Here is a 66465-nt window from a genome sequence, read left to right on the forward strand (position 1 = left end):
AACGAGGATTGTCATGCCCCTGTCAGAGTCTGAATCCAAGGAGAAAGACGAACAGCTGACAGGGGGTGGGAGTATGGTTCCATTGGCTGTGGAGAAGGCTGGGGAAGGGCAAAGTCTGGCTGGGCAGAGCAGGAAAAAGATAGAACAAGGGAGAGGAACACCCAGGCCCATCCCTTCTTCATCCTAGGGCACAAAGGGAAGAACAGAGAAGAGAGCAACGTGGGTTTCATGGCTTACGGGGGAGGAAAGGGACCTGATTCCCTTCATTAGCCACAGCTGGGAAGAAAGTTTAAGAGACATGCAGGCTGCGTGTGGCAGCTGCTGGGAGCAAACGTGACTTTATTTTGTGTTGTCATTGCTTATCTGTGTTACTGGTGTCTTCCCAACCGTGTGAGTTTTGCCGTGCCTTCACATCTGGAATTCTTGCTCCTGCCCTGCCAAACAAATTACCTCAGTGTGACTTGATTGGACTTAAAGTTACAGTTTGTGTTGACCATGTTTTGGACTTAATTCTCTGCAGTCAAAGGCTGTTCCTGGGAGAGTTTTTCTCCAGCCAGAAGGTAACCTGGACATTGGGGGCAAAGTTGGAACTAATAAAGGGACTCTTATTGATTATCTGATTGTGTTGCCTTTGTGCCATGCCCCGGGTCATCACAGAGGATGCTAAGAATGGTTAGTGGAATGAGATGAAGGGGCAAAGAAAGAACACACTGGCTTGATAACATCAAATTTTCTGCAAAGAGGAAATTCCAACAGTTAAAAAATGCTGTTTTGGACAGGGTAGCACAGAGAACACTCGTCTATAAAATTGTCATGAGTCAGACACAACTAAATGGTTAAAACAACAGCAAATGTGGATATATGATCCTGACAGACCAAGGATAAGGATTGTGGTGATTTGTGGCACTTATAAAGCCAGTGTAGACTTTCTAGGGGTTAAATAGTTTATAATAGTAAATGATATCTAGTGGTAGTCCTCAACATATGACCACAGTTGTGCCCCAAAACCTATGTGGTTAAGCAAGTCATTTGTTAAGTGAGTTTTGCCCCATTTTATGACCTTTCTTGCCACCGTTGTTCCGTGAATCCCCGAAATTGCTAAGTTGGTAACACAGTTGTTAAGTGAATCAGGCTTCCCCATGGACTTTAAAGGAAGTCAAAAGGTTGCAAAAAGGGATCACGTGACCCTGGGACACAGCAACAGTCATAAGTATGAACCAGTTGCCAAGCATAAGAATGTTGATTCCATGATCATGGGGATGCTTCAAAAGGTCGTAACCAGGAGTGGGATTCAAAAATCCCAACAACCAGTTCTCTGCCCGATTGTTGGGTGGGTGTGGCCATGGTGGGCGTGGCCTACCAGAACTTCCGGGAGAGCCATTTTTCACCTTCCCCAGAGTCCGGAGGCTTCCCTCGGGCCTGTGGGAGGGAGAAAACGGCCTCCCCTGGTGTCTGGAGGCCCTCCAGAAGCTGGAAATAGGCCCATTTCTGGACTTCCAGAACTTCCGGGAGGGCCATTTTTCCCCCTCCCAGAGCCTCCGCGCACACCCTGAACTTACCTGCATCCAAAACGGGCCACGTGGAGAGTCCTGGGAGGGGCGAGGCAAGGTGGGCAAGGCCGGCTGGTTGCTTCACCTACCGGTTCAGTGAACCAGGTGTAAATTTAACATCCAGTTCGCCCAAACCAGCCTGAACCGGCTGAATCCCACCCCTGATTGTAACTGTGAAAAATGGCCATACATCACTTTTTTCAGTGCCACGGTCATTAAATGAGCTGCTGTAAGTCAAGGATGACCTATATCAATTGCAGGGATGTGTAAATGTTGAGTGAACAGCTCTAATGCGTTCAACTGATCCTGTTCCAGCTTCTGAATTAAATCTCCAAATAGAGTCTGTGAATCAAATCGAGCCACTAAATCAAATCAAATCAAATGCCTCAAATTAACATGATAGGAAACTAGGAACCCTAGTTTCAAGCCTGCACAATTGAATTAGACCTGAAATGAAAACCCCAAATGCAAACAAGATAACAAACTGACTCAACAAACTGAATGTCATTTGGGATAATTCTTTTATATTTTCCTTTACATCTTGCCATTGACATCATCAAATGAACAAATCAAAAACAGCTATGGAATTACAGCAAGTCAAACAAACTTTTCCTTAAATTACTGCAAAAAAAAGGAATTGATCTTGTCCCGCTGCAGATTTATCTCCTGTGCAAAAACACAGAGTGGGAGATAATTATAAATAATAATGCCCCCAATCCCACTGCAGTTACAGGTCCAGGGTTTTAATTTGTAATTAGGGCGATTCCATAATTGGCTTTGTGGCTTTGCAGGTTGCTCGTTTTCGCAGAACGTCTCTGATGCCCGAAAAATTATTTTGATTATTCTACAACCTGGATAAAAAAATAATAATTTTATTTCTTTGGAGATGACTTAGTCCCTCCTGATCCTCTTAATTAGACATTTCAGCAAAGAACTTTAAATGTGATAGGAAAAGAGCTGGATGACATGTTCGCCCAAATCTAAAGGTAATCCAATTAAGGCTTTAAAAAAAAAAAAAGATTATTATCCTGACATGGTAATTCACTACCTGGATAATCAAAATCTGGTTCTTGTTCCCCCCCCCCCAAACGAGAAACCGTTTTTTCTCGGTTGAAATCTTGACAGGGTATCATCCTCGCTCCTTTGTCTGACAGTATTTATTACTTTTAATGCACAATCAGATGCTAAGAAGCGATCAGCAATTCCTATGTTTTTAGATCTTACAAAGCAAAGCTAGGGAGGGTTTATGTACATGTATGTACAGAACAAAAGGGATGGTAAAGATTTAGAGGGATCCATGTAAATAAAGACAGAGGCACTAATTTCTGAATTTGGGTCAAGGGTTTTTCTGAGTTTGCTGTTAGTGAGATTCTTCCCTGGCAATCAGACAAATCAGACATCAACGGACACACAGAGACAAACAATATTTACACATCATTCAAAAGAGACAATAAAACTTGTTTTAAAAAAAAAAAAAAAAAAAAAAGAGACAATTTTAAAAACCTCCCTTTTTGTGACTCATTTAATTCGGGGTAGAGTCAGGGCAACTGGAATTACAGCAACAAAACATAAAGATAGATTGGTGGCCATACATGCAAATTCAGGCGAGATACAAAAAAGACAAAGAACAATTTGGTTTCTGCATGGGAAAGCATCAATTAGATAAAATTCTACAAGAAATGGAAAAGAAAATGATCTCAAGAATATATAATTTTCTTATTTTCTAAAAGTCTACCTATTTCATTACTATATTTTATTGTCTAACCATTGATAGAATAGATTCCAAATTTTATAAAATTGTTTATCTTCTTGTTCTCTAATTTCAAATGTCAATCTACTCATTTCAGCACATTCCAATATTTTCTTAATGATTTCCTCCTGTGATGGTATTTTCTCATTTTTCCAGTTTTTAGCAAATACAATCCTAGCCGCTGTTAATACATTTACAATCAGGTATTTCAAGTCTTTACTAATTTCAGGTAAAATTCCCAATAAAAATATTTCTGGTTTCAAATCTATATGCTTTTTTGTCATTTTTTCCAATCACGTGTGGATTTTAGTCCAGTATTTTTTAGCATCCGCACAAGTCCACCACATATGGTAATATGAGCCAGGTATCTGATGACATTTCCAACATTTTTTGGATTTAATTCTTGAACATTCTTGCTATTCTTGTCGGGGGAAAGTGCCACCTGTAAAACATCTTATACAAATTTTCTTTATATGCTGTTGACATTGTCATTTTATAATTTTGAGACCACAATTTTTGCCATTTCTCTAGATCAATCCCATATCCAAAATTCTTCCCCCAAGCAATCATAGTTTCTTTAACTTGTTCTTCTTCTAGTTTAATTTCTAATAGATATCCATACAATTTTTTAATCACCTTTTCATCAGTACCTGTCAAAATCTTATCTAAGTCAGTCAGTTTATCATAGAAACCTTCTGTTTTAGAATCTTTATCATACCTTGAATGTATTTGCGCATATGAAAACCAATTCATCTTTAAACCTTGTTCCTCTAGTTTTTGTATAGATTTAAGTTCACCTTTTTCATTCAATATTTCACCATATCTAACTGTTTGTTCCTTTTTGTATATTATAGGATAAGAAAATGCTTCAACAGTCGATAGCCAGACTGGAATTTTCAAATAACATTGTAAAGATGTATTCTTTTCTTATTATATCTACAAAATGATTCTAGGATAGATCTGGGATGATAATACAAATTGTCATAAAACAAATTAAGTAAAATATGATCATTTTGGAAAACATGAATGAATAAAAGTATAGTCAAATGATTGATTAATAATGATATTAATGTATTTAATATATTGATTGAAAATACAAGATTATATGCGATGTAATTATAATTGAAGACTATGAAATGGAAGCACAAAACAATTTGTAAACCAACCGGCACACTGTATGTACATATATGGAAGATGATTTGATGTTTTTATGTTTTGTTTGTTTATGTTTGTTTTAAAAACCAATAAAAAAATTATTATTTTTTAAAAAAAGAATATATAATTTTCTAGTAGATTTTAAAATGGAAGAGAAGTTGGTCAAAGAGACAATGGCGGTATGGGGAAAAAATGTTGGCCATAATATAGACCTGGAAAATTGGGAGAGAATGTGGAGATTAAATTAGAAATTAATTACATCTACAGCATACAGGGAAAATCAATATAAAATGTTCTACAGATGGCACCTTCCTCCCGCTAGACTGGCAAAAATGTTTAACTCAGACCCAAACTGTTGGAAATGTGGAAAAGAAAAAGGCACTTATTTCCATACCTGTTGGACATGCCAGAAGGTGAAAAAATATTGGAATACAATTAGACAATAGCTAGAAGAAATCACGAATCAGAAAGTTGAATTTAATCTGGAAACTTTTTATTAGGTATAATAACACAAAAATGCAATAAAACAGATAGATATATCATGTTACACATATTAACAGCTGCAAGGATTTTGTACGCACAATTCTGGAAAGAAAAAGGGGTTCCACCAGAAGGCATGGTTATAAAAAAAAAATATAGATTGCATAGAGATGGACAGGCTAACGATGAAAATAAAAGACAGAGAAGATTCAATTTACCATAGGGACTGGGATGCCTGGTATGAGTGGTTTAGAAATAAAAATAAAATAAAATGGCAATTAGGAAAAGAATGAGGGAATCTATAAATATGTAAATATACCATAGAGAAGATCGATGTGTAAGGATAAAAGATATTGATTTATAGCAAGAGTAAGATGTAATGGTAAAGGAATAAGTAAATACATACACTGAACAATGTAAGGAGATACAAAAGATGCCTTGATGTTGATAACAATGTATAATTTTATTTTATGTTTTTTAAAATATGAAAACTTAATAAAATTTATTTTTTTTAAAAAGAGGCAAACAATATTTACACATCATTCAAAAGAGGCAATTTAAAAAAACCTCCCTTTTTGTCACCCTGTAATCATTTAATTTGGAGTAGAGTCAGGGCAACTGGATGGGGATGAGTGTTTACTGGACAGAGGCCCTCCCTGACACAGCAGATATTTTTTCTTTGTGCCCCGAGAGAAATATCTGCCCAAACCTAGGATTGAACTCTCAACCTTCTGAGTGGAAGGCGAGTATCTTCGCAGCTAGATCACCACAATGCTCATTCAAAAGTGACAATCAAATAGCCAAAAAGGAAACAAAAGTACCAAAACACCGCCTTGCCAGAAATCAACACACAGATAAGCAGAAATGAACACCAAGGTTAATATTAGATCAACAATCAAGCAGTAAACAATACCCTGATGAAGAAATAATTTCCAGACAATCAGTGAACAATAGCCTAATAAAGGAACCATCAAGAACACTCCCACCAACACCGTCAGGGCAAGCCACTTGTACATAAACAGAGAGCAAACCCCATTCCCTTCTAGCACTGATGAGGTTACCTAGTTGGGTAATGAAACGTCTGCAAAACAACAACCAAGCTCAGAGAATACTATGGACTCACAGAAAGAGAAATCTGTTGTGGCCCGCCCAGCTGCCGGCGGAGCCGGCGGCAGACTTGAACGATGAGGAGGTTGGGGAGGAACTTGGGCTAGTCCTGGAGTCTGGGGAAGGCTCTGATAGATACTCTGCATCAGAAGCAGAGATAGGGCCAGGGCCGTCTGACATTTCCCAGCTGCCTTCGGAGTCGGAGATAAGTGGGGAAGAAGAACAGCTGGAGCCTGTTACAGATGGGCGTATGCGCAGAGCTGTCAGGAGAGGACAACAACTTAGGAACAGGGGCCAACTCAGGAGGAGGGGCACAGGTGGATCAGGGGTGGGATTCAACTGGTGTTACTATCGGTTCGGTGACTTTGTTTTGGAAGGGTTAATTGTGTTTCATTACCCAACTAGGTAACATCATCAGTTACCAAATAAGGAGTGCTGTTTGGTGTCAGTTTATATTCTTGCCTGTATGGATGGATGGGACGGTCTTAAGGATACTTTGGTTGGGCTATTTGCTGATGACTCTTTGCCAATTTCTTGATTGGGGTATTGTTTACTTGATTGTTACGTTGAAGTTAATCTATACTGATCTGGGTGCTGATTCCTGGTGGAGAGGTACTTTTGGGCGGGTTGATTGTCTTTGTGACCATTCTAGACCGGGCCAAGCCCAAAAGTGCCGGGCAATTTCTAGAAGCCTGGCACTCTGACAAATCAGCCATCGACAGACACATAGACATTAACAACGTCTACTGACTATGCAAAAAAGACAACCAACCAGCCCAAAAGAGAAGAAAGAAGACTCCAGCACTTCTCCACCAGCGATCAGCATCCAGATCAGCACAGATCAACTCTGTCAACTTCAGACCAACCAGGCCTAGAGGTGGAGCTCTCGCCTCACAATCAGGAAGCTGTGAGTTCAATCCTAGGTAGAGTGTGATGACCCGGGGCATGACACAAAAATAACGAAGTCACAAAAGTAGAATAAATTCCCTTTAAATGCCTCCAACTTGGCCCCAATGTCCAATTATCCTTGCCTGGATAACAAACTGTTCAAAAAACAGTCTACGAAGGGCAGAAATGCAGTCCAAACCCAAAGTAAAGATAATTAGAAATAAAAAAAACCCAACACAAACCACACTGAAGTAATTAACATGGCAGGCCAGGATGATAAATTGCAGACTTTCAAAGGATAACGCAGCACCCACAGTTGGGAGGACGTCAAAACCCAGATAAGGCTCGACCAAAATAATGCACGCTTTGCTTCCAGCAAGGAGCCATGTGCAAATGCCCCATTTATATCCTGTTCTCCCAGCTGCAACCAATGAAAGGGATCAGGGCCCTTTTCTCTCCCATAAGCCACGTTGCTCCATTCTCCGTTCCTCCCTGCATGCCCTAGGATGAAGAGGGGGTGGCCCTCTGAATGCCCAGCTGGGCTGTGCCCTTCCCCCGTTTCTTCCACAGCCACCGAAGCCACACTCCCACTCCCGGTCAGCTGCTCAATCTCCCCCTCAGAATCAGACTCCAACAAGGGCATGACATAAAGGCTAATCTTTGGAATAGACTGTCCTGCTTGAGCAGGGGGTTGCACTACTAGATGACCTCCAAGTTCCTTTCCAACTCTGTTATTCTATGATTCTATGAGATGTAACCAAATCAAGTAAGCAACATCCCAATCAAGCAATGGTCAAAGAGCCACCAGCAAACAGCCCAACCAAAGAATCGCTAAGATGGCTCCCACCCACACAGACAGGCAAGAGACCAGAATATAAACAGAGCAAATCCTTACTACTCCCAGATATTTACCTGCAATGTGTCTAGCATCTACTGCACCCCCTGAGCCTTGAACCCTCCATCCCACTTGGCTGATACCTCTTTTTTCTGCAGCCTCCTGTCTCAGCACAAATCAAACCAGACAGGTCCCACCAAATAAATCACCTCTGTAACAGCATTTATCAGCTGCATAAATTTGCATCTTATGAATGCAGATAAGCTCAGAGCATCCTTTCAGGCTCTGAGGTTATCCAGAAAGGAAAAAAAAAAAAAAAAGCACACTGCCAATCAGTCAGCATTCTGGCTATTGCTGTTGCTTACCGCACATTCCCATTTCTGGGAAGTTTTTTTTGTTTTTGTTTTTTGTTTGCAGTGGGACATCAATTTTTGTCAGGATCTTTCTTGGAAATCCACTTGGCTGATTCCGAAAAGCCGTAAGAACCGGACATTTGATGCACTGCGTTTCTACAGGGCAAGGACTTGGGAGTTTTCATTTGAAGGAGAATACCAAAATGCGTTGGGAAGCCACAAGCCTGAAGAAGAAACAGCATTTGAAGCAAATGCATTACAGCTTCTACAGATCAGGGTTGCTGAACATGGGTGGAGTTTGGATCATTTTCCCAAACTTTTCCTTGTGTGTGTCCAATCACACTTGGCCAATAAAGAATTCTAATCTATTCTGTCCTCTCTATCTCTATCTCTATCTCTATCTCTATCTCTATCTCTATCTCTATCTCTATCTCTATCTCTATCTCTATCCCTATTCCTTTCTATTCCATTCCACTCCACTCCACTCCATTGCAGAAAAAAGCCATTACTACCAACCTGCCTTCCATCGAGGACCTGCATACTGCATGAATCAAAAAGAGGGCTGTGAAAATATTTACAGACCCCTCACATCCCGGACATAAACTGTTTCAACTCCTTCCCTCAAAATGACGCTATAGAGCACTGCACACCAGAACAACTAGACACAAGGACAGTTTTTCCCCAAACGCCATCACTCTGCTAAAGAAATAATTCCCTCAACACTGTCCAACTATTTACTAAGTCTGCACTACTATTACTATTAATCTTCCCATCACTCCTTATCACCCATCCCCTCCCACTTGTGACTGTATGACTGTAACTTTGTTGATTGTATCCTTATGATTTATAATGACTGTTTCCTAGTATGATTTGATTGCTTATTGTACCCTATGACGATTATTAAGTGTTGGACCTGATGATTCTTGATGAATGTATCTTTTCTTTTTATGCACACTGCACCAAGAGAAGCATCTAATCACGCTTGGCCAACAAAGAATTCCTTCCTTCCTTCCTTCCTTCCTTCCTTCCTTCCTTCCTTCCTTCCTTCCTTCCTTCCTTCCTTCCTTCCTTCTTCCATTCCGTTCTGTACTGTTCCATTCTGCCCTATCCCTATCCCTATCCCTATCCCCTTCCCTTTCCCTATTCCTTTCCATTCCATTCCAGTCTACTCCACTCCACTCCTTTCCATTCCACTCCACTCCACTCTCCCCTCTTTTCCCTATTCCATTCCATTCCATTCCATTCCATTTGATTCCATTCCATTCCATTCCACTCCACTCCTTTCCATTCCATTCCATTCCATTCCATTCTCGCCTGTTGCAATCTCGTTTTTCTCCTTTGCCCTCTTCATCTCAGCTACCTTACACAGGGCTCCCAATTGACTCTCCCAACCGAGCCAGGCTCAGAGAAATAGAATCAAGATCACAGTGTCTCTGAAAATATGCATGCTGTTTACATTTCCCATCCCATAGGAAACTATGCCACCCTCTCTGCAAGTCGTGACCCTCTCTATCGACAATACTCTTCTATTTTCCAGGTTCACGTTTTGGCCGCCAAGATGTAAAAAAAGACATTGAGACTCTGGAAAAAGTGCAGAGAAGAGCAACCAGGATGATTAGGGGATTGGAGGCTAAAACGTATAGAGAATGATTGCAGAAATTGGGTATGTCTAGTTTGATGAAAAGAAGGACAGGAGGTGACATGATAGCAGTCTTCTAGTATCTCAGGTGCTGCCACCAAGAAGGGGTCAAGCTATTCTCCAAAGCACCAGAAGGCAGGGCAGGAAGCAGTGGGTGGAAACTAATCAAGGAGAGAAGCAACCTAGAACTAAGGAGGATTTTCCTGACAGTTGAGAACAATTAATCACAGTTAGAACAACTTGCCTCCAGAAGTTGTGAATGCTCCAACACTGGAAGTTTTTAAAAAGATGTTGGATAACCCTTTGTCTGAAGTGCTGTAGGGTTTTTTGCCTAGGCAGGGGGTTGGACTAGAAGACCTCCAAGGTCCCTTCCAACTCTGCTATTCTATTCTATTCTATTCTATTCTATTCTATTCTATTCTATTCTATTCTATTCTATTCTGTGGAACAACCTTCCTCCAGAAGCTGTGGATGCTCCAACACTGGAGGTTTTTAAAAAGATGTTGGATAACCCTTTGTCTGAAGTGGTGTAGGGTTTCCCGCCTAGGCAGGGGGCTGGACTAGAAGACCTCCAAGGTCCCTTCCAGCTCTTCTATATTCTAAATAGCAAAGCAGCCTCTCCGTTGGGGGCCAGCCTCGATGAGATCGGACCAACTCGTGATCTGCTGATCCGTTTGGATGGCTAGCGATCCCGGCGTTTCTAGGCTGTTTCCCATCCTCCCTCGCCACTTAGGTCAGAAGTGTCTGTGTGCGTGTGAGTGAGAGCGCGCGTGTGCGCGCGTGTGAAAGAGCCAGCGAGGCTGTGTGCATGTGCTCCTCTCCTTGGCATCCTTCCCCAAAGCCCTCCCCCTCCTTGCAAGTTGGGATTTTCTTCCGCATCGCCGCCAAACCTCCCCGAAAAGCATCCTCGGAGCAAGGAGGGACGGAAAGGACGTTTCTCTCGTCTCCCGAAAGCCTCACACGCGCGCCTTTGTCTCCCGCGGTTCCCTCGTGGACATCATGCATGGACCCTAAGCGGCGTGGCTAAAGAAAAAAAAAGAAAAAAAGAAGCAAAGCCCCATCGGAGGGGAGCTTGCATTTTTTTTATTTTTTTTATTTGCTGCTTGGAAAAAAGAATCGCCGTCCAGGTAAGGACGGAGCTGGCGTGGCTCTTTTGAAGTTTCCCCTGGCTGGGTGCAGAACAGATGGGAAAAGGGCAGGTTTGCAGCAAATGCACAAACCCAGGCCGAGAGAGAGAGAGAGAGAGAGACCGAGAGAGACAGAGACAGAGAGAGAGAGACAGAGAGAGAGACAGACAGAGAGAGGGAGGGGGGAGAGGAAGAGAGAGCGAGCGAGCGAGCGAGCGCTATTACTCATGTTCCTTCCGAGGTCTTTTGCATGGTGGGTTAATTTACCTGCTGGCATGGAAAGATGCTTGCTCAGCGGCAGGGAGCCAGGGGTGCATTCTGCACATGGACAGATGGAAGGGAGGGAGGAAGGAAGGAAGGAAGGGTGGCTGGTGAGCAAGCTCCGGAGGGCTGCCAATCTTCTCTCCCTCCCTCCCTCCCTTTCACCCAAGATATTTGCCATCTCACTCTTTGTGCAAAGGGGTGTGTGGTGACGGCATAAGGTCCCTGGCTGTAACAGCGCCTTTGGGGGGGGGGGGTTTGTAGCCAATCCAAGCATCTCCCCTTGGGGTTCAGGTCAGTGAAGCGGGCAGGGAAAAAATCTGGTCTCCTGCTGATTGCGCAAGAAGCCCATATATGGTCTTGGTTGGTATGTGCATGTGTAAGTGTGTGTGTGTGTGTGTGAACACCTGGCTCTCTATGGGTCAGGGTACGTGAAAATTGATTTGTTGTATCACAAGCCATTTTAATTCTTCTTCTTCTTCTTCTTCTTCTTCTTCTTCTTCTTCTTCTTCTTCTTCTTCTTCTTCTTCTTCTTCTTCTTCTTCTTCTTCTCCTTCTCCTTCTCCTTCTCCTTCTCCTTCTCCTCCTCTTTTTCCTCTTCCTCCCCCTCTTCCTTCTTCTTCTTCTTCCCCATCTCCTCTTTCTCCTTTTCCTTTACATTTTCATCCTTTCCCTCTTCCTCCTTTTCCTCTTCATCTTCCTCCTCCTCTTCTTCCCCTTCCCCTTCTCCTCTTTGCCTTTATCTCTTCCTCCCTTTCCCCTTCTTCTCCTTTCTCCTCCCCTGTTCCTTTTCCTCCTCTTCTTCCTCCTCCTCTTCTGCCTCTTCCCCTTCTCCTTTTCCTCTTCCCCCTTTCCCTCTTCCTCCTTTCCCTCATCTTTTTCTTCCTCTGCTTCCTCTTCTTCTTCTCCTTCCCCTTCTTCTGTTCCTCCTTTGCCTTCATCTCTTCCTCCCTTTCCCCTTCTTCTCCTTTCTCGTCCCCCTGTTCCTTTTCCTCTTCTTCCTCCTCCCCCTCCTCCTCTTCTTCTTTTTCTTCGTCCTCCTTTTCTCTCTCTCTCTCTCTCTCCCCCCTTCCTAACTCCAGAGCTTGCGACCCACCTGCCTTCAGGATGGACCCCTTTTTCCACACTCAAGTGGGGGATGTCCTTTACATGTCCAGGCTGGTGAATGACTCATCCCTCTGGAATATCAGCTTGGGCGACTGGTTCCACAACCGAACTACGGACGGCTTCCTTCCCATGAGGATCAAAGTCACCATTGTGATTGTCTACTCCATCGTCTGCATCGTGGGACTCGTGGGCAACTGCTCGGTCATGTACGTGATCATCAGGTGAGCACACACACACCCATGCGGTGGGATGAAGTCAGGAGTGTCGTCTCCAAGTGAGGACGCGCACAATTCTTTCCTTTGAGGGTGTTTTGCGTGTTCGCAAGAATTCGTGTTCCGGGCCGACCGCTCGAAAAGACAAGGGCACCCCGGCGCATGTGCAAAATTCTCTTCTCTCGCGAGCATCTTAGAGGTGATGAATGCGGAGTGGGGAGATTTCTCAAAGAAATTTTGCTCGTTCCAACCCAAGGGAAATTATCTGAGACGTTGCTAGAGCAAGTAGAAAGAGAAACACTTGGGCTCTATCCATGTCGACTCAAAAATTAAATCCCGTTGAATTCGATGGGCGGATTTCTGTGCCCGGGATCCCTAAAGTAGACATTAAGATCAAGGGAGGTTTGAAAGGAGAATATTGGTAGCGCAGGGTTGAAATGAGAGATCCCTGCTGCACCCTGAGCTTAGTGGTTTCCTTGCAGACATTTCATGACCCATCAGTGCCAGAAGGGAGTGGGGAGGAGGAATGTGTGGTCCTTGGTGCATTCTGAGCTTGGTAGCTTTCTTGCAGACATTTCATTGCCCAGCTAGGAAACATCATCAGTGCAAGAAGGGAGGAGGAGGAAGAGGAGGAGGAATGTGTGGTCCTTGGTGCATTCTGAGCTTGGTAGCTTTCTTGTAGACATTTCATTGCCCAGCTAGGAAACATCATCAGTGCTAGAAGGGAGGAGGAGGAGGACTGTGTGGTCCTTGGTGCTCTCTGAGCTTGGTAGCTTTCTTGCAGACGTTTCATTGCCCAGCTAGGAAACATCATCAGTGCTAGAAGGGAGGAGGAGGAGGACTGTGGGGTCCTTGGTGCTCTCTGAGCTTGGTAGTTTTCTTGCAGACGTTTCATTGCCCAGCTAGGAAACATCATCAGTGCAGGAAGAGAGGAAGAGGAGGACGACTGTGGGGTCCTTGGTGCTCTCTGAGCTTGGTAGTTTTCTTGCAGACGTTTCATTGCCTGGCTAGATAACATCATCAGTGCTAGAAGGGAGGAGGAGGAAGAGGAGGACGACTGTGGGGTCCTTGGTGCATTCTGAGCGTGGTAGTTTTCTTGCAGACGTTTCATTGCCCAGCTAGGAAACATCATCAGTGCTAGAAGGGAGGAGGAGGAAGAGGAGGAGAACTGTGTGGTCCTTGGTGCTCTCTGAGCTTGGTAGTTTTCTTGCAGACGTTTCATTGCCCAGCTAGGAAACATCATCAGTGCTAGAAGGGAGGAGGAGGAAGAGGTGGAGGACTGTGTGGTCCTTGGTGCTCTCTGAGCTTGGTAGTTTTCTTGCAGACGTTTCATTGCCCAGCTAGGAAACATCATCAGTGCTAGAAGGGAGGAGGAGGACGACTGTGGGGTCCTTGGTGCTCTCTGAGCTTGGTAGTTTTCTTGCAGACGTTTCATTGCCCAGCTAGGAAACATCATCAGTGCTAGAAGGGAGGAGGAGGACGACTGTGGGGTCCTTGGTGCTCTCTGAGCTTGGTAGCTTTCTTGCAGACGTTTCATTGCCTAGCTAGGAAACATCATCAGTGCTAGAAGGGAGGAGGAGGACGACTGTGGGGTCCTTGGTGCTCTCTGAGCTTGGTAGTTTTCTTGCAGACGTTTCATTGCCCAGCTAGGAAACATCATCAGTGCAGGAAGAGAGGAAGAGGAAGAGGAGGACGACTGTGGGGTCCTTGGTGCTCTCTGAGCTTGGTAGCTTTCTTGCAGACGTTTCATTGCCTGGCTAGATAACATCACCAGTGCTCCAATATCTAACTACGGCAATCTTCAGAGTTGAGGGTGGGGGGTGTAGGGGCCCAAAGAAGTCAAATGCAATGCAGATTAATTCTAGCCTTATCTGTGGGTGAAAATTTGGAACATAAATTTGACAAAGGCTGTTAATGTGCTTTGCCCAGAGTCACCTTTGGCGAGACGGGCGACTGCATAACTACATAAATAAATAATTCAATCACTAAAATGTTCCAAACATCTAAACCGAGTGGAAAGACTCTCTAGAAGATCATCCTTGATGGGGATGATCAATGAAGAACAGAATATCAGGGTTGGAAGGGACTTTGGAGGTCATCTAGCCCAACCTCCTTCTCAAGCAGGGGGACCTTATCCCTTTCTGGACAAAATGGTTGTCCAATCTCTTCATCAGAAAAGCCTCCCGTGTTGGAGCACCCAAAACGCCCATAGACAAGTCGGCCACCTTGCTTTGGGCACAAGGAACCACACCTGGCTAGCCAGGTATCCTGAAAAAGATCTTGTCCTGGATTGAAATCTCATCGTTGATTCAATTTCATAGAGCTGTGTGGTTTGGTTTTGTTTTCCCCCCAGAAGAAGAGGCTCTTGGAGACAATAACAGCCTCTTGGCTTTGCTAGGATCAGAGTCCTTGAATAGAATAGAATAGAATAGAATAGAATAGAATAGAATAGAATAGAATAGAATAGAATAGAATAGAATAGGAGTTGGAAGGGACCTTGGAGGTCTTCTAGTCCAACCCCCTGCTCAAGCAGGAAATCCTATACCATTGCAGACAAAAGGTTGTCCAATTTCTTTAAAACTTCCAGTGTTAGAACATTCACAAATTCTGGAGGCAAGTTGTTCCACTGATTATTTTTTCTAATTGTCAGGAAATTCCTCCTTAGTTCTAGACTGCTTCTCTCCTTGATGAGTTTCCATCCGTTGCTTCTTGTCCTGGCCTTCAGGACAGGAGAAATAGCTTGATTTTCCCCTTCTTTGTGGCAGCCCCTGAGATACTGGAAGACTGCTTTCACGTCACCCCTAGGCCTTCTTTTCATTAAATATAGAATATAAAATATAGAATTCTTTATTGGCCAAGTGTGATTGGACACACAAGGAATTTGTCTTTGGTGCAAATGCTCTCAGTGTACATAAAAAAAAAGATACATTTGTCAAGAGTCAAGAATCATAAGGTACTTTGTAAATAGTTGGATAGTGTTGAGGGAATTATTTGTTTAGCAGAGTGATGGCGTTCGGGGAAAAACTGTCCTTGTGTCTAGTTGTTCTAGTGTGCAAATTAGACATACCCAATTCTAGTCACTGGAATTTTTCAATCAAAATCTGGACTCAATTGTGGTCTTTTGTAGGATCATTTGAAGATTTCCTATCCATGACAGGGCTGGATTAGAAGATGGCCGACTCCCCTTTCAATCCAATGACTACCAACAGAAGAAAATATTTGTAGTTCAGGGTTGAACTTTGAGATCCTTGGTGTCCTCTGACCTTGGTTGTTTTCTTGCAGATGTTTCGTTATCTGGCAAGGTATCATCATCAGTGAAAACCCCACTCCCCTCTAGCACTGATGACATTACCTAGTTGGGTAATGAAATGTCTGCAAGATCAGAGTCAATGAAGGATCCCACAATTCTATCATCGTGTCTTCGGCAAAACTAAGGCCACCTTAGCTAGCTAAAGAGCCCATGTTTGTAAGTTGGCTTCTCATGGACAGAATTGGCTAAACCTCTGATCTAGAGGCCTTCGAACTCTGGCGCTGGAGAAGACTCCCGCGAGTCCCTTGGACCGCAAGGTGATCCAACCGGTCAGTCCTAGAGGAGACCAACCCTGACTGCTCTTTAGAAGGCCAGATCCCTGAAGATGAAACTCAAAGACTTTGGCCACCTCATGAGAAGGAAGGAAGGACTCCCTGGAGAAGAGCCGAATGCTGGGAACGATGGAGGGCAATAGAAGAAGAAGGGGAGAAGGCAGAGAATGAGGTGGGTGGATGGAGTCCCTGAAGCAGTCAGCATGAGCTTAAATGGACTCTGGGGGATGGTAGAGGACAGGAAGGCCTGGAGGAACGTTGTCCATGGGGTCGCGACACGACTTTGCAACAAACAACAGCAACAACTGATCTAGAGCCAGTCTGGAGTATTGGTTAAAGGCAGTGAAGTAGCAACCAGGAAAACGTGAGTTCAAATCCTGTCTTAGGTGACTTTGGACCAAGTCCCTCTCTGTCAGCGATAGGAAGACGAAGACTATTCTGGTGAGAGAGAGAGAGAGAGACACGTTCTCTGAGGATGGACTCCATCATGAGTCCAAAAGCTCAGAAGGTCCTGGTGACCTACCCAGACTGGACTCTGCAGAAGAAGACCGTGGCTGCCTTTTCCAAAGAGAGATTTCAAAAAGAGAGCCAGCTTGATCTTGTGGTTAAGGCCCCAAGCTAGAAAGCAGAAAACCGTGAGTTCTAGTCCTGCCTTAGGCATGAAAGCCAGCTGGGTGACTTTGGGCCAATCACCAGGAGGCAGTGTGTTCTAGTCCTGCCTTAGCCATGGGAGGGGAGGGGAGGGGAGGGAAGGGAAGGGAAGGAAAGGAAAGGAAAGGAAAGGAAAGGAAAGGAAAGGAAAGGAAAGGGAAAAAAATGCAGAGTTCAATGGGGGGGTGGAACTTGTCTGAAATGGTATAGGGTTTCTAAGCAGGGGGTTGGATTAGAAGACCTCCAAGGTCCCTTCCAATTCTTCTATTCTATTCTATTCTATTCTATTCTATTCTATTCTATTCTATTCTATTCTATTCTACTCTACCCTACTCTACCCTACCCTACCCTACCCTACCCTACTCTACTCTACTCTACTCTACTCTATTCTATTCTATTCTACAGGTATTCTTCATTCCCATTCCATTCCATTCTGGAGATACACTCTTCCATGATTCTCACCAAAAATTCTTCTTGTTTCAAGTTTTGATCTCCCTCTATAAAGCTTCTATCAACTGTTTTTTTGTCTTTCTCTTGGGTGCTATGGAGAGCGAGTCCATACCTTCCCCCCATGATAGACCTTGAAAGAGTCCAGGTATGCTCCGATGTGTCTCTTCAGCTTTGTTAGAACTCTTTTTTTCTGGCAAGCTAGGTTTTTGCAGAAGAAGAATAAAAAAAACCCTCTTTACTCCTATTCTTCAAAAAATAAAAATCAAATGTCAGGAGGGGAAGAGGGGAATTGGAAAAAAATGTCCTAGATGAACCGAGTAAGCTCATGGAAGGTAGAAAATGGATTGCTTTAGAGAGAGAAAAGACAGAAAGGGATGTAGGAGGCAGGTAATGAAGTCAATGGCAAGAGGGCATGGTTGCCTGCTTAGGACCCTGAAAGTGCTTACACACAATGCAACAGAGTCAGTTTGGTCTAGTGGCTAAGGCACCAGGCTAAAAAGCAGGAGATGGTGAGTTCAAGTCCCATCTTAGGCACAAAAACCGGCTGAGTAACTTTGAGCCAATCACCAGGAGACAATGAGTTCTAGTCTACCTTAGGCAGCTAAGCCAATGGGGTGATGTTGGACCAATCACCAGGAGGTGATGAGTTCTAGTCCTGCCTTGAGCATGAAACCTTGGCTTGCACAACTTCGGGTCAATCACCAAGAGATGGTGAGTTCTAGTCCTGCCTTAGGAATGAAAGCCAACTGGGTGACTTTAGGCCAATTGCTAGGAGAATGTGAATTTTAGTCCCACCTTAGGCATGAAAGCCAACTGGGTGACTCGGGGCCAGTCACTCACTCTGTTAGCCTAACTCATCTCATAAGGTGGTTGGGTGGGGAAAAGAGGAGGAGGAAGGTATATTAGATATATTTGCCATTAAATAATGCAGGTGGGATAAAAATGAGATGGATGGATGGATAGATAGATAACCTATTATAATTGTTTACAGCATAAAACTAGTGTGCGTGAGAGGGCTCTATATCTATCTATGAAATAGATAGATATAGATAGATAGATCTCCTATTATAATTGTTTACAGCATATAACTAATTGGAGAGAGAGAGAAGGAGAGAGAGAGAGAGAGAGAGAGATAGTGATAGATAGGTAGAGATAGATAGATTGATAGACAGACAGACAGACAGACAGACAGACAGATCCCCTAATATAATTGTTTACAACATAAAACTAGTTGGAGAGAAAGAGAGGGAGAGAGCGAGAGCGAGATAGTGATAGATAGATAGATAGATAGATAGATAGATAGATAGATAGATAGATAGATAGATAGATAGATAGATAGATAGAGACACACACACACAGAGAGAGAGATGGAGATAGATAGATAGATAGATAGATAGATAGATAGATAGATAGATAGATAGATAGATAGATAGATAGATAGATAGATAGATAGATAGAGACAGACACACACACACAGAGAGAGAGATGGAGATAGATGATAGATAGATAGATAGATAGATAGATAGATAGATAGATAGATAGATAGATAGATAGACAGACAGACAGACAGATGATAAAGATAGAGACAGAGACACACACAGAGAGATGGAGATAGATAGATAGATAGATAGATAGATAGATAGATAGATAGATAGATAGATTCCCTAATATAATTGTTTACAACATAAAACTAGTTGGAGAGAAAGAGAGGGAGAGAGAAAGAGATAGTGATAGTGATAGTGATAGTGATAGATAGATAGATAGATAGATAGATAGATAGATAGATAGATAGATAGATAGATAGATGATAGATACATAGATACATAGATAGATAGAAAGGTAGAATTCCCTATTTTAATTGTTTACAGCATAAAACTATTCTTGCTAACTTCCTCTTTCACCAGGAGAAATCCCCCTGACCCCCCCCCCCACCAAAAAAAAATTCAAAATCAATTCCAAAACCAACTCCGGAATTTATTCTTCCCCTTCGCTGCATTGGCCTCAGTGTGTCTGAATCCTTTCTTGAGACCTGTGATCTCTCCAACTCCAACACAGCCCTGGCAAAGAGGTCCAGCCGAGACAGGAATTGAGTGCTGCAAAGACTTTCTGGGAGTTGAAATTCTGTCTATTGATGCAGCCTGGATCCTTTTCTCTTCTCTCTCTCTCTCTCTCTCTCTTTTTTTTTTTTTTTTTGTGCACCTGTGAGACACTTCAAGGAGACGTTCAGCTCCTGATCCACTCCGGCCTTTTCACACATGAACAAAACACGGCCAATGGGAGGCGTTTCGTTTTCAGATACATCTTTCGAATAAACGCAGGGCGTCCTCGACTTACGGCCAGCCATTGAGCCCCACATTTAGGTCGCCAAGAGCGAGAGAGCTGCTCAGGGAATTTTGCTCCATTTTACGACCTTCCTTGCCACGGTTGTTAAGGGAATCAGTGCAGCTGGGTTCTTTAGTGAATCTGGCATCCCCCATTGACTTTGCTTGTCGGAAAGTTGCAAAAGGGGATCATGAGACCCCTGGACGCTGCAGCCGTCATAAATATGAGTCAGTTGCCAAGCATCTCTAGTTTTGATCATGTGACCCTGGGGATGCTGCAATGGTCATAAGTGTGAAAAATGGACATGTTATTTTTTTTGCAGCACCGTTGTAACTTTGAATGGTCATTAAATTCTATTCCATTCCATTGTTATTCTATTCTGTTCTGTTCTGTTTTGTTACATTCCATTTGATTCCTTTCCATCATTAGTCTATTCTATTCTATTCTGTTCTGTTCCTGTTCTGTTCTGTTCTGTTCTGTTCCATTCCAATCCGTTCCATTCCATTTCATTCCATTCCATTCCATTCCATTTCATTCCATTCCATTCCATTCCATTTCATTCCATTCCATTTCATTCCATTCCATTCTATTCTTATTCCATTCCATTCTATTCTTATTCCTATTTATTCCATTTTATTTCATTCTATTCCATTCCATTGTTATTCTATTCTATTCTGTTCTGTTCTGTTCCACTCCGTTCCATTCCATTCTATTGTATTCCATTGTATTCTATTCGATTTGGTTCTATTTGATTCTATTCAATTCTATTCAATTCCATTCAATTGTTATTCCTGTTCCATTCCATTCCATTCCATTGTTGTTCTGTTCTGTTCTGTTCTATTGCATTCCATATTATTCTATTGTGTTCTGTTCTGTTGCGTTTCATACCATTCCATTGTTCTTCCCTTCCCTTCCCTTCCCTTCCCTTCCCTTCCCTTCCCTTCCCTTCCCTTCCCTTCCCTTCTCTTCTCTTCTCTTCTCTTCTCTTCTCTTCTCTTCTCTTCTCTTCCTTAAATGAATCATTCAGGCATGCAGGTAGTTAAAACACAGTGACAAATCAGGACGGATTTGACTTTGCACCCACAATTTCATCAATTTGGCTTAGTGTTTTTACTGGTGTGCACATGTTCTCCTACCTCCTTATAAAGCCTTCATGCAATTTAATCATATCTGCTGTTCCTCAGTGCTCCAGCTATGCATAAGACAGAAGGACTTCTGTTTTGCAGTTTTCCGCTGACTATAAACAAAAAAATGACTATGGTACATTCGGTGAATGACAGGTGTTCAGGATGAAAATGATACCCAATCTGCTAAAATCAAAAATCACCCATCTAAGTAACTGGATTCAGTTACCAACACATTAAACACAGAGGCAGCCATTCCACCCCCACCCCGCACCTTAAAGCTAAGATTAAAGAAAAAAAAGTGGAGGAGGAATGAAAGAATACAAATTCCTGGTCTTGAATGTTATTTCCCCACCAAAAATCCATTCTATATGCTTGTTGTCCATAATATATACCGTGTTATATGCAATTTTAAAAAATCCTAGGTAACTATATTGCAGAAATGGAAAGCATGGAAAAGCTGAACTCTCAATCATGTTTCTGTCTGTCTGTCTGTCTATCTCTATCATCCATCTCTATCTATCTATCTATCTATCTATCTCTCTACCATTCATCCATCCATCCATCCACCCACCCGTCCATCCATCCATCCATCCATCCATCCATCCATCCATCCATCCATCCATCCATCCATCTATCTATCTATCTATCTATCTATCTATCTATCTATCTATCTATCTAATCTATCTATCTAATTATTGTATCTATCTATCCATTATCATATCTATCTATCTATCTATCTATCTATCTATCTATCTATCTATCTATCTATCTATCTATCCGTCCTTCCATCCATCCATCCATCCATCTTTCTTCTTCTTCTTCTTCTTCTTCTTCTTCTTCTTCTTCTTCTTCTTCTTCTTCTTCTTCTTCTTCTTCTTCTTCTTCTTCTTCTTCTTCTTCTTCTTCTTCTTCTTCTTCTTCTTCTTCTCTCTCTCTCTCTCTCTCTCTCTCTCTCTCTCTCTCACACACACACACACACACACACACACACACACACACCCCTATCTCTCACATTTATTTGCTGCCCCTCTCATATCCAACAACTCTGGGCAGCTTACGACATAAAAACATTGGAAAACCTTAAAAGCATCCATTGTAAAAAAAAAAAAAAACCCACCAGATTAAAACATTAACAGCTAAAATCTGCTGTGGTATTCCTATATTATTCCTATGTTAATCAGGCTTAAAAACAGGGACAGAAAACATTGTGCAACATGCTTAATATGGAATAGATCGTTTAAATCTTGACGGCTTTATGCCATTGTCCTGCCAACAAATTCTGTTCTCAAGCCACTAAATAGATTTGATGCACTCTCGTTGCCTGTGTTAATCTCTAGCATTACGTTCAGACAGAGGGAATTTGCGACGTGATAATAAAGAGGCAGAAATTTTCTTTATTTTGGGAGAAAAAGAACAGAGATTTCGGATGGTAAAATTGTACAATTGCAGTGACTTGGTTGGTATATGATTGTCAGAGGTAGAAGTTTACATTCAGGAGACAGATCAAGTCTTCTTTTACAACTAGAAAATGAAGACAGGCTGGTACAGTTGTATGAACAGCCTAGTAGAAAATTGTAACGTTTTTCTACTTTACGTTGAATTATATTGTCCTTTTAAGTACAGGCAATTCACGATTTACAATAGTTTATTTAGCAACTGTTCGACGTTACAACAGCGCTGAAAAAAGTGGGATATGACCATTTTTCACACTTACGACCATTGCAAACATCCCCACAGTTGCACGGTCAAAATTCAGATGCTTGGCCACCGACTCACATTTACAACGGTTGCAATGTGATCCACTTTTGTGGCCTTCTGTCAAGCCAAGTCAACGAGGAAGCCAGATTCTCTTAACAACCGTGTTACTAATTAAACAACTGCAGCGATTCCCTTAACAATGGCGGCAAGAAATGTTGTAAAATGGGGCAAAACTCACTTAACACCTGCCTTGCCCTGCAACAGAAATTTTGGGCTCAAATTGTTGTCGTAAGTTGAGGACTACCTCTATCTCATTAACACGGGGAAATGCTGATGCTTTAAGTTGAGCATCTCTTGTTTTATTTGTATCTACTAAACTTTTTCCAAAGCCAATGATTGTGTTTTTCATACCATTAAAAAAAAAACACTTATGAAACTTTTCCTCTGGTAATGCTGATTTGCAAACTAGGACATTCAAAACCTTTGCTAGACCAATACTTGAATTCAGCTCTGTTGTCTGGAATCCACACTGTATATCAGACATAAATATAATTGAGCGAGTCCAGAAGTATTTTACCAGAAGAGTACTATGTTCCTCAAACCACCAGGCTTGAGATTCTAGGCTTAGATAACCTTGAACTATGCCAGCTAAGATTGGAATTAAGCATAGTACATATTTATTTATTTATTTATTTATTTATTTATTTATTTATTTATTTGATTTGCCAATTGTTTACAAGATAATAAGTATAAGTGTATACATAGTTGTGAATACATGAAATGGGTACATATAAGAAAAATAAAAGAAGAATAAGAGAAACAATAGGACAGGGACGGTAGGCACGTTGGTGCGCTTATGCACGCCCCCTACAGACCTCTTAGGAAAGGGGTGAGGTCAATAGTAGACAGTCTAAGGTTAAAGTTAAAGTTAACATAAAATCATGTTACAATGTCTTACCAGCTAATGAATATTTCAGCTTTAACCATAACAACACAAGAGCACACAACAGATATAAACTTAATGTAAACCACTCCAAACTTGATTGCAGGAAGTACAACTTCAGCAACAGAGTGGTCAATGTCTGGAATTCACTACCTGGTTCTGTTGTCACCTGCTCAAACCCCGACTCCTTTACACTCAAACTAGCCTCTATTGATCTCACCCCATTCCTAAGAGGTCTGTAGGGGGCGTGCATAAGCGCACCATCGTGCCTACCATCCCTGTCCTATTCTTCCCAATTATTAGTTCCTATTTCTTGTATTTAAACTTATGTTTATTCTTATTTCTACTGTATTGTAAGCTTTTGACAAATAAATAAATAAATTTTAAAAAGCATGCTATCCTTGCTACCTGAAAACTATAATAAAGGTAACACATATTTAATTTTACATATTCTACCAGCAGCCAGGATTGCACAATACTGGAAAAATGAAAAAAACCCTAGAGATGATAATATAATCAAAAAGATTATGGAATATGCAGAAATAGATAGTTTAACTCTAAAAATTAAAGAAAAGGCAGATTCGGAATATTTTATAATATGGGAACTTTTCTACAAATGGCTAGTAGATAGATACAGAGGTTAGATGAATGGATTTATGTGAAAATATGAACTACAGGGGAAAGAAAAACTGACTAGTAAATATTTTGATGGTTATATAACTGATGTCAATATGGAAGATAGTATACTTTCTAATAACGATTGATATTATCTTATATATATGTATATGATATGCATACATGTATATGTATGTACATGTATATGATATGCATACATGTATATGTATGTACATGATTATAATGATGTTTATATTTTAACACTTTGGCCACCTAGAAAACACGCTGTTCAATATAGAAATGGAATTTGTGATACAAAACAATAAAAATATTTATAAATGAAACGCAAAAGCATGACATCCTAATTGGAGATCGTGACCTTCTAGAAATAGTAACCTTTCTGTGTCACAATCTTCCAATATCCATTTTCTCACCCAAGCTTCATAATAAAGCTCCCAATCTGGTACTCCAAAGCCTCCATTAGTTTTAGATTCTTGTAACATTTTCAATCTTATTCTTGCTTTTTTCCCTTGCCGAACATATTTCAAAATTATTGTGTTTAGCTCGTCAAAGTACTTTTTTTCTAATTTTACAGAGATCGTTTGGATTAGAAAAAGTAGCTTTGGCAAAATATTCATTTTTATAGTTGCAATCCTTCCTGCCATTTGACATCTGCATTTTTTCCCCCATTTTTCCAAGTCGGCTTTGATTTGTTGCAGTAGTCTTATATAATTATCTTCTTTGGTTGTTACCCGTCTTGCTGTTAAATATATTCCCGAGTATTTTACTTTCTCAACTATCTGTAGGTCTAATTTCTTTGTCGATTCCCTTTTCTGTTTTTCTGTAAGATTCTTAATAAAGATTTTAGTTTTGTCTAAAAAGGGCGATTGTGTTTTTGAAGGGTAAAGCATACCAAAAAAAAAAAAAAAAGAATATTATTATGGTTGTTTTTTTTTTAAATGTTCTTTTCCAAATTGGGAGTTGAGTGTTAAATTTGTCCAAGAGAAAAAAGAGAAGGGTTTGCAGAAAGCACTTAAAGGCCACTTGTTCGCTGAGATTTTGTTGTATGGCTGTTCATCTGTTGTTCTGCTGTGAACTGAAAATGCCTTATGGTATCTGGGCTTTTGGCTATGAAGCTCCTTTAGATGTTCATTTTGTTTTGTTCAGGGTTCCAATTTTTTTTAACCTTGATTTTTTTGATAAAAACAAAAAGAAGAAGCATAATTGTTCAAGACCAATGTAGGACTGGAAGGTTCTCTCAAAGACCCAAACCATGAAAGATCTAAGATCTGCTCGTCAACTGTAATAAAAATAAATAGCTAACTTAGAATAGAATAGAGCTGGGAGGGACCTTGGAGGTCTTCTAGTCCAGCCCCTTGCTCAAGCAGGAGACCCTATACCATTTCAGATCAGTCACTGTCCAGGCTCTTCTCAAAAACATCCAGTGATGGAGGTGCCCACGATTTCTGAAGGCAACTTCTGTTCCACTGTTCTCATGGTTAGGAAGTTTCTCCTGATTCCAGTTTGCAACCATTATTTCTTGTCCCGCCTTCAGGTGCTTTGGAGAATAATTTGACCCCTTTCTTCTTTGTGGCAGCCCCTCAAATATTGGAATACTGCTATCATGTCACCCCTGATTCTTCTTTTCTCTAGGCTAGCCACTGGACTTTGTTTTTCCTTGAAGGCATTTTGCTTCTCATCCAAGAAGCTTCTTCAGTTCTGAAGAAGAAGCTGAACTGAAGAAGAAGCTTCTTGGATGAGAAGCGAAATGTCTTCAAGGAAAAACTAGAAAGTCCAGTTGCCTCCTGAAAAAGCACCTTTGGGACAACCATGACCTGGATGATTGAGGATCTCCATAAACATTTTACTAACTAACTAACTTACTAACCAACCAACCAACCAATAATGGAGAGTATTTGTAGCTCACGATTGACATGAGAGGTCCTTGGTGCTCTCTAAACTTGCAGACGTTTCATTGCCCAACTAGGTAACGTCATCAGTACTAGTATGGGGTGGTATTTGCTGTCAGCTTATATTCTTGTGTCTTGCCTATCTATGTGGGTGGGGGAAGTCTTAGAGATTCTTTGGTTGGGCTCTTTGCTGTTGGCTTCTTTGGCAGTTTCTTGACTGGGGTATTATTGTTGGTCAGAAGTTAACCTTGGAGTTGATCTCTGCTGATCTGGATGCTGATCGCTGGTGGAGAAGTGCTGGAGTCTTATTTGGTCTCTTTTGGGCTGGTTGATTGTCTCTTTTGCATAGTCAGTAGACATTGTTAATGTCTATGTGTCTGTCGATGGCTGATTTGTCAGAGGGCCAGGCTTCTAGAAACTCCCTGGCATTTTCGGACTAACGAATTAACCAACTAACTAAACTAGCTAACGAACTCATTAACTGACTAATTAACAGTCTTAATTATCTTCCACTTTGGTGAGCGGGAAGTCCACAGCATAGAAACCCGCACAGCACTGTTTCGTTAGAATAATCTAGCATGAGATAAAATATTGATTGGTATGCATTAGCTTTTCAGATAGTATTGGACTACAGGTCCAATAATCACTGAGCGATGAGGTTGGATAGAATGGCAGTTGGAGTCCATAGATGAGGTTAAGACATAACTCCCTCTCTCATTCCCCTCCCATTGTAAAGTTTGCCAAGGTTGGAGACCTCAGAGGCTGTGGGAGCGTCATCACTTGAGACTTTCAAGAAGAGATTGGACTCCCATCTGTCAGAAATGGTGTAGGGTCTCCTGCTTGGGCGGGGGTTGGACTAGATGACCTACAAGGTCCCTTCCAACACTGATTATCTCTTACCCCTGCTTTAGCTCACATAGAGCTGGAAAAGTTCCTTCTTTCCTGCAAAATCTGGGAGGGTCACTATTAAGGGAAGGCCTTTTCTTCAAGGGTAGGATTCAAATTTTTTAACAACTGGTTCTGTGGGCGTGGCTTAGGTGGTGGGCATGGCTTGGTGGTCATGTGACTGGCTGGGTGTGGCCAACTCAACATCACTCACATCGAGGCACGCATCTCCTCGCCTGGCCTCTCATGACTGTAGGGATGCTGCAACAGTCGTTAGTGTGAAAAATGATCACAAGTCACTTTTTTCAGTGCCGTTGTAACTTTGAATGGTCACTCCACACAAGCAAAGTACCAGCAAAGGAGGGGGGAAAAAATTCCAGAGACGTTCCTGAGACAGGAAGTCTAGTCCTGCCAAGAACGTAATAAGGGTTAACAGAGAGGCAGTTTCTGTAAGCAACACCAGAATGTTTCCTTCCTGCCTTCCTTACAGGATTAGGCCAGTCATTTCTTCTAACAACCGGTTCTCCGAACTGCTTAAAATGTTAACAACCGGTTCTAGTGAATAGGTGCGAACCGGTAGAATCCCACCCCTGCTTTTCTTCCAATGCTGAAGGAGTCCATAAGCACTGAGAACAGCCTTTGAGATTTGAAAATGGGGGTGCAGGAGAAATGTAAACCCCATGAATGGGACAGGTGGTGTTATAAAAACAGCAAACATTTCAACCTGCTGATGTTGGACTGCAGCAAAGGACGTTACTGAGGGCAGAGGATTAGTCTTCGGGGTTCTGAATTTCTGACGTTCACTCCTCCTAAATCAGCGACGGTGAATGTTTTGGGCTTGGTGTATCAAAAATCCAAAAAATGCCTAACTTGACTGCTGGTCCCGCCTGAACAAAAGAGAATCGATTCTGCAAGATGTCGGTGAAACAAAGCAGAATAACAGAGTTGGAAGGGACCTTGGAGGTCTTCTAGTCCACCCCGGTGCTCAAGCAGGAAACAAAAGATTAAAGAAGACTGAGCCAGATGGCAAAGCCACCTGGAATCCCCTGTTCAAATTGAATAGCCAACCCAGATTGAATTAACCATTTGTTCTGGTTACATACTGGACCGTTGCTGGAGAAGGAGTAGAAGGAGGGGATTGTGGCCACAGTTTCCTTTTCCATCTTGCCTGTCTCTTTTGAGCTTAAATTGTGGGGGAAATCCTGGGTGTTGCTAGAACTGACCCAACACTGATGATGTTTCTCAGTTTGGGTAATGAAACGTCTGCAAGAAAACCACCAAGCTCAGACAGCACCGAGGACCCCACAGTCCTCCTCCTCCTCCTCCTCCTCCTCCTCTTCCTCCTCCCCCTCCCAAATCCCCCTCCCTTCCAGCACTGATGATATTGCCTAGTTGGGTAATGAAATATCTGCAGAAAACCCCACCAAACTCAAAGAGCACCCGGGACCCCATAGTCCTCCTCCCCCACTTCTCCCCTCCCTCCCTCCCTCCCTTCTTCTCTCCTAGCATTGATAATATTACCTAGTTGGGTCATGAAACATCTGCAAGAAAACCACCAAGCTCAGAGAGCACCGGCGACCCTAGAGTTCAACTCCTAAGCTACAGATGTTCTCTACTAAAGCCAGGTCTTGCCGTCTCCTAACCACAGCATAGCCTGGCATGGTGTCAGGTTCTGAATAAAACCTGCAGGGTTGTTTTTATCAGAGGTAGCTTTCAAACTACTGCTGGGGAATCTCTGTGGTTGATATTAAGTAACTCCTGACAGCCGTAAGAGATTTGGGCATCCTCTTGCTTGGTAGGTTTACTTTTTATGCTATGCTTTTTTTAAAAACTCTTGTTTGCTTGCCCTAACAATAAAGGTTAAATCCCCTGTATTCTGTTTGTCTCTGGATCCAAAAGGATAAATTGTCTGGGAAGCCTGATCCCTGTTTGACACTTGGCAAAACTCTATTCTATAGAGCTACTGTACATTCTCCCCAAATGATTGTGCTGTTATGTGCAATAACTTCAGTGTTGTTACAAAAAGCAGCGAAGGGCAACTGACCTTAATATAAGAGTCTACTAACTGCTTAGGTTATCCTTATTCTGAGCCGGAAGACTTTAAAAACCTAAAACAAAACCTTGGTTGGGTTAGGAAGACTTTTGGTAACTGTTGTAGTTAGCCGGCAGCGGGTGCAGATGGCTGAGGAGAGCGAGGACTCAGATGAGGGGCCAGGACCATTAGGGAGTGGACTGCTGCCTTCAGAGATTGTGGGGGCTGGCAGCAGTGATGAGGAGGTTCCTGAGGAGCCTGTGCTAAGTGCACATGCACGCAGGATTGCTCGGAGGAAAGAGCAGTTACAACAGCACCGGCGACTCAGGAGTAAGGCTGTAAGGTAATGGCCCCCCCCTTCAAGAAGATAAAAGCCAGCTGTGAAACGAACGTACTTTGCAGAAGGCAAAGGCATTTTGAAACTCCAGCCTCGTGGACATTCCAGTATCCTGAGTTTGTATTTGAAGAGTCTTGTATTGCAAATTATTTCTTGTCTGTTATCTTTTGGTAAGTGTTGCAGAGTTTGGCAAGGCTTGTGCTTATCGCAGCTAATTGTTTTGCAAAAGCATTACAAGGTTTCTGTTCCCTTTGGATTGTGTTTGATTTGTTGGAAAAGGGCGTGGGTCAGAACATTAGCTGAGAAAAAGTACAGGTGCCATCATCCCCTCTACCCAAATAACTGCCCAAGTGACCACCAGACGACAACGCCGCGACTGGCAAGACCAAACTGCTAGCGATCTAACCATGAAACTCAAGGGCAAACTACAAGCAGACCCCTGGTTCCAGGACAATCAACACATCGTGACAAAAAGGGATGACCTAGCATGGAAACGGACAAAACTCTACATCCCAGAATCCCTATGCACCCTAGTCCTCCAGAGGAGCCAAGATTCCAAACCAGCAGGCCACTTCAGGTTCTTAAAGACTTTACACTTAGCGCGGAGGCAATTCTGATGGCCCGGCATAAAGAAAGTTGTTGACAGTTATGTGAAGAGTTGGCTTGCTGTCAGGGTTCCGACAATTGCCCTAATGAAATCACGAGCCCGGAGCCAAGCTTCAAAAGAATCCAAAAGATTTATTAGGAGCAACATGTCCAGCCCTAACCCATATGGAATCAACTCCGAGACATGTAATTTACTATCAGCTATGATCCGGTTTCCCTCCACCCCCGTGGGTGTGTCATAAATCAGGTTCTCCAATGAAACACTTTCATAGGCTGGGTGTCATCAATCACACTCTCCAATGAAGGATTTTCTCGGGCAGAAGATCCAGTAGCCTAGGCTACAATCTCCACAAGATAAGTGTGGAAAGTGCTTCTGGCCTTCATCTGCCGCGCTGCTCCCTCAGGCCTTCCTCTCCCCCTTCCTTCTTATGGCAACTCGGAAACAGGGATAGGAATGATTTACGAGTTGACAGCAGGCAGTCCTCAGCTTACAGCCACGACTGAGAAAATTTCTGTTGGTAAGCAAGACAGAGGTTACGTCAATTTTGCTGTATTGTACGGCTTTCCTTGCCACAGCTGTTAAGTAAATCATTGCAGTGGTTAAATTAGTAAATTGTGGGCCTAAGTCGCGGACTACCTGTATTGTCCTCAGTCACACCGAGATTGCTTGGAATGTGTGTGCACACATTGTGTTCTTTTCAATGGCTGCAGTTTAGCGAGGTGAAGTAGGATGGAGAGCATGGGGTGTGTGTGTGTGGGCAGAACGAATGACAAATGGAATAAAGTACATGGATCAAACCGTTGCAAAATTGAAATTAAAAACAAATGAAAGTGGCCAAGAGGATTTGTTTCCTTTCCACTTCAGAAACAGAGGAAGGGAGGGAGGGAGGGGGAGGAGAGAGAGAGAGAGAGACAGAGACAGAGAGAGACAGAGAGAGAGAGGGAGGGAGGGAGGGAGAGAGAAAGATTCCTAGAACCTTTAAAACTAATCAATTTTATTGTATCGTAAGATGCTTTGGATCACGCCTGGGTCATCACAGGAATGGAGCAAATTACCCAGGGAGCTTTTAAAAATACGTGTAATTCTAGGATGTGGGGGCGGGGGAAGGAGAGGCGGGAGCAGAAGGAGGTGGCGAGAACAAAAGAGCTTAGCAAAAGGTCATAAATAAAATATACATCTGAAGCCTCGCCTGATGCAATATTGTAAAGTCATCAGAGAACTTTGTGATCTGTGAAAGAGCCGGAACTCTGTTAGGAAGTTTGTAGTCTTGGATAATATCCAGGGGTGGGGCGGGAGCGGGAGAAAGATGATGTCATGACATGCATGATGTAACTCATCTTCCCTTCCCTCTTCCTTCCTCCCTCCCTCCCTCCCTCTCGTTTCCTCTTTCCCCTTTCTCTCCCCTTTCTCTTTTCTCTTTCCCCTTTCCCTTTTCTCCCTTCCCTTCCCTTCCTCTCCCCCATTTCTCCCTTCCTTTCCTCTTTCCTCTTTTCTCTTTCCCCTTTCCCTTTTCTCCCTTCCTTTCATCTTTCCTCTTTCTTTCTCTTTTCTTCTTTATCCTTGCCTCTTTCCCTTTTCTCCCTTCTCCTTCCCTTCCCTTCCCTTTTTTCCTTCCCTTCCCTTTTTCCTTTCTTTTCCTTTCCTTCTTCCCTTCCCTCAGCATAACATCTGAAACGGAACGTTTAATATTATTGTAGGATGTGAAATGCCTGTGTTATGCTGGATCATTAAAACGAGTTGGGAATCCTTTGGGTGTATTGTGTAATCTTCTGCTTGGTAGGATTCCTCTTCAGATTTTTGGATCTGATCACCGGGCTGGTGTTCTGTCTCGCCTTTCCTCTTTCCGAAAAGATGAAAGAGTACACACACACACACACACACACAAACACAGGCAGGCAAGCTGGCTCGGACTTTACAGAGTTAATTCTTTGGAACTGATTATATGCTTGGCATTCCACCACGTCCTGCCTGCCAAGTCCGAACTGATAGCAAATAAAATTTTACTCACAGAAAATCACAAGGCAGTCCACAAAGAAAATCTGAAGTAAGGTTAAACTTTGTCCCGTACAAAGTTTCAGGAGAAAACACACCCACTTTTATCCCCTGTGGGGTGTGGCTCAATGACTCAGCTCACTCTCTGACCCTCCCACGCCTCCTACGTTGCTGCTCACGTTTCTCCCTACAATGCTGCTTAGGATCAAGCCAACACTCTTCCTCTTGACTCCCTGTCAGGGGCTGCTCCGATATGCCTTCCTCCTGATTAATCTCAGGCTGTTCCTCTCGGTTGCCTGATGGAACCTGAGGCATTATCAGGGAGGAAGGTCCTGGGGAGGAAGGCATTGCCAGTTCCTCCTCCTCATCTTCCAGGTCCTCTTTCTCTGACAGCATAGGCTCGGGAATTGGGGCCACAACAGCCTGGTATTGAAGTCCCATCATCTTTTGGAGCTGAGGGACTTCAATCTCCAGGTCCTGAGATTTGGGTCCAGGCAGGTAGCTACTTGTTTGAGATGGAATAGAATCTCTTGCTTGAGAAGTGGGTTGGACTAGGAGAGAGGTCTCCAAACTTGGCAACTTTAAGACTTGTGGACTTCAGCTCCCAGAATTCCTCCTCCAATCATGTTAGCTCAGGAATTCTGGGAGTTGAAGCCCACAAGCCTTAAAGTTGCCAATATTGGGGACCCCTGAACCTAGGATCTCCCAGATCCCTTCCAGCTCTATTCTGATTGATGGATTGATTGATTGACGATGGCAGTTCATGTGTCGGGATTCCAGCAGTTACCCCAATTAAATCATGAGTCTCGATCCAAACTTCCAAAATTTCAAAGGATTTATTTGGAGTTAAAAGGTCCAGCACTGCTTGGGTGTAGCCAACTCTGTGACACACAATTCATTGTCACCCTTGACCCTGGTTTTCCCCCACCCCATGGGTGTATTGTAATTGATATTCTCCAATGGGACACATCCAGAGCCAAGAGTCATCAATCAGGCTCTTCAGTTACATATTTGCATGACAGAAACTTTAGTCACCTAATTACTATATTTGAAAAATTATTGATGGAATGCACTTTCGATTTCCAAGCTGCTGCACTGCTCCTCCCTTCCTTTCTGTTGGCAAGACCATAGAAATATTTTATGAGTTGACATCATGGGCAGTTCACCTTTATCTCAATATGTGCCGAAGAATGTACCTTAGACCTAATTTTCACCTCTGAGCAGTTGGTTATGATCTAGATGTGAACGACATTAGTATCTGATCCTTGGACATAATTTTACTTCCTGATCAGGATGAGATTCATCTCTGTAGATTAAGGACTGTCTTACTTGGTTGATCCAATGTGATAGATCTAGAGAGGGAAGGTTCTTTTAGAGATTTCCTCAGTGGTTCTGTTGCCAGCCTAGTCAATTTCTGGTACAGGTAATTCTTGAATTGCAACCACAATTTACCTCCAAACTTCCATTGCTAAGCAAGACAGTTGTTAAGTGAATTTTGCCCCATTTTTTTGACCTTTCTTGCCACAGTTTTGGTTCCCATTTTATGGTAGTTGAGGCCTCCAGGTTGGCTGGAATCACAATCTCAGAGTTTTCAGCCAAATTTCCAAATTTTGTTACTGGTTGGGAAATCTGGAAGTTGTACCTGGTGAGAGGGTTCCGGATAGCAGATGCTGCTTTAGGTACACCTGTGTGTGTATGTGTTAAATCTTGTTACGTTGCTGAGCTTAATTTGCAGTTTTTCACTATGAAAAGTGTTGGCTCTAAGAACTCAATCATTCTTAAACTTGCAGTAATGGAATCAATTCATTTCCAAACAAACTGTTCATCTATTAGGCTGAATGAAGATGTAATCATCCTCCATTTTTCCATTTCTAAATGTGTTCATAAAAACATAGAAATATGTCAATTATAAATGTTCTCACTCCTTTTTCTCCTTCTCCTTTCTCTACTATTTCAGTTCCATCTTGCCATTTCTTCTTCCTTCTTTCTTCTTCTTCTTCTTCTTCTTCTTCTTCTTCTTCTTCTTCTTCTTCTTCTTCTTCTTCTTCTTCTTCTTCTTCTTCTTCTTCTTCTTCTTCTTCTTCTTCTCCTTCTCCTCCTTCTCCTTCTCCTTTTCCTTTTCCTTTTCCTTCTCCCTCTCCTTCTCCACCTCCTCCTTCTCCATCCATCTGTTTATCTGTCTGTCTATATCTATCTTCTTCATCATCATATTTATCTATCTTCACCATGTGTCTATTATCTTCTTCTTCTTCTTCTTCTTCTTCTTCTTCTTCTTCTTCTTCTTCTTCTTCTTCTTCTTCTTCTTCTTCTTCTTCTCCTTCTCCTTCTCCTTCTCCTTCTCCTTTTCCTTTTCCTTTTCCTTTTCCTTTTCCTTCTCCCTCTCCTTCTCCACCTCCTCCTTCTCCATCCATCTGTTTATCTGTCTGTCTATATCTATCTTCTTCATCATCATATTTATCTATCTTCACCATGTGTCTATTATCTTCTTCTTCTTCTTCTTCTTCTTCTTCTTCTTCTTCTTCTTCTTCTTCTTCTTCTTCTTCTTCTTCTTCTTCTTCTTCTTCTTCTTCTTCTTCTTCTTCTTCCTCTTCTTCCTCTTCTTCCTCTTCCTCTTCCTCTTCCTCTTCCTCTTCCTCTTCCTCTCCTCCTCCTCCTCCTCCTCCTCCCCTCCTCCTCCTCCTACTTTTTCTTCCCTCCTTCCCTTCCTTCTCCTCTACTTTATTAGTCTTTAACTAAGTTATGTTGGACGGTGGGCATTACATTTGTAGAACTCTGCTTTTCAAATCTATCCAGCTTAGTGGCTTAATGATTACATTTTAGAGCAAATGTGATCAGATTTACCAGAATAAGCAGTTAAATCTTAACGGAAAAAAGTAGGAAAAAACCTACCTGTCTCCAAAAGAGAATAGGAGTCGTGTTCAGCTCCAGGTCTTTTGAAAATCTCAATAGTTTTGTTTTTTTCAGTAGGTGGTAGAAGAACAGGCAGACCGCCTGCAAAATAATCATAATTTTGGTTTCATGTTGGGGTATATGGAAAACATAATTGCTTTTTTCCCCTCATACTTCAGAAGAGTATAAGAAAAAAGCAATTGAATGAATTGAATTGAATCTAATTGGGCAGAATGGTCCTATTAGATTGGAAGCACAGTATAACTCTGCTTGGAGTTCTCTGTTTTATTTTTCTCCTTATTCCGTTTTCTTCTCTTTGTTAATTTTGTCTCCTCCGAGTTTGACAGATTGGGGACGGGGAAAAAAACCACAACAGTGCTGCTTGCTTCCGTTCTCCTTCTTCCAACCATCCCCGTGCCTCTCCTTCCCAAATCCCCATTTAGACTTTCACTAAAACCGTCCTTTTTCCTTGGCGATCCGTTCATCTGAGAAGTTAAATTCCCCGTGGTGTGGCTTTTTGTTACCTCTCTTGGGTATTCTTAGTGTTATAGGCAGTGCTACTTTCCCTTCACCCTTAACTGAAGCAGGTAACATCACGGGAAAAAGTCCAGAAAAAGTGGTCAGGGAGAGGTTTTCTTCCCTCTATCATAGAAGGGAGCTCATCGAAGGCAGCTGATGGAACGGAGATGACGGTTCTCATCCAGGCTTCCCAAGATCACGAAGCAGACTCCTCGTCCCGATAAAACCCCTTTTATTTAGGTTAAAGGGAATTCCTCTCTGGCAAACAGTCTTTCATGAGATTTCACAACTACAGACCTTTATCAGGCTTGGAGAGTTTGCCAAGCCGATATCTTCCAAACGCCACACTGTAGCAGCAAAAAGTCAGGAACAGATCTTCACCCTCATGAATTGAACTAATTGTCTCCTGCAAACCCCACTCCTCTTTTGCTCCTCTTTATTCCCTATGGGAGGGGCCATTCACCGTCCACCTGTGCCCTTATTCCCGAGTTGACCCTTGTTCCTTAACTGTTTCCTTCTCTTGGCAGCTCTGTGCATGCGCACCCTGGGAACAGACTCCAGCTGTTCTTCTTCCCCACTGATCTCTGACTCTGAAGGCAGCTGATAACCAGTTGTCAGATGGCCCTGGCCCCATCTATGCCTCCGATGCAGAGCCCTCATCAGAGCCTTCCCCAGACTCCAGGACTGGCCCATGTTCCTCCCCAATCTCCTCCCTGTCCGAGTCTGCCGCCAGCTCCGCTGGCCACTGGCGGGCCAAAACAATGGCATATGGACAAGAGAAGAGCATTCTCCACGCTGAATGTAATGAACTCCTGGGATTCAATGTCACCAGAAGGCCACTAAATTGGCATGGCTTTTAAAGAGGAGAGGAGGCAGGCTGGTTGAAAGCTATTTGAGGATTTAGCGTTGCTTCAAGGTTGAAGGGAGCTGGCCTTGAAATATCAAATGCAGAGGAACCGTGGTGGGAGATGGGAGTAGGCTATCTTAGTCCTTCTTTTGAGAGTATCCTAAATGCATCCGATCTGGCTGTTGTGAGAAGCAAAAATGGCAGATTCAGGGGGTCCTTGAACCAATCCAATGGGGAGTCTCTTAACTTCTTATTTCGGTGTTAGATTTTTTTTTTATCCCACTTTCATGATTTTATATGGAACTCAAGGTGATGAGCACACCTGCTACTCCTTCCTTATCCTATTTTTCCCCTCAGAAACAACCCTGTGAAGTGGGCCGGACTGATGGAGAGGGCAAGTGGCCCAAAGTCACCCAATGGGTTTTCATGCCTAAGGCAGGACTAGAACTCCCAGTGTCCTGATGATTGGCCCAAAGTCACCCAACTGGCTTTCATGCCTTAGGCAGAACTAGAACTCCCAGTGTCTTGATGATTGGCCCAAAGTCACCCAACTGGCTTTCATGCCTTAGGCAGAACTAGAACTCCCAGTGTCTTGATGATTGGCCCAAAGTCACCCAACTGGCTTTCATGCCTTAGGCAGAACTAGAACTCCCAGTGTCCTGATAATTGGCCCAAAGTCACCCAACTGGCTTTCATGCCTTAGGCAGAACTAGAACTCCCCGTGTCCTGATGATTGGCGTAAAGTCACCCAACTGGCTTTCATGCCTTAGGCAGAACTAGAACTCCTAGTGTCTTGATGATTGGCGTAAAGTCACCCAATGGGTTTTCATGCCTCAGACAGGACTAGAACTCATGGTCTCCTGGTGATTGGCTCAAGTCACCTGGTTGGCTTTCATGTCTAAGGCACAACTAGAACTTATGGTCTTCTGATTTCTACTCTGGCTCCTTCACCGCTGGACCAAACTGGCTGTATTGCATTTGGATCCCTAGTTCTGCTTCTTAGTTTTCACAATTTGTCAGTTCTAAATTGTAAAAGTTGAGGCTGCTCTGTTGGTTTATTTAAGGGTCGGTGTTTTGAATTCCATTTTAATTTAATCATACTCTTTTACCGGACAGGTTTAATTATGCCCAGCCACCAAAAAGCATCATAATCAAGATGGGTATACAGTTGAAGAAATCAATCATACAAAATGTCCGTTTATTTCCTTATTATTGTAAATGTCAATCAATAATACAGAATATTCATTTATTTCTTCATTAGATTTTCAAAGGTCCATATTAAGCTGAGACCAAGCACTCAGTTGACTCATCCTTGGCCAAATCATCTTTCTAATTTTTTTCTGAAGCTTTGAAACATCCATTAATTGACTGGGATAGACTGATTTCAATTGATGACATGATAGCAGTGTTCCAATATTTGAGGGGATGCTAAGAACAGAATGGAACAGAACAGAACAGAACAGAACAGAATAGAATAGAATAGAATAGAATAGAATAGAATAGAATAGAATAGAATAGAATAGAATAGAATAGAATAGAATAGAACAGAGGATTGTAGAAGAGAAGAGTAGAATAGAACAGAGAACAGAACAGAATAGAACAGAATAGAACAGAACAGAACAGAACAGAATAGAAACAGCACAGAATACAACAGAGAACAGAATAGGATAGAACACAGAACAGAAAAAAACAGAACAGAATGGAATAGAGACCAGATCAAACAGAACAGAACAGAATGGAATATGGAATAGAATAATAGAACAGAACAGAGATAACAGATTGTAAAAGAGAAGAGAAGAGAGAGAGTAGAATAGAACAGAGAACAGAACAGAATAAAATAGAATAGAAAACAGAATAGAATAGAATAGAACAGAGAACAGAACAGAATAGAGAAAACAGATTGTAGAAAAGAAGAGACTAGAACAGAACCGAATAGAATAAAATAGAATAGAAAACAGAACAGAACAAAATCTACTCTGCCTTCCAATCACTCTTGACTGCTGGTAACAGCCTGGATGAATCTTTACAGTTTTCTTAGCAAAGTTTTCAGAAGTGATTTGCTGTTGTCCATTTGTTTGTTTGTTTATTTAATTTATTGACCACACATCTTACTATAAAATAACACTGGGCAGTTTACAGTCATAAAAATATGCCTATACATACACAATTAAAACGTAAGTATACATATATACAATTAAATGTACATATAAAATATGCATATACAATGTCTATACATATACAATTAAAACATAAAACCTTTTCCTGAGGTTTTCATGCCAAAGGCAGAACTACAACTCCCAGGCTCCTGGTTTCTAGCTCAATGCTTTTAACCTGCTCTCAACCAGCTCTCTTTAATCTAATGCTAAATTATACTCTCAACTGATGGCAGTTTTGACTTTGGCAAGTCACACTGTTTATGGGACAACTTGACAGAATGTGAAATGTTTACTTAAAATCAATCAATAGTCTCAGATCATGATTTTTTGCCATCGCTGTACGAAGAACCACATTAGAACCGTCCTTTGCCAAATTGTGCAGAGCTGAACGATACTAACACAATGCCTGGATATGGGCTGGCAGCTCGAAAACCCTTAGTAGCACTGTAGGAATTAAAATATTAAGTACCACATTGTACGCCTATAATAGATATTTGTAACTGGCTGTTTATAATAGCTATTTACTCTCCACGGATTAGAAGGAGGCAGGAATAAAGAATTGAAATGTCTGTACAGTAATTCTAATGCCAGGCATTATGTGTCAGTTTTTTATACAGTTAAAGTGATCATTAATCCAATGGGAAATCGTTATTTTTCATCGCCTGGATATTTCTGTGTCTTTTTAGAAAGAAATTGTTTGTTGAGCTAATTGATGGCAAAACACAATTCCGAGTGTAACATTTTTCTCTCAAGAGCAGTACCCATTTGAATTGGCAGAAAAATTATTTCAGATGTTAATTCAGCTCCCAAAAATGAATTGGCTTTGTTTGTTTTTTTACATTCTTTTGAATTATATGTCGTTTATATAAAGTTGAACTGTGTTGTCTTAGTCTTATTATAGGAGGGGGAGGGGCAGGGAGGGGAAGAGGAGGAGGAGGAAGAAGAAAAAGAAGGAGGAGGAGAAGGAAGGGGAAGAAGAGAGACGAGAGAGGAGGAGGAGGAGGAGAGAAGGAGGAGGAGAAGGAGAAGAAGAGGAACGAGAAGGAACAAGAAGTAGGAAGAGGAAAAGAAGAAGAGGAGGAGGAAGAAGAAGACGGGGAGAAGGAGGAGGAGAGGAAGAAGAAGAGGAGGAGGAGGGGGGAGAAAGGGGAGGAGGAAGAAGAAGGAGAAGGAGAAGAAGAGAGAAGGAAGGAGGAGGAGGAGAAGAGGAGGAAGGAGAAGTAGTAGTAGTAATAGTAGTAGTAGTAATGAGAGGGAACTGAAATACTGAAAAGTAGAGAGAGTAATAATAATTGTAATAAAAGAACATTAAGAAAATGTTAGGAGTGAGACAGCATTATTGCAGGGGTGTGTGTATGTGTGTGTTTATTAGTAAAATGTTCAGTACAGAATGTTCTGGTCTTGGTTTTCATAGAAACACGGCAGGTAGTTAAAAAGAAGAGCAGGTGCCCCTTTTCATAAAAGATTTGGCTTCATGAAATATTTAGTGTAAGAGTTAATAGGCCGCCATCTTTACGCGAGGAAAATGCCAAATTACGGCTTCCTTTCCCCCCCCATCAATTCCGTCTCCCACCCTGGCCCCTTTCATGCCTCACGTTATTTTATGCAAATAAAAAAAGGAAGAAGAAGGAAATGAGTATTCTTTCAACAATCCGCTGAATGAAAGGTCAACTAATAGTAAAAAGTAAGAGAGAGAGAGAGAGAGAGAGAGAGAGAGAGAGAGAGAGAGCAGTTCAATATAAGGATTAAATTAAATTAAACTGGTGTTGAACACCAAATAAATAATTTATGAGAAGCCTGGTGAACTGATCGTGAGCTGATCTTTCTTTTTTAAACTCACATCCCGGGCAGAATAAGACAAGACAATTGAAGGAAATATAAGTAGCAAGAAAGCATATGGATGCCAACGGATCGAAATATTACCGCGTTTCCCCCAAAATAAGACCCTGTGTTATATATATTTTTTGCCACCCAAAAAAAGGCACCAGGTCTTATTTTGGGGGGATGTCATCCACTGACTAACCTCACTTGCACATGTCTCCCCCACTGGCCTCCTTTTCGCTGTCAGAGGCCTTCAAGAACTTCTTCTTCTGCAGCCGACAAGGTTTTCCTGAAGGTCTCTGCAGGCGATAACAGAGCTCAGGATCGATCCAGAGCTTTGTTATCAGCTCCAGAGGCCTCCAGGAAAGCCTTGCCAGCTGTGATGACCTGGGGCGTGGCACAAAAGCAACACAGTCAGATAATCAATAGGAGTCCCTTTAATAGCTCCAACTTTGCCCTCAATGTCCAGGTTACCTTCTGGCTGGGGAAAAACTCTCCCTGGAACAGCCTTTAACTGCAGAGAATCAAGTCCAAAACATGGTCAACAAAAACTGTAACTTTTAAGTCCAATCAAGTCAAACTGAGGTAAGTAGTTTGGCAGGGCAGGAGCAAGAATTCCAGAATTGAAGGCACAGCAAAACTCACACAGTTGGAAAGATGCCAGGAACACAGATAAGCAAAGTCAACACAAGATAAATTCACATTTGCTCCCAGCAGCTGCTGCACACAGCCTGCATTTCTTATAAACTTTCATTCTCAGGTATGGCTAATGAAGGGAATCAGGGCCCTTTCCTCCCCCCATAAGCCATGCAATCCATGTTGCTCTCTTCTCCATTCCTCCATGCGTGCCCTAGGATGAAGAGGAGATGGGCCTGGGTCTTCCTTTGAATTCCCTCTCCCTTATTCTACCTTTCCCCTGCTCTTCCCAGCTGGACTTTGCCCTTCCCCAGTTCCCTCCACAGCCGACGGAGCCACACTCCCATTCCCTGTCAGCTTGTTCATCTTCCTCCTCGGATTCAGACTCCAAGAGGGGAAAAACACCAGCCTTGATGGCTGCAGAAGAAATGGGCTGGCAAGGCAGGTGTCAGGGTGTGAAAGGCCTGGCTACAACTGTCCAAAGGTAAGTAGTTTGGCAGCTCCACCCCACCTCACATCCCCACCCTAGCTTAATTTTTACCTGAGTACTCTGGAGTGGGTGGGATCTTCATTAGGGCTTATTTTGGGGGGGGTAGGGCTTATATGGGACACACATATAAAACTCAAGCTAGGATTTACTTTCAGGGTAGGTCGTATTTTCAGGGAAACAGGGTAGTAGAAGGCCAGCAGGGGCAGCACTGGCTGATCTTGTCTGGACTTCTTAGAAGTTAAGCAAGGATAATCTTGGTGGATTCACCTTTGGATGTGACACCACCAGGAGATCTTCAAACTGGGAAATTGCGGGGAGGGGGGGAACCTTAGAAAACAATTAATGGTCACTTCTTTGCATATCACTAGCAAAGAAAAGTATTGGTAGTCCTCGACTTTCAACAGTTCATGTAGTGACTGTTCGAAGTTAGAGCAGCGCTTAAAAAAAGTGACGCTGTGACCATTTTTCACCCTTACGACCCTTTGCAGCATCTCCAGGGTCTTGTGATCAAAATTCAGGTGCTTGGCAACTGAGCCAGATTCACTTAACGACCATGTTGCTAACTTAACAACCGTAGCGATCCAATTGTCAACTGTGGCAAAAAAAAATTGTGGAAACTGACTTCCCTCTCGTGCTTAACAACAGAAATGTTGGGTTCAGTTGTGGCCGTAAATTGAGGATTACCTGTGGTTTTACAATCACATGTTTGCTAAGAAATGCATTCATCCAGAGAAAGAGTCAACCCTCTGGCAGCTACAATGCAGGGATACCCTTTGGGATCCATATACACTAAGATGTTGCCCAACAGCTTGACTGTGTCAACTCATCAAACATTTTGGCGTGCAAAAATCTAATTGGAGAGCACGATTGATGACTCTTGGCTATGGATGTGTTTCGTTGGATGATACACCCAGAGGGGTGTGGGGGAAAAGCAGGATCAAGGGTGACAGTGAATTACGTATCTCAGAGTTGGCTACGCCCAGGCTAATGCCAGAAAGTTAACTTCTAATAAATCCTTTTTAGTTTGGGGAGTGTGACTCAAGGCTCAAGATTTAATCGGAGTAACTGCCGGAATCCTGACAGACTGGCAATTTTAATTGTTTTCCCATGTAGTTCTCATAAGAAAGTTATCGTGGGTCATTATGGACCCATCTCTCTCTCTTTATCTTGAAAAAGAATTTGAATAATCTTTGGATAGCAGGAACCGGAAGTGGGCCTTTCCTTCCTTTCCCTTTCCTCCTATTTTTCTTCCTTTCCTTTCCTTTCCTTTCCTTTCCTTTCCTTTCCTTTCCTTTCCTTTCCTTTCCTTTCCTCTACTCTACTCTACTCTACTCTACTCTACTCTACTCTACTCTACTCTACTCTACTCTACTCTACTCTACTCTACTCTCCTTTCCTATTTTTCTTCCTTTCCTTTCCTTTCCTTTCCTTTCCCTTTCCTTTCCTTTCCTTTCCTTTCCTTTCCTTTCCTTTCCTTTCCTTTCCTTTCCTTTCCTCTACTCTACTCTACTCTACTCTACTACTCTACTCTACTCTACTCTACTCTACTCTACTCTCCTTTCCTATTTTTCTTCCTTTCCTTTCCTTTCCTTTCCTTTCCTTTCCTTTCCTTTCCTTTCCTTTCCTTTCCTTTCCTTTCCTTTCCTTTCCTTTCCTTTCCTTTCCTTTCCTTTCCTTTCCTTTCCTCTCCTCTCCTCTCCTCTCCTCTCCTCTCCTCTCCTCTCCTCTCCTATTTTGCTTCCTTTCCTTTCCTTTCCTTTCCTTTCCTTTCCTTTCCTTTCCTTTCCTTTCCTTTCCTTTCCTTTCCTTTCCTTTCCTTTCCTTTCCTTTCCTTTCCTTTCCTTCCCTCCCTCCCCTCCCCTCCCCTCCCCTCCCCTTCCCTCCTATTTTGCCCTCTTCCCTTCCCTTTTTCCTTCCCTCCCCTCCCTTCCCCTCCCCTCCCCTATTTTGCTCCCTTTCCTTTCCTTCCTTTCCTTTTTCCTTCCCTTCCCCTCCCTCCCCTCCCTCCTTTATTGATTTTTAATTGATTTGCTTTAATTTCCCACCTTCCTCCTTAAGCCAAAGCCTCCAGGCGGCTGGCCACGACAATCCAAATGCCGAATACAAACCAGCCAGCGAGCATGAAAAACCAGCTTTAAAACAAAAATAATCATAATAGAAGGAGGCCCGGCGAGCCCAGATGTCCTGCAGAAAAGCAAAGGGCTATAAAATGCAGGCAGGCATGCATATGAATAGATATCAATAAAAGATGCCAGGTCTGATGGCAACATACGCCGGTTGGAAGGGAATTTGGCCACACAATTCCACTTGCAAGACCGCAATTGCTACCGAGAGCAAGCCAGGCTCCACGTGCAGCTGTTTTTCCTGCAGCAAAGTGGCTGGTTATCAGGGAGCTTAGAACCAGAAGGATGATGATGGCCCTGCCAAGGATGACAAGGTTGCAAGATGATTATTTGGGGGGCGTGGTCCAAGTTGCTTCTCCCCCCACCCCACCCCCAAAAATCTCTCAAGCTAGATTTGCCAGGAGGCGATTTTTGGGGCCCTTCCTACGTGCCAAACATGTCCTGGGCGCCATCCCCCACCTTCTCTCCTGGTCCAGCAGTGGGTTTTTTTTATTTATTTTAATTTTTTTTTTTTGCTGATGACTCATCCGCTTCTCACTGCTTCGCGTTGAGATGAACCAGCCGAGGCTTATTCTGGATTCATGGAGCATCTGTCATTATAAACCAGGGAATCGTTTCAGGAAAAATAGCACACGGCCGAGACGACATCTGCATACTTATGCTAAGGTGCAGCTCTCGTTTCTGAGCAAAGGAATAAACCCCCAGTCTCAGGACAAGCTGGGTTTGAGATCCAAGAGGCGACGTCGTCCTTCAAGAAATAGCTGGGTTGGTTTCCCCGTTTGGAGAAAAAGTTTTTTGTTTTTTTTAAATCAGAGTCGGAAGGGACCTTGCAGGTCATCTAGTCCAACCCCCTGCCGAAGCGGGAGATCCTACACCATTTCTGACAGATGGCAATCCAATCTCTTCTTGAAAGCCTCCAGTGATGATGCTCCCACAACTTCTGAAGGCAACTTCTGTTCCATGGGTTGATTGTTCTCATTGTCGGAAAGTTTCTCCTTATTTCCAGGTTCAATCTCTCCTTGTTCAGTTCCCATCCATTATTCCTTGTCTGGCCTTGGAAAATAGCTTGACCCCTTCCTCCTCTCTGTGGTAGCCCCTCAAGTATTGGAAGACTGCTATATCACGTCTCCCCTGGTCCTTCTCTTCCCTAGACTAGCCAGGCCCAGTTCCTGCAACCGTCCATCGTATGTTTTAGCCTCCAGTCCCCTAATCATCCTGGTTGCTCTTCTCTGTACTATTTCTAGCGTCTCAACATCTTTTTAAATAGTAGTTCAGGATCGATGGCGCAGACGTTAAGAGCAGGGGTGGTTCCTGCCAGATTCATAAGGCTGCTATCTCTGCAGTGAAGGTGCGAAGGCTTCTGGGAGGTTTTGGGTCAGGCAAATGGGCAACATGGGGTTCCCTGCAAGGGCTCCATTCCTTGAGTTATAGGGGTGCCAGGCAGAGGTGGTATTCAGCAAGTTCTGACTGGTTCTGGAGCAGTGGAAATTTTGAGTCGTTCGGAGAACTGGCAAATGCCACCTTTGACTGGCCACGCCCTTCTATTCTCTGCCTCCCATTGAGTCCCAGCTGATCGTCTTCATCTCCTTTGGTTGCCCTGCACAGGAGAATGGAGCTGGAAAGCAGGTTAGTGGGGTGGAGAGGGAAGGGGGATTTTGCAGTAACCTTCCCCTGCCACGCCCACCAAGCCACGTCCACAGAACCAGTAGTAAAATATTTTGAATCCCACCACTTGGTGCCAGGAGTCTGAAATGATGGCACAGATTTAATCAAAGAGTGATTGGGACATTTCTATGTGAAAGCTTTCCATAGGTTCACAACAGGTCTTAAAGAGGATATCTATTTTTTAGTCTTGAGTTATCTCTCTGTGTGTGTCTCTGTCTCTGTCTCTCTCTTCTTTCTTTCTCTCTCCTTCGTTCTTGACTTCCTTCGTTCCCATCACTCTCCTTCCTGTGTTCCTTTCCTTTCCTTTCCTTTCCTTTCCTTTCCTTTCCTTTCCTTTCCTTTCCTTTCCTCTCCTCTCCTCTCCTCTCCTCTCCTTTCCTTTCCTTTCCTCTCCTCTCCTTTACTATTTTTCTTCCTTTCCTTTCCTTTCCTTTCCTTTCCTTTCCTTTCCTTTCCTTTCCTTTCCTTTCCTTTCCTCTCCTCTCCTCTCCTCTCCTCTCCTTTCCTATTTTTCTTCCTTTCCTTTCCTTTCCTTTCCTTTCCTTTCCTTTCCTTTCCTTTCCTTTCCTTTCCTTTCCTTTCCTCTCCTCTCCTCTCCTCTCCTCTCCTCTCCTTTCCTTTCCTATTTTTCTTCCTTTCCTTTCCTTTCCTTTCCTTTCCTTTCCTTTCCTTTCCTTTCCTTTCCTTTCCTTTCCTTTCCTTTCCTTTCCTTTCCTATTTTCCTTTCCTTTCCTCTCCTCCCCTCCTTCCTTTCTTCCTATCTCTTTCTCTCACGCCCTCCTTTCCTCCCTCTCTCCTTTCCCTCCCTCCTTCCCTTCCCATTTCGATCTCTCCCTCTCTCCTTTCCTCCCTCTCTCCTTCTTTCCCTCTTTCCCACCCTCTATTCCTCCCTCCTCTCCCTCCCTCTCCTCCTTCCCATCAATCTCTCCCTCCCTTCCTCCTTTCCTCCCTCTCTCCCTCTTTCACTCCTTTCTACCCTCTATTCCTCCCTCCCTCCCTCCCTCTCTTTCTTCCCATGAATTCTCTCCTTCCCTCCCTCCTTTTCTCCCTCTCTCCTTCTTTCCCTCTCTCCCTTTCCTTCCCTCCCTCCCGTAAACCTAGAATTCCTGGTGATGCTGTAGTTTCATATGTTTTCCCCAGGAACTGTCATTTCATCATCAACACTTAGCAGCTATTACTCAGAGGTTTGTCACCATTTCATGGTTCAATAAATGAGAATCCCAGATAATTGTTCCATGAGAAAATTGTGAATCTTGGGGGGGGGGGGGGGGTTGGAAGAAACCCCCAACTGATATGATACAGGCAACAATATATAAGTTTGCAAGATAACCTCTAGATGAAGGCAGGAGAAGTAATGGATGGGAAATTATCAAGGAGAGAACCAACCTAGAACTAAGGAGGAATTTCCTGACAGTGAGGACAATTAACCAGTGGAACAGCCTGCCTCTAGAACTTGTGGGTTCTCCATCACTGGAGGTTTTCAAGAAAAGATTGGGCAACCATTCAACCGGGATGGCATAAAGTCTCCTGCCTTGAGTCGGGGTTGGACTAGAACAGGGGTCGCCAACCTTTTGGACCTCAGGGACCACCAAACTCATAATTTTAAATCCTGCGGACCAGAGACCCTGGGGAAATCTCCCCAAAAAAATCTGCAGGAAAATTCCCCACCCCGTTTTCCTACCGATCGATCGTTCTTTATTTGGGATCGCAGGATACCGTCTCCAGCTCCGTTCTCAGGGGGAGAGAGAGAGAGACTTTGGCTTCATGCAAGGAAAGCAGCAGAAGCAGCAGAAGTCTTTCTTTCTCTCCCCCAAACTCTGCCAGAAATGAGTCTTTGCCAGCACAGCATCTTGGAGCAGGAGGCCTTGCAGGGTCCCAAAGAGTTTGGGAGGAGAGAAAGAAAGACTTTTGCTGCTTTCCTTGCATGCAGCAGAAGAAGAAAGGAGCGGAAAGAAGCAGCCCGGTGGCCAGGCCAGGCGCATGGGGTGAGTGGGGCAATTCCCCCTCCGCCCTTTCTCCTCTTCCCTCACTTCCTTGTGTTGTTCGCAATGCAAGCGATGCAAGCCTTGTGTTCCTGCGGGCCATGTGGGCAACACAGCCTTGTGTTCCTGCACAGCCCAGATTAATTGCTTTGGGGATGACATTTGTCTGCAGACCACCAAAATTTTCTCACAGACCACCAGTGGTTGGCAACCACTGGGCTAGAAAACCTCCAAGTCCCTTTCAGCCTGATGGTTCTAAGTTCTATGGAAGTTTTCTCTACGTTTGTTAGTTTACAGAAAGTAACAGATTGACAGAGTTGGAAGGGACCTTGTAGGTCATCTAGTCCAACCCGCCGCCCAAGCAGGAGACCCCACATCACTTCTGACAAATGGCAGTCCAGTGTCAGTAAATTGAATGGGTTTGAATTGCGGAAATGTTTTTCACAAAAAGAGACAGTCTACACAATGAACAGACTTATGACCTTAATGCAGACAAACCTCCAGGTGGCCTCATTATCTCTCTAAAAAGGATGCAAATGACCAGCTGTCTGCAAGGAGTATAAATCCTTCTATTCCTCACCATCCTGTCAGAGCTGAAGAAGCTTCTTGGAGGAGAAGCGAAACGTCTTCAAATAATAATAATAATAATAATAATCCAGAAAATCCAGTTGCTTTTTGGGGGAAAAAAGCACCATTGGGACAACCATGATCTGAACCTCCATAGATATCTTGCTTCACTGTGACGTTTCCCAATTCTTGCAAAGAGACAAAGGACACGGGTCAATATTAATCATAATTATTGGGGGTAGATGGCAGAAAAAGGGGACTGGGTATGGTCGTGGCTCACCCTGTATTCTCTTTGTCCTTCCACTTTTAGCGGCGGCTTATTATGTCATTTGGAAAGAGTCTGGAGAAAGTGAGAAACGACGTTTCCATGAAGCTGTAGTTAAGATGTTCTGTTTAATGTGTCGTTGTGCAAAAATGTTCTAGGCAATTAAGAAAGCTTTTGGTGGAAATGGAAATCTATCTATTCCCACTGGCATACATCTATTTGTTGTGGTTCGTAAAATATGTTATGGGGAATGAAAAGTACCATGTTAGAACGGGTGGGGGTGGGTGGGTTTGGAAACCTGCCATGTATTATTATTTCTTCCAATTCCTGCTCAAAAATATTTCTAAATGGTATTTTTTCTCTTTTAACCTTGTAAGCTGCCCAGAATCACATGTGTGAGATGGGCAGTTAGAGAATCAACCAAACCCACCAACACTGACAGGGCAAGGCAAACTACTTGTGTATCAACAGAGAGGAAACCTCACTCCCTTCTAGCACTGATGATGTTACCTAGTTTGGTCATGAAATGTCTGCAAGAAAACAACCAACTTAGAGAGCACTGAGGACCCCACAGTAGGAGACGTCATCGTTGTCCTCCTCCTCCTCCTCCTCCTCCTCCTCCTCCTTGTTCTCCTCCTCCTCTTCTTCTTCTTCCTCCTTCTCCTCTTCCTCCTCCTCCTCTTCTTCTTCCTCCTTCTCCTCCTCTTCTTCTTCCTCCTCTTCCTCCTCTTCCTCCTCCTCCTCCTCCTCCTCCTCCTCCTCCTCCCATCATAAATGAAGTCAGCTTCAAGTGAGTGGGATTTGGAAGTGCTTGAAACTGTCCCCAAAGGATTAGATGTGGACCACTGTCGTCTTCTTCTTCTTCTTCTTCTTCTTCTTCTTCTTCTTCTTCTTCTTCTTCTTCTTCTTCTTCTTCTTCTTCTTCTTCTTCTTCTTCTTCTTCTTCTTCTCCTCCTCCTCCTCCTCCTCCTCCTCCTCCTTCTTCCTCCTCCTCCTCCTCCTCCTCCTCCTCCTCCTCCTTGTTCTCCTCCTCCTCCTCCTCTTCTTCTTCTTCCTCCTTCTCCTCTTCCTCCTCCTCCTCTTCTTCTTCCTCCTTCTCCTCTTCTTCTTCTTTCTCCTCTTCCTCCTCTTCCTCCTCCTCCTCCTCTTCCTCCTCTTCTTCTTCCTCTTCCTCCTCTTCTTTTTCCTCTTCTTCTTCCTCTTCTTCTTCCTCCTCCTCCTCTCCTTCTCCTCCTTCTTCTTCTTCCCCCATCCCATTCCCCTCCTCCCCTCCCTCCCTCCTTCCCTCTCCTTTTCCAGAAGTTGCCACAATACACCAGAGATGGAAAGCCTAGCTTGATTGCTCTTTAATGCAACGTTCTTAATGGTGTATGTAAACCTCTGTGATTTTTTTATACGATCCGACCCAGTTTTTCATGGCTTTCTCCCTCTGCTCTCTAGATTCACCAAGATGAAGACGGCCACCAACATCTACATCTTCAACCTGGCCTTGGCAGACACCTTGTGCCTCATAACCTTACCTTTCCAAGGCACGGATACCTTCCTGGGCTCCTGGCCCTTTGGGAATGCTCTCTGCAAGATCGCCGTCTCCATCGATTACTACAACATGTTCACCAGCACCTTCACCCTGACCATGATGAGCGTGGACCGCTACATCGCTATCTGCCACCCCATCAAGGCCCTGGACATCCGCACGCCACACAAGGCCAAAGTGGTCAACGTGGGCATCTGGGCCTTAGCTTCCGTCTTCGGCATCCCGGTCATGGTGATGGGCTCCACAGAGAGAGAAAACGACGGTGAGGAGCAGGACATGAAGAAGGTTGGGGTAGGATGGGGCTGCCTTTAAACGGAAACGGAAAACAATGAACGTAGGCTGGCCATTCCAGCAACCCTCCACTCCGCTCAATAACTCCAAGACAGACATAAAGGTTCCTTTTTATTTGGATAGTAAACTGGCACAACTGGGGAATCCCGAATCTGAAAGTTCCGGGCTTCCTTACAATAAGTAAAAACTACAAAATCCATCATCCCCTGCACCCATCATCGCATCATGTGCCCCAATCACCATCCGTCCCAAGTTAAGACTTCCTCTCACTTAGGTGCAACACGACCTGACCTTGAATCAGAAAAAAAGATTGTTGCTATGTCTAACTAGATATACTCCAATAAATTCCCCCCTCCCCTTCTCACTTTCCCAGACTCAAAAGGTGGCAGTGTGGGAGCTTCTGGTCTCAATATGGCTTCCAAAGCTGACCCTGGCATCTCATTGGGTTTCCCCAAGTCTGCCTAAAACACCGGAGGTAAAATAGGGAAAATGTCCCTCAATCATAGCTCAGTCATTGGGGGACTGTGAGATCTGAATGAACTTGGATGACAGTCACCGCTAAAAGTCTAATATAGTAGCGTGGAGCACCTTTCTGGTACTTGTATAATTCAAAAAGCATGCATCAATTTTTTTTAAAAAAATATTCTGTTTGAAATATAAATTCTTTTTTTTTTTTTCAGGAAAAAGAAAATCCCTTCCTTCCTTCCACGTTTCCCATCTTCTTCCTTCTTCCATTTCCTTCCTTCCGTCCCATTTCTTTCTTTCACATTTCCTTCCTTCTTCCATTTCCTCCCTTCTGTCCCATTTCCTTCCTTCCTTCTTTCTCCCTCCTTCCCTCCCTCTCTTCCTTTCTTCCTCTCATCTCCCTCCCTCTCTTCCTCCTCTCTCTCCTTCTCTCCCTCTCATCTCCTCCCTCTCATCTCCTCCTCTCCCCTTCTTCCCTTCTCTTTCCTTCCTTCCTCCCTCCCTCTTTCTCGTCTCCTTTCTTCCTCTCCTTTCCTTCTCTCCCCTTCTCTTTCCTTCCTCCCTCCCTCCCTCCCTCTTTCTCATCTCCTTTCTTCCTCTCATCTCCTCCTCTCCCCTTCTTCCCTTCTCCTTCCTTCCTTCCTCCCTCCCTCCCTCCCTCTTTCTCATCTCCTTTCTTCCTCTCATCTCCTCCTCTCCCCTTCTCCCCTTCTCTTTCCTTCCTCCCTCCCTCCCTCCCCTCTTTCTCATCTCCTTTCTTCCTCTCATCTCCTCCTCTCCCTTCTCTTCTCTTTCCTCCCTCCCTCCCTCTTTCTCATCTCCTTTCTTCCTCTCATCTCCTCCTCTCCCCTTCTCCTTCCTTCCTTCCTCCCTCCCTCCCTCTTTCTCATCTCCTTTCTTCCTCTCCTTTCCTCCTCTCCCCTTCTCTTTCCTTCCTCCCTCCCTCCCTCCCTCTTTCTCATCTCCTTTCTTCCTCTCATCTCCTCCTCTCCCCTTCTTCCCTTCTCCTTCCTTCCTTCCTTCCTCCCTCCCTCCCTCTTTCTCATCTCCTTTCTTCCTCTCATCTCCTCCTCTCCCTTCTCCCCTTCTCTTTCCTTCCTCCCTCCCTCCCTCCCTCTTTCTCATCTCCTTTCTTCCTCTCATCTCCTCCTCTCCCCTTCTCCTTCCTTCCTTCCTCCCTCCCTCCCTCTTTCTCATCTCCTTTCTTCCTCTCATCTCCTCCTCTCCCCTTCTCCTTCCTTCCTTCCTCCCTCCCTCCCTCTTTCTCATCTCCTTTCTTCCTCTCATCTCCTCCTCTCCCCTTCTCTTCTCTTTCCTCCCTCCCTCCCTCCCTCTTTCTCATCTCCTTTCTTCCTCTCATCTCCTCCTCTCCCCTTCTTCCCTTCTCCTTCCTTCCTTCCTTCCTCCCTCCCTCCCTCTTTCTCATCTCCTTTCTTCCTCTCATCTCCTCCTCTCTCCCTTCTCCCCTTCTCTTTCCTTCCTCCCTCCCTCCCTCCCTCTTTCTCATCTCCTTTCTTCCTCTCATCTCCTCCTCTCCCCTTCTCCTTCCTTCCTTCCTCCCTCCCTCCCTCTTTCTCATCTCCTTTCTTCCTCTCATCTCCTCCTCTCCCCTTCTTCCCTTCTCTTTCCTCCCTCCCTCCCTCCCTCTTTCTCATCTCCTTTCTTCCTCTCATCTCCTCCTCTCCCCTTCTTCCCTTCTCCTTCCTTCCTTCCTTCCTCCCTCCCTCCCTCTTTCTCATCTCCTTTCTTCCTCTCATCTCCTCCTCTCCCCTTCTCCCCTTCTCTTTTCCTTCCTCCCTCCCTCCCTCCCTCTTTCTCATCTCCTTTCTTCCTCTCATCTCCTCCTCTCCCCTTCTCCTTCCTTCCTTCCTCCCTCCCTCCCTCTTTCTCATCTCCTTTCTTCCTCTCATCTCCTCCTCTCCCCTTCTCCTTCCTTCCTTCCTCCCTCCCTCCCTCTTTCTCATCTCCTTTCTTCCTCTCATCTCCTCCTCTCCCCTTCTCTTCTCTTTCCTCCCTCCCTCCCTCTTTCTCATCTCCTTTCTTCCTCTCATCTCCTCCTCTCCCCTTCTCCTTCCTTCCTTCCTTCCTCCCTCCCTCCCTCTTTCTCATCTCCTTTCTTCCTCTCATCTCCTCCTCTCCCCTTCTTCCCTTCTCTTTCCTCCCTCCCTCCCTCTTTCTCATCTCCTTTCTTCCTCTCCTTTCCTCCTCTCCCCTTCTTCCCTTCTCTTTCCTCCCTCCCTCCCTCTTTCTCATCTCCTTTCTTCCTCTCATTTCCTCCTCTCCCCTTCTTTCCCTTCTCCTTCCTCCCTCCCTCCCTCCAATTGCTTGCTTGCCTGCAAAACACACAGGAGCCATGATTCCTTCCCTAACTGCTGAGTGTGAAATAACTCTGACTAATCCTGAGCTTACATGGGTTTGCCGGCAGTCTTAACAGCACCCTTGACATATCGTTCAGGTTTCCAGGACAATTTGCAGAAGGGAGGGGAGAGAGAAAAATCAGTGCTGGTACTGTGTTAAAAAGCCCAAAGCTTGGTAGATAAAATGCCTTTGGGGGGTTAAGCCTTGGCTAGGATATTAGCTAAATATCATCTGCAAGAGAAGCCCTCAGGAGGGGCCAGGCACATCTACCACAAGCCATGCAGGTATCCAACATGATCACATCGCTGCAATGATTTCCTTACACAAACCCTGTTCTGACCCAGGCTTCCCAAGATCATGAAACTGACTCCTCATCCCGATAAACCCCCTATTATTTAAGTTAAAGTGTATTCCTCTCCAGCAAAGTCCCGGCCAACAGTCTTTCAAGAGATTTCACCAGACTTTTATCAGGCTTGGAGAGTTGCCAGGCTGATATCTTCCACACGCCATGCTGTAGCAGACAATACTTGGCAAGAAGTCAGGAACGGATCTTCACCCTAATGAATTGAACTAATTGTCTCCTGCAAACCCCACTCCCCTTTCACTTCTCTTTTATTCCCTCTGTACGAACAAAGTTGCTTCCTGCAAAGGTTCGTGTCCCTTTGCTCCTCCTTTATGTCGTATGGGAGGGGCCAATCATCTCTAAGCCTTACTCCCGAGTCACCCCTTTTGTCTTAACTGTTCTTGCCTTCTGGCAGCTCTGCGCAGACACGCACTGGGAACAGGCTCCCCTTGTTCCTCTGCCTCACTGCTGTCAGATTCTGGAGGCTCCAGAGTCAGCACATAACTCCCACATGGCCCCCGGCCTCATCTCTGTATCAGATGCAGGACCCTCGTCCGAGTCTTTCCCAGACTCCTGGACTGGCCCATGTTCCTCCCCACTGTCCAACTCTGCTGCCGTCTCCACAGGCTGCCGTCAGACCACAACAATAGTTATGCAGACTTAGTAAATAGTTGGACAGTGTTGAGGTAATTATTTAGTAACTTATCGACTGCAGTAGTTCACTTAAGAAATGTGGCGAGAATGGTCGTAAAATGGGGCAAAACCGGCTTAACAAATACCTCATGTAACAACAGAAAATGTGGGTTCAGTTGTGGTCATAAATCTGGATACACTAACTGGACTCAAAGAGGTCCCCCTCACCTGCACCCACCAAAACCAAATATAAGAAAAGCAATATAGGTAGCCACTCTGTTATTCTGTTATTCTATTTATCTGATACGGTATAGGGTTATGTGCTTAAGCTGGGGGTTGGACTAGAAGACCTCCAAGGTCCCTTCCAACTCTGTTATTTTGTCGTACCTGTATGAGAAAGGTTGATACACTGTGAAAAAAAATAGCAGCATGCCTTCCAACCACCTTATTCATTTGTGTTTCTTTGCTCCTGCAGAAATAGACTGTCTCATTAGACTTCCTGAACCCGAGGACTACTGGGAGCCCATTTTCGGAATCTGCATTTTTCTTTTCTCCTTCATGATCCCAGTCATGGTGATCACCATCTGCTACAGCCTCATGATCAGGCGCCTGAAAAACGTCCGGGTCCTCTCGGGATCGAAGGAGAAGGACAGGAACCTCCGGCGTATCGCTCGGTTGGTTCTCGTCGTGGTGGCCGTCTTCATTATCTGCTGGACTCCCGTCCATATCTTCGTCCTGGTCCGAAGTCTGGGAGCCAAGGCCGACAACGAACTCAGTTTATCCATCTTGTACTTCTGCACCGCCTTGGGCTACGCCAACAGCTGCCTGAACCCCGTCCTCTACGCCTTCCTGGACGAGAACTTCAAGACGTGCTTCAAGAAGTTCTGCTTCCCATCGGCCTTCAGGAAGGAGCTCCAGATGTCCAACCGTATGTGTAGCATCGCCAAGGATGTGGCTTACGCCTGCAAGAACTCTGACGGGACAAACAACCCGGCATGACTAGGCGTGGAACTCCCCATGGTCCCCGTCAGTCAGCAGAGCCCAACCACGCCGACGTCGGAGCTAACGCAGATCACAGCTCTTTGAAGAGCATGGCTCATTGTCTTGACCCAGGATTGGAGACCCTTGGAGAGCCGGAACATTTGAATGCCTCGCTCCCACCGTTTCGTGAAGTGAGTCAGCGGGAAGCGAGAATTTGACGCTTCTTCTTTGACGATTGTATAGGGGTTTGAACTCCCAGATACTTTCGGGTGACGAATTTCTGGAATTCTGGGTCGACCAGATGTGCAATTGTCCAGACTTTTCCTTCTTAAATGTGCATCTGTGTGTGTGTGTGTGTGTGTTTGTCTGTCTTTCTGTCTGTCTTTCTCTGTCTCTGTCTCTCTCACTCTCTCTCTGTCTTTGTTTTTTTCTGTCTGTCTGTCTGTCTGTCTGTCTCTCTCTCTCTCACACACACACACACTGTTACTCTGTCTCTATCTGTTTCTGTCTCTCTGTCTCTCTTGCTCGTTCTCTCTGTCTCTGCCTCTCTCTCACTCTCTTTGTCTCTGTCTCTCTCTCTGTCTCTGTCTCTCTGTCTCTGTGTGTCTCTCTGTCTTTCTCTGTCTCTCTCTCTCACACTTTGTCTTTTTCTGTCTCTCTCTCTCTCTCTCTCACACTCACTCTGTCTCTTTGTCTCTCTCTGTCTCTCTCTCTCTCTCTCTCTCTCTCTGCCTCTTGCTCTCTCTCACTCTCTCTGTCTCTGCCTATCTCTGTTTCTCTCTGTGTGTGTCTCTCTGTATCTTTCTCTCTCTCTGTGTGTTTGTGTGTCTGTCTCTGTCTCTCTCTGTCTCTGTCTCTCTCTCTCTCTGTGTGTGTGTGTCTCTCTCTCTCACACACACATACACACACTCTCCCCCCCCACCTTTGTGTGTGTGTGCTTGTGTGCTCATCAAGCGTGCCTGTGTGTGTTTGCCTGTCGGAAAAAAAGACACTCAAGAAGTGGGAAAATGTGCTCGTAGAAGACCCTAACAGTTTAGACACCATGACAACATCTACAAATGAGACTCGGCTGCCGTCGCCATTAACACCTTGTCTAGAATTGTTGTTAACATTCCGCTAACACCGTCAGTTCTGCGTGTTTTGCACACATCAAGCCAAGGCTAGAGATTCACAGCAAAAACCTGGCTGTGCTGGAAATCTTTGTCACCAACTTAGCAGCAAGGAACCGAAAGAGCTAAAGCATGTACCTTTGCAGACTTTGGCGGCTTCAACAGCCTCGCAAATTGTATGTAACACCGGAAAGACTCCGAAATCAATTCTCACCGGAATCCTTGGGCCGAAGGAAAGTGAAAAATAGAGACGGATGTTTATTTGGGGGGGGGGGGAGTTTTGTTTTTAAATGATATTTTACGAACAACGGAGGCCTAAAGGGATTTCTCGTACACGCGTTGAATTGGCTTTAATTTTTGAAAACTACTATCTTCGGTGGTTGAGTAAGCTGTAACAACATTCTTTCGTAGGAGAGTCCAAATTTTGAAACCAGCGACTCTTCAAACACGGATAGACAGTTTGTATGCAGCCTGCAGACTCCAGATCCTGTACAGTGACCAAGTCGGGGGAAATAATCCCTTACGTTTCTTTCTCTGCTTTGAAAAAGACTCGCGTGTATTTCTTCCCCTGAATGTAATCTAAAGGTTGGATTGCGAGGGACCCTTCATCTTAATCACATCTGAATCTGATGTGAAGTGGAACCATTGCAACTGGTTGATGCTGGCCACAAGGTCAAGGGATTAAAAACTAAGCATTCCAGAAGTGGGTGGATTTAAAGGACAACACTTTTCTTAACCCTGATTTTTCTGCCTTTTTTTTTTTTTAATTCAGGGTTTCTGGCAGGAAATCTAAGATGCAGCATTGAGCTGATTACAGCTTCTCAAGTAGATGGAAAAGGACAAACCTGACCAGGTTTTTTTTTGTGGGCAAAGAGATGAAAGTAGACAATTAAAAGTAACTTTGCTGACTCCTAAGCATCAGATCAGGAAAAACACAACTCCGATTCTGTTCAGAGTTAGTATTCCTCTCGAAACAGCCTCCAGCCCCTGTTTCTTTGGTGGAAGGGGTGGGGAGGCAAAGTGTCCCTCTGTTCTACAGCTCCACGATTTGGTATGCGTGCAGGTAGACTTCCCCTGAAGAGGGAGGTTCTATAGAGATGGCATGCCAGGTTTTGTTTATAGAGATATGCCCACAACAGTTGGGCGTATTTGCAACATTTTGCAAAATCAATGGAAAATGGATTTGGTCTTTTCTTCCCCTCTTCCAAGAAAGTGCTCAGAATGGTTGCAAAATCTTTATAACGGCTTGTATAAATTTATGTTATGGCCAGATCTACCCACCCACCCCCAAAAAACCCCGTCCCTTTTTCATAATCTGTTTTTATTTTCTTTCTTTTTTCTTTCTTTTTAAAAAAAAGATAGAGAGTTTGTATGCAGCTGCAGACTCCAGATTACAGGTTACAAATGTCCACGGACGTTGTAAGAGTTTAGGATGGTCTCTTTTAAATCATCTGTGTTTTAGGAGCAGGTGTGAAAAAGCCCAATGTAATTCTTTTTCCCCCTCCCTCCTACAACGAAAAGCAGTTTAGAGCAGAAGTATGGAAGGGGGTTGCAAGGGGTTGGGGATTTGATCCCGTGGATCATCGCGTGGGGAAGATGTACCTTACTGCCTCTTCGCCAGCTTTGCTGTACCACTTGTGGAGGTGTGTTGGTCCTGATCTTTTCGTCTTTGCAGTCTTTCTGCGGTTGTGCCAGGTCTTAGCAGGCATCAACAGATGCTCAATGGAAAAAATCCAGAGATCCTTCCCTGTGGCCGTCCAGCCAAAAGAGCTAATTACCACAAGTTCCACTTAATGCTATTCTCATCGTTCCTGCATCTCTCTCTCTTCACGTTGATCCTTCTTTTTTGTGACAATTTCCTCCAGTCAAGGAGGCCCAGAGGACATTTTTTTTTTTCCAGAGAAAAATCCACCTGGTTTCTGGGTGGAGACATCTCTGTGTCGTTTCAAGTCGAAGGAGGACAGAAGTTCTCCAGATGTTTCTCGACAGCGAGTGGCCTTCTTGGCCGCAAGGATAGCACAGCTGCTAAAAAGACAAGAAAGGATGGATAGAGACTGATCAAGGAGAGATCCAACCTGGAAATAAGGAGAAATTTTCTAGCAGTGAGAATAAACAACCCATGGAACAGAAGTTGCCCTTCAGAAGTTGTGGGAGTTTCATCCCTGGAAGCTTTCAAGAAGAGGTTGGACTGCCCTTGGTCAGAAGTGGTATAGGATCTCCTGCTTGGGCGGTGGGATGACCTACGAGGTCCCGTCCAACTCTGTTAATCTGTTAAAAATGGCCCCATGCTGGAAGGAAAGCAGGAAGGCACCAAGGAGGATGGAGAGAAAAAGACATAGAAAAGAAGAAGAAGAAGAAGAAGAAGAAGAAGAAGAAGAAGAAGAAGAAGAAGAAGAAGAAGAAGAAGAAGAAGAAGAAGAAGAAGAAGAAGAAGAAGAAGAAGAAGAAGAAGAAGAAGAAGAAGAAGAAGAAGAAGAAGAAGAAGAAGAAGAAGAAGAAGAAGAAGAAGAAGAAGAAGAAAAAATAATAATAATAATGCTGAGGCCATAGAAAGAGTGTTGAGAAGAATGACCTAAAATCATGAGGGATCTAGAGGCTAAATTGTGCAATGAACAGCTAAGGGAACTAGGTATCTCTTACCTAAGGAAAAGAAGGATTAAGAGTGACAGGACAGCATCTTCCAATACTTGAGGGGCTGTCACAGAGAAGAGGGCAGTCAGTTTATTCTCTATCACTCCTGAGATCCTCAGAGGGAAATCCAACTTGGAAATAAGGTGAAATTTCCTGACAGTAAGAATGATTAATCAATGGAATGGCTTGCCTCCAGAAGTTACGGAAGCTTCATCCCTGGAGTTTTTCAAGCAAAGAAGGATTTAGGGAAGAAAGACATGATGGCAGTCTTCCAATATTTAAGGGGCTGCCATAAAGAAGAGGGGGGTCAACCTCTTCTCCAAAGCACCAGAAGGCAGGACAAGAAGCAACGGATGGAAACTAATCAAGGAGACAAGCAACCTGGAACTGAGGGGAAATTTCCAACAGTGAGAACAATCAACCAGTGGAACAGCTTGCCACCAGAAGTTGTATGTGCTTCATCCACTGGAGGCTTTTAAAGAAGAGATTGGACCACCATTAGTCCAGAATGGGATGGAGTTTCCCTGCTTGAGGGTTGGACTAGAAGACCTTCAAAATCCCTTCCAGTCTATGATTCTACGAGTGACGGAGAGAAGACAAATCAACCGAAGCAATCTTGCTGCGAGGTGAAACCCATATCCACGTCTCACCAGGAAGAGGTTCAGCTACAAGGGGGTGGTAGGGGGAAACCTCAGGAAAACAAAACTATTTTTTTTCCTGATAAAAACATTGGCCTCTTTTGCAAAAAGCAGCTTGTGAATGTTCATTATCAATATTGATGTGAAATGCAGTGCTTGGGCCTTAGTGCGCCTGAGAAAACAAGTTTTTTCCCCCCCCATTATTGTGCCTGGGAGAATGGATTTTCTTTTTTCTTTTTAAAAAATAGCAGGTTATGAAGAATGAAGGTTCGGAAACTTCACTGAGCAAAAGTAAACAGGCTCTTCAGATTCGATTTTAAACAAAAAAGTGAAGTCTTTTTCCTCTGCTGCTGAATGTACAGATTTTTTTAATGGAAAATGTTTCTGATAACCAGTAATTAATGATTACACTTATACGCACATACATATTATATATATATATATATATATATATATATATATATATATATATATATATATATATATATATATATATATATATATATTCTTAAGTTTTCTGGTATTACATGTATGGTGTTCGGCTTGGTTCGGGTTTTCCCACGTCATTGTAGTTCTTTTAAAGTTGTAGCAGCAGAATCTCATCTGCCATCATCAGGCTTCTGTACAGAAGCCTGATGATGGCAGATGAGATCTGCTGAAACGCTGCTACAACTTTAAAAGAACTACAATGACATGGGAAAATACCCGAACCAAGCCGAACACCATACATATATATATATATACACACACACACACACACACACACACACACACCATACATGTAAGTACCCACGAAAACTTAAGAAAACATATATATATATATATATATATATATATATATATATATATATATATATATATATATATATATATATATGTATATATTATTGTATATTTCTTCTTAAGTTTTGGTACTTACATGTAAGTTATTCAGCTTTGTTCGGGTATTTTCCCGCGTCATTATAGTTGTGCTTTTAAAGTTGTAGCACGTTTGGCAGAATCTCATCTGCCATCGGGTTCTGTATCGTGTTCGTCTGTGACTGTCATAGACGAACACAGAAGCCTGATGATGGCAGATGAGATTCTGCCGAAACGTTGCTACAACTTTAAAAGCACAACTATAATGACGTGGGAAAATACCTGAACAAAGCTGAATACCATACATATAAATACCCATGAAAACTTAAGAAAACACACATATATATATATGTATAAAGATATATATATATAACATATATGCATACATGCATACATGCATACGCACATGCATTTAATATGTTGATTTTGCTGGAAGTCCCAACACTTCTTGTCCACCTAGGACTGCAAACCATTTTGTTCTGTGGGTCATCTTTTTTTCAGGGGGCTTCAGGAACAAGGAACAAAGCTAATGAGATATGGAGCAACTTCGGGCATGGCTGAAATGTGGGAGGGGAGAAGCAGAAGATCAACCTCTTGACCTATGTTTCAAGAATAGGCAACACTTGAATTGTGAGAAAGGTTTGTTTCCTGGAAGGCAAAAGGCAGAGCTTGCCCTGAGAAGTCCTACCATGTCCAGAACCTTAAAGAACTCCAAGTAGATTAAATTTCTAATGAGTTGGGGTGGGTGTGATCTGTCAACTCCTAAATGACATTCCCCAAAATCTGTACTAGTTTGATGGAGAAGGATGGAAGCTAATTTGATGGGAGTCCACCTAGTTCAGGTAAATTTGGATTTTCTCAAAAACATATTTGATGGAGAAGGAAGCTAGTTTGATGGAGTTCACTTAATTCAGGTGAACTTGGATCTTCTCAAAAGCAAGTTTGATGGAGAAGGAAGCTAGTTTGATGGAAAAGAAACTAGTTTGATGGAGAAGGAAGCTAGTTTGATGGAGAAGGAAGCTAGTTTGATGGAGAAGGAAGCTAGTTTGATGGAGAAGGAAGCTAGTTTGATGGAAAAGAAACTAGTTTGATGGAGAAGGAAGCTAATTTGATGGAGTCCACCTAATTCAAGTGAACTTGGATAATCTCAAAAGCAAGTTTGATGGAGAAGAAAGCTGGTTTGATGGAGAAGGAAGTTAGTTTGACGGAGTCCACCTAATTTGGTTGAACTTGGATCTTCTCAAAGCAAGAAGATATGTGTGTCATGATATTAGCTGTCCTACATTCCACTCAGTGTAACACAGGTCTTCTTTGGGCAAGTGAATTTCCTTTCCTCCCATCTTCTTTCCCAGCCTCTAAATTTCCCCAAATTTGGCTCCAGAGACCCTCATCTTCCAGAAGGAAAAGTGGTAAAAATGGCTTTAAAATCAGGTCAGTCCCATAATATATCTCATTTAATAACTGCATTGTGGTTGTAATTTGAGGACTGGCCTATCTGTAGTGCTTTCTATTTATTCTTCAGTGCCAGAAAACAATCCCAACATTAGATGTGCTGCCCCATTGTTGATTCTAAAATGGTATAGGGTCTCCTCCTTGAGCAGAGGGTTGGACTAGACCCCCAAAGACCCTTCCAACTGTTATTCTGTAGGGGATTTCCTCTCCTGCTCCAACTGACTCTGTCCTCAGGCACTGAGATTCCTCCAAAGTGACCAAACACAAGAGATTTGACATACTTTGTGGTGGACAAAAGGCAGGGGTGGGATTCTACCGGTTCGGACTAATTTTCACGAACTGGATGTTAAATTTGCACCTGGTTCACCAAACCAATATTTGAACTGACTGGCTGTCCCTGTCCTCCCCTCCCCTCCCAGGAGTCTTCATATGGCCCATTTTTGATGCAGGTAAGTGCAGAGTCTGTGCAGAGGCTCTGGGAGGGGGAAAAACAGGCCTTCCGGAGGTACCGGAAGCCTGGAAAGGGGCCTGTTTCTGGCTTCTGGAGAGCCTCCAGAGCCCGGGGGAGGCCATTTTCACCCTCCCAGAGATCTGAGGGAAGCCTCCGGACTCTGGGGAACGCGAAAAATGGCCCTCCTGGAAGTACCGGAAGTCCAGAAATGGGCCTGTTTCTGGCTTCCAAAGAGCCTCCAGAGCCTGGGGGAGGCCATTTTCGCCCTCTCAGAGACCTGAGGGAAGCCTCCGGACTCTGGGGAAGGTGAAAAACGGTCCTCCCAGAAGTCCGGAAATGAGCCTGTTTCCGGCTTCTGGAGGGCCTTCAGAGGCCCGAGGAAAGCCTCTGGTCTCTTCAGAAGGCGAAAAACGGCCCTCCCGGAAGTTCCGGTAGGCCACGCCCACCATGGCCACGCCCACCCAGCAACTGGGCAGCAAACCAGTTGCTAAGATTTTTGAATCCCACCCCTGACTAAGGGGCAAAAATACTACAACACATACAGCAGAGGAAGGCGGGATCCTGTCTCCCTGACGGGGATGAGGGATAAGATGGAGGCAGCGTTGAGGCATCAGCAGGACAAAAGATATTTCCAAAATGGTTTTCATGTTGGTGTGAGGCCGATTGGGTTATGCCCCACATCTGCTTGAAATCGGATTTTAAATACAATCAACCTTTTCCTGGTTTCCATGACATTCACTGAATTGTTAAGGATCTCCAGGCTGGTAGAGCTTTGGAGTGACTTATTTGTCAGAACGCAATGCTCACTGAGTGGTGAATTCAGCAGGTTCTGACCAGTTCTGGAGAATCGGTAGCAGAAATTTTGAGTAGTTCAGAGAACCGGCCAATCCCACCTCTGATTGTAGTATCCTTCCCCTGCCACGCCCACCAAGCTACGCCCACAGAATTTGAACCCCACCACTGCACCACTGGTTGCACTTTCTGAAGAGTTGAGTAATTGTCGCTTTAGAGAGCTGGTGAGGAAGGATGGGTATCCTTAATATAAACCATTAAGTAGACATTGAGGACAATTTCTAATTGCCAATCAGCCAAGGGAGCAGAGCTCTAATGTAGCCTTCATATTACAGTGTAAATGATTGCAAAAATTGCTTTTTCTGCCTAGGATGTCCTTGCTGATCCAATCTTTATCTGCTAGCAAATATCCTCTTGAGAAGGAGAATATCTTTGTTCATGTAGAGAGAGAAAAGGAGGAGGAGCACAGAATGTAAATCCTGTTGGCCAATTTAATTAGAATTGTTATATATATATATATATATATATATATATATATATATATATATATATATATATATGTTTTCTTAAGTTTTCGTCTTATATATATTATATATTAGAACGTTCAGCAGAATCATCTGCCATCATCAGGCTTCTGATGCCTGATGATGGCAGATGACTGCTGAAACACAATACGAATAATTTAATATATATATATATATATATATATATATATATATATATATATATATAATTATATATATATATATATATATATATATATATATATATATATATATATATATATATATATATATATATATATATATATATATATATATAAATATAAATATAATGGCCAATTTAATTAAATTGTTATATATATATATATATATATATATATATATATATATATATATATATATATATATATATAAATATAAATAATATAAATATAAATATATAAATATAAGTCTCCCACAGCAGGAGGAAGGTCCCCCCAGCCCTGACAGGGTCTCGCAGCAGAATCCGGACTGGCTGAGCTTCACTTTTGAGGACAGAGGCCGGACCTGAGCGGGTCTGGGGGCCCCTGCTAGCGAGGGGGACATTCGGGGAGGGAGCGAACTCTGTACCCAATGCAAGCAGCCTCCCAGAGGAGCAGACCCAAGGGGAAAACATTAGAACACGATGCAAATTTGATGGCTGGTTAATTGTCAACATCTTGTTCAGTGAGCAAAAATTGATCGCACGATGAAACAGGAGTCATATGTTTGAGGGAAGGAGGGAGGGAGGGAGGAAAGACAGACAGAAGGAAAGGAAGAAAGAGAAAGAAAAAAAGAAAGGAAGGAAGGAAAGAAGAAAGAAAAAGAAATAAAAAAGGAAGGAAGGAAAAGAAAGAAAGAAGAAAGGAAAGAGGAAGGAATGAAGAAAAGGAAGTGAAGGAAGGAAAAAAGGAAGGAAGGAAAAGAAAGGAAGAAAAGAGGACAGAAGGGAAGGAAGGGAAAAAAAGAAAGAAAGAGGAAGGAAAGGAAAGGAAAGGAGGAGAAGGAAGGAGAGGGGAAGAGAAATGAGGAAGGAAGGCTGGCTGGGGAATTCTGGGAATTGAAGTCCACCCCTCTTAAAGTAGCCAAGGTTGAAAAACAAGGCTCCAAAACTCTTCTCTAAGGCCAACAAAGTTGAAGACCTATTGACCTATTTCACAGAACTGTCCTGAAGCAACAAAAACGTGGATCACCTCCAGAAGGACTGTCTATGTGCAAAGAAAATTAAACAAGGACAGGAGTTGGTAGGAAGCATTTTAACAATGTCACACCATTTGTACATAGGACTAGGAGGCCCCTTCTCATAAGGAGAAGTTTACTAGGGCATGCTGAAAGTTTTGCCTTCTGAGATACGGATTTTTCTCCTTCCCCCTTTTTTCACCTTCTCCATCTCCCTTTTCTGTTCTTCTCCTTTTCTTCTGGTTTCACCTTTCCCTTTCTTTCCCTTTGTTTTCTCTTCCTCTTCTCTTCTCCTCCTCTCCTTCTCCTTCTCTCCTCCTCATCCTCTCCTCCTCCTCCTTCCTCTTCCAGAAGGCCCCACAATACATCAGAGATGGAAAACCTAGCTTTATTGCTCTGTAATGCAATGTTCTTAATTATGTATTAAAACATCTGTGATTTTGATATGATACGACCCAGCTTTTTATGACTATTGCTCTGTGCAAATGGCTCTTTTCTTGGGAAACTGTGCTGTGAGACAAATAAAATTCTGTGTTTGGAGAACTGGTGTTATCATTGCCTCATTATATGACATTATTATTTATCATAGAATGTCCGGTTATTCTAAGTACTGTACTATTTCTGTGCTCTGGAATATTTGGCTGCTGCTGAGCACTAAAATCATTCACACATAGCTAACAATCCTGTTTCTGTTAAAGACTTCTTTTTTTTATCATCAATATAAATATATGAGTGTTACAAATGTGGGCTATATATTATTGAAATACTAAATACAATTCTTTGGGGAACTTTAACACCTATCCACAGAGTTTCAAACTTTTGTATAAAACTCTAATAAATATTGCACATAAAAGTGTAACCCCAGCAAGTTTTATACCTTAGAGAAAATCTCTCATATAAAGTTGCAATCAAAACAATGATCAAATGAAAGGAATTTAAGACTCATACTAAAATGTAATATGACAATTCCTGGTGGCCAACTCCCCACGATCCATTCACTATGGCCAACTCTTTCTAGAGTCTCAACATCTTTTTTTACATTGTGGTCACCAGAATTGGATTTAGTATTCCAAGTGTGGCCTTATCAAAGCTTTACAAAGCGGTATTAACACTTCACATGATCTTGATTCTATCCCTTTGCTGATGTAGCCTAGGACTGCATTGGCTTTTTGGGTTACTGCTGCACACTGCTGGCTCATAGCAATAGCGAGAACACATAGACTTATATACCACTTCACAGTGCTTTACAGCTTTCTCTAAAATGGTTTACAGAGTCAGTATATTTGCCCCTGACAATCTGACTCCTCATTTTATTGACCTCGGATGAATGGAAGGCTGAGTCAACTTTAAGCCGGTCAGGATCGAACTCCTGGCAGTGGGCAGAGTCAGTCATACTGCATTCTAACCACTGCAACCACCACGGCTCTAGCCATATCTAAGATTCTAAGATCCCTCTCACAGTTACGACTCTCAAAGCCAGATATTCAGTGGAACAGCTTGCCTCCAAAAGTTGTGGGCGCTTCATCACTGGAAGTTTTTAAGAAGAGACTGGACAGTCACTTATCTGAAATGGTATACGGTCTCCTGCTTGAGCAGGGGGCTGGACTAGAAGACCTCCAAGGTCCCTTCCAGCTCTATTCTATTCTAATCTATCACCTATACTAGTGGCCCCCAACTTTTTGGACACCAGGGGCCAGAGAGTGCAGGGAAGAGCAACCAAGATTATTGGACATAGGAAGAACGGTTGCAGGAACTGGGCCTGGCTAGTCTAGGGAAGAGAAGGACCAGGGGAGACAGGATAGCAGCCTTCCAATGTTTGAGGGGCTGCCACAGAGAGGAGGAAGGGGTCAAGCTATTTTCTAAAGCACCCGAAAGCCAGACAAGGAATAATGGATGGGAACTGATCAAGGGGAGATTCAACCTAGAAATAAGGAGAAATGTTCTGACAGTGAGGACCATCAGCCAATGGAACAGAAGTTGCCTTCAGAAGTTTTGGGAGCTTTATTTATTTTATTGATTTATTTATTTTGTCAAGCATGTATTATATAACAGATATAAGTATAAACATGTTTATTAATACATGAAATGGATACGACTAAAAAGGGAACATTAGGACAGGGACGGTAGGCACATTGGTGCACTTATGCATGCCCCTTACAGACCTCTTAGGAATGGAGTGAGATTAACAGTCGATAGTCTAAAGTTAAAGTTTTTGGGGTTTGGGGAAGAGTCAGGTAGTGCATTCCAGGCGTTGACCACTCTGTTGCTGAAGTCGTATTTCCTGCAATCGAGTTTGGTGCGGTTTACCTTGAGTTTGTATCTATTGTGCGTCAGGGCTCCAACAAATCCACCCTCATTCAAATCAAAAGTCTCTAGCCATATCTCTCAGAGAAAAGAAACTTGATTTATTAGAAGTGGCCATGTTGGTGTTAGCTGGATGCAGCCGATACTAAAACACATCATTCCTTTCCCCCTTGATCCTGGTTTTCTCCTCCATCCGCAGGAGTCATCAATCATGCTCTCCAGTAACATTCTTGCGCTCCGACAACTTTGGGCTGCCAGGGTGATTATCTAGGCACTTAAGGAATGCACTGTTTCCCCCCCACACTCCCTTTTTTCTGGCAGCTAAAAAGACCAAAGGAGTCTCTTTTTAG

At 43.3% G+C, this 66465-nt stretch overlaps 1 protein-coding gene and 1 long non-coding RNA gene across 2 annotated transcripts; both read left to right on the plus strand.

Annotated features, from left to right (window-relative positions):
• Nucleotides 1-11936: 11936 nt before the first annotated feature.
• On the plus strand, nt 11937-54921 carry OPRL1 (opioid related nociceptin receptor 1). Its single transcript, XM_026688613.2, has 3 exons — nt 11937-12473; nt 49016-49371; nt 53675-54921. The coding sequence occupies exons 1-3, from the start codon at nt 12253-12255 to the stop codon at nt 54196-54198; spliced, it is 1101 nt and encodes a 366-aa protein (XP_026544398.1). The 5' UTR covers nt 11937-12252; the 3' UTR covers nt 54199-54921.
• Nucleotides 54922-59762: 4841 nt separating this feature from the next.
• On the plus strand, nt 59763-60626 carry LOC148131072 (uncharacterized). Its single transcript, XR_015748413.1, has 2 exons — nt 59763-60243; nt 60534-60626. It is a non-coding gene; the product is annotated as an uncharacterized LOC148131072 (long non-coding RNA).
• The last annotated feature ends 5839 nt before the right edge of the window (nt 60627-66465 follow it).

Source organism: Notechis scutatus, chromosome 3 (assembly GCF_049901735.1).
Source record: "Notechis scutatus isolate UNSWTSFEM ecotype Mainland chromosome 3, rNotScu1.2, whole genome shotgun sequence".
NCBI classification, from domain to species: Eukaryota; Metazoa; Chordata; class Lepidosauria; order Squamata; family Elapidae; genus Notechis; species Notechis scutatus.

Bases quoted from the DNA above. Each gene is read 5' to 3' on its own strand.
- OPRL1 (XM_026688613.2), top strand. From the start codon at position 12,253: ATGGACCCCTTTTTCCACACTCAAGTGGGGGATGTCCTTTACATGTCC. The intron at 12,474-49,015 runs GTGAGCACACAC...TCTGCTCTCTAG, and splicing joins GTCATGTACGTGATCATCAG to ATTCACCAAGATGAAGACGG. The intron at 49,372-53,674 runs GTGAGGAGCAGG...TTGCTCCTGCAG, and splicing joins CACAGAGAGAGAAAACGACG to AAATAGACTGTCTCATTAGA.